This window comes from Eubalaena glacialis, chromosome 3 (assembly GCF_028564815.1).
Source record: "Eubalaena glacialis isolate mEubGla1 chromosome 3, mEubGla1.1.hap2.+ XY, whole genome shotgun sequence".
In the NCBI taxonomy this organism is placed as follows: domain Eukaryota; kingdom Metazoa; phylum Chordata; class Mammalia; order Artiodactyla; family Balaenidae; genus Eubalaena; species Eubalaena glacialis.
This window is the reverse complement of record NC_083718.1, coordinates 126,643,272-126,695,797: the sequence shown is the minus strand read 5'-3', so window position 1 is coordinate 126,695,797 and position 52,526 is coordinate 126,643,272. Positions and strand designations below refer to the sequence as shown.

At 37.8% G+C, this 52,526-nt stretch overlaps 1 long non-coding RNA gene across 1 annotated transcript; it reads left to right on the top strand.

The window, feature by feature from the left end:
- Nucleotides 1–2,990: 2,990 nt before the first annotated feature.
- Nucleotides 2,991–52,220, top strand: LOC133088462 (uncharacterized). The gene is made up of 3 exons (XR_009700521.1): nucleotides 2,991–3,056; nucleotides 51,526–51,546; nucleotides 52,162–52,220. It is a non-coding gene; the product is annotated as an uncharacterized LOC133088462 (long non-coding RNA).
- Nucleotides 52,221–52,526: the final 306 nt, after the last annotated feature.

The following is a 52,526-nucleotide window of genomic DNA, read 5'->3' as shown; positions in this document are numbered from 1 at the left end:
GGTCATTTTTGTATTCCCACTGTAGAGCATGTGCCACATAGTAGGCTTTTACTAAACATTGACTGAGTGAGCAAATGAATAAGAGCAGTTATTGACTACTGCGTTAAGACCTTCTCAGGTATTACCTCCTTTAATCCTTATGATGTGCCTCAAGGCAGGTTTTATTATTTTATAAATGTGCAAGCTCAGGTAATTTTTAAAAAGAGCATCCCCAGAGGCTCAATAATCAGTGTAATAATAATGCATTTGGAATGAAGAAGCAGGTGATTAAATGTCCTGTCCTCTGCTACTCTCTTCATTGTGTGTTTTGAATCACAATATTTTGTAAGGAGATATTTTGTAAGGAGAGGATATTACCCAGAATCCCTGCCACCTTTATTTTCTGCTTTATTTGTGTATTCTTTACTTATATGTTCTAAAGATACTTTAAAGCTATTTACTATTATTTGCTATTTGATTAAAAATATTCTTTCTCAAACATAGTTTTGCTTTTTCTGTATTGATAAGATCTGAACCAATCCCTTTTTTATTTATTTATTAAAATTTTTTTTTTAAATTTTTGCCTGCATCGGGCCTTAGTTGCGGCACGTGGGGTCTTCGTTGCTGCATGCTGGATCTTTCGTTGCGGCGTGCAGGCTCCAGAGCGTATGCGCTCAGTAGTTGTGGTGTGTGGGCTTAGTTGCCCCGCAGCATGTGGGATCTTAGTTCCCTGACCAGGGATCGAATTCGCATCCCCTGCATTGGAAGTTGGATTCTTAACCACTGGACCACGAGGGAAGTCTCCCAATCCCTTTTTTAGATGATTGGTTTCCATTTAAGTTGGAAATGTAATCCAGTTCTAAAACAAGCAAGTTAAAATGAGTATTTCTTCTGTTACCAGAGATCAGGTTTGGAGGAAGGAGTTGAGAGAAATACAGTTTTCTGAAATCTTGCTGAACCATATTTATTGTTATTGAATGGGCGTCCCTTAGACATTTTTGAGTTGAAACTGTCAAGGAGAACTAGGTGAATGGCTTGAGGGAGCAAGATGGTGCAGGTCTAAACCCTTTGCCAGCCAAGTGTTGTCCTAACCCAGAAGTTAAATGGGGCCAGTATTCTGGAGCCCCCTAACCTTCAGTTTCTTCATAAAACACTTTTGCATTCATTGATAGTATCTTCAAGAGAGGAAGTCTAACGCTTGGGTAACCTGCTGCCTTGTGGTACCTGTCAGTTTGCCTACTCTCTTGGATTAACTGAAAGACAAAAGTCCTGATGGTTGCTGACTGGGCTGGCCGTTACAGAGACCCCTATTTCATCTCATTTCATTACTTAATTCCAATGGTGCATCTACAGCCTTGCTGTTAGGTGGTTACTGCACTTTAGTAAATCTTAACACTCAGCAGAAAACAGTCTAAATAAGACAAAGGGGATAAATACCTTGTTCTTCTAATTGTCTGTCCTAAAAAGACCACAGTTTAAGGAATTATAAAATAGGCTCTTTGGAAATAAGTTGATTTCCTAAACTGAACTAATAATGAGCTATTCAGTGCAGTAAGAAAATCCAGTTGTCTTGTCATTTTAAATGTCCCATTCGTTCTCAGGATGAAAGGTTTGGTTGATAGTTTTCAACTTGAGAGTATCCTTAGAATTTTGCTCATGATTATATAGACTATTAGTGTTACATGGTACATGCATCCTGTCAGTTGGGGATAAAATTCTTTTAGTTCCTGGCGTTTATCTGCTATTAGGTGTATTTGATTAGACCAATAATAAGCTCATATCTCCTTGTGTTATAATGAACAACTTTCTTGTTTGTCTTTCCCATATGGTTGGGAGATCTTTGAGGGCAAAAATTATATCTTCTGAATTTTCCAATTAATTTTAAATTTCAACTTGAAATGCTTACTTGCAGCTAGGACTCTGTTGTTGGGTAAAAATGATGCAATGGATTTGGGGATTAAACTAGTTAGAGGTGCTGGGCTTAGCTGAAAATAGCCTTTTCCCTGGCCCATGTGCCCCAGGGCTTCATCACACGCTGTGTAATGGGCCTCGGGCCATTGTCACTTTGACTCTTGTGCTTCACTCAGATGTGTTGGGGGTATCTCAGCCTGCGGTGCCATCATTTTCATGATATTAGTAACCCCCTCTTTACCTGATTATTCCTAATCCACTGTGGGTGTTTGCAATATTGTGATTTTGCCTATAAATGACTAAATGTATATTTTTCATATGTATTTAGTCTTCATTAAGAGTTCCTGGCTCACAGCTCCCCAAACCCTTGGAATTTCCTGAGCAATAAGAGCAATGGGATAATATCTGGTCTCTTGTCCTCAATTCTTGAGAATGATTCGGGGAAGGTGACTTTTGGATTCTACCCAAGGGCAGGAGCTGGTTGCTAGGAGAACCAACCATGTGATTAAAGGGTTGGAACTTTCAGTATCACCCCCTGATTTTGGGGAGGGATGAGGGGCTGGAGAGTAGCCCCACTGGCCAGTGATTTAGTTAATCATGAATATGTAATGAAGCCTCCATAAAAATCCCAAAGAACAGATTTTTGTCCTTTTTTCCCCCTTTCCAGGTTGGAGAAGCAGAATGTTTTTGTGCTGTTCCAAGCTTGTACTGCTTGCCATAGGCCAGGCCAATAAATCAAGAGACGAGGTGTTGGGGCAGGAGTGGCGACTTTATTCAGAAAGCCAGTAGACCGAAAAGATGGCGGACTAGTGTCCCAGAGAACCATCTTCTCTGAGTTAGAATTCAAGCTTCTTTTATACTAAAAGAGGAGGGGGTAAAGCCCTGGTTCCGATCAGACTCTGGAGGGGAGTTAGTTAGTTTCTTCCTTCCTGCAGCCATTCACAGGTGGACCTGGTCAGGAGGTTTCCTGTGAGCTAAACAAAGGTATTTTAGCTTAATGCTCAATACATGGGCCGCAGGGTTCCCAGAGATGGGCCATTATGTGTAATTTAAGCTTGTAGGCAACATCCCTTTAGTGATTAACTTGTTCTTCTCTATTACAGTGCCAACACGCCAGGCTCCACGCTCCATGAGGACAGAAGCTCCTTTGTTTGGGACCTCACTCGGTATGTATCTTCATTTGGCTGTTGATTCATAACTTTTAATATCCTTTTATAATAAATCAGTAATCTGGTAAGCAAACGGATTTTCCCAAGTTCTGTGAACTGTTCTAGCAAATTAATTGAACCTGAGCAGGGGGTTGTGGGAACCTCTGATTTACAGCCAGTTGGTCATCAGAAGTACGGGTAACAACGTGGACTTGTGATTGGCATCCTGAGTTGGAAGGAGCTGTTGGAACCTCCAGTTTGCAGCCAGTTGGTAAGAAGCACAGGTAACAATCTGGACTTGCAACTGGTATCTGAAGTGGAGGTTGATCTTGTGGGACTGAGCCCTTTACCTGTGGAATGTGATTCTATCTTCAGATAGATAGTGTCAGAATTGAGTTGAATTCTCAGACGCCCTGGTGGGGTCCAAGAATTGCTTGTTGTTTTGGGGAAGCCTCCACACACATGCTGGAATTGAATCTGGGATCCCCTTTTCAGTGTTGAATATATGCTTGATGAATGAACAAGTGAGGGTGTGTGTGAATGCCTCAAATACCTCTTGTGCTGGCTTTTCAAGTTTCCCATCACAACAGTCCCTCCTTTGGGATTTAAGCATTATCTACGAAGACCTAAATGAAAATCCCTTAACCGAGAGAGACATCATTGTCTTTTGTGTCAGTGGAGGGCAGATCTTATAAAAACTGATACAGGTTGGAACAGAAATAATTTGATGGGAGAAAGGAGGATGGAGGATTAGAGAGGCCCAAACTAGGGGTCCTTCCTCAGGGTGCCAAGCTAGGATGGCCTGACGGTGGGGGTCTCTGGGTGACTAGGGATAAGTAGGAGGACCCTGAGCCCTGGGGAAGTATATGATGTTATTGAAAGAAGGAGAGCTAATGAGGACAGGAGGGGTTGCTAAAGACCAATCACTGGCTTTAAGATTTTGTGTAGGGAGACCAGTTCATCCTGCCCACATCAAAGCTTGTGTCTAATGAAATCATGAGTGCAGTGAAAATGAACTCACTTAACGCAGGGTCACTCGGTGGCCTATGAGAATCCCAACACCTAACTTACCCTCCATCTTAGGAACATTTAAAAGCAAGATCAAGGCCATTTTGGACATAGCTAATCAAAAAAAAACCCCAGAAAATACCCCCAATAGCTAAATTGTTAGTTTACTGGACACTCATAAACTAAAAGCTTGTTTGCTTTGCTGAATGTGGAGCAGATGTGATAAACAATAGAAATAGCTTGCACATAGCACTTCATCATTTATAAAGCACCTTCATGTACATCTTTTTAGTATTCCAATAAAGCAGATCATTCAGTTGTCATCCCCCATTTACAGATAGGGACACTGAGGCTTGGAGAAGTATTTGACTTGTACATGTTTATGTGGCTGGTGAGTGGTGGAGGTTAAGATTAGACCCCAAGCCCTCCCTATCTGAGATCCATGTGTTCTTCTGTGCCAGCCTGCCTCAAACATTTCCCAGGAGAGCAGCTCAGGCTAAATTGCCCAGGGTCTTCTCTTGCCTTGCCATCCTGACCTAAACACTTCTAGGATTACTTCTTGTGTTCAATTTTGACCTTGGTAAAGCTGTTTAAATAAAGGTGGTGAAAGTTTGGGCTGATAGAGAGTACATATATTATGGCTTCTCTTTCCCAAATCTGGTATTTATTAAGGTTTTCCTGGCTGTAGCTGAGGTTATGATATTTACACAGTGTTTTGGTGTGCGGGCAGAAGCAGATTTTAGTGAGGAGAGGTATTTACACAGCTTGCAGGAATTTGGAGCCCTACTGATGTCTTGACCATGTTGCGCTTCTCGGAAAGAGAATTTGCTCATGGAAATGTATGGCACCATTAGGCTGAAACTGGACTGTTTCTAGCAGGCACTCTAGGGTACTCCACAAATCATGCGGGAGGAGGGAGCCCTCACCACCGCCTCACTATAGGGTCAGCTCTGCTTACTTTGAGTAATTATGATTATCATTAATTATTAATAATGGGTGCCACTTATTGAGTGCCATCTTTGCCAGGCACAGCGTTATATACCCTATATACATTACCTTTATTCTGAAAGCCATCAGATAAAATAGGCATTGTGATCTCTATTTTATTGGTAATGGAATCAGAGAGGCTAACTTATACAGGTTCTAAAATTAAGTTGGTTTAAACTTGGTCAGTTTCACTCTTTCATCTGAAATGTTAGTAATGGATGATTATAAAAAGTTAAAAATGTACTGAATTTTATTAATTCTTATACACTGCAGATGATCAAGACCTTTCCTAGTGAATGTGTCTAATTTTGGGACTTCTCTTTTGGGAGCATGTTATTATTCCTCAGGCCTTCTACTCCAGGGGCGGTGGGTATGTGTCTAGCTATATCTTTTCTTTGGTTGGGGGCAAGCAGGATAGTCCTGTGCAACTCTGACCTTAGATGGGTCCCCTTAGCCCCCGCCCTTGATTTTGACTGGTTGAGCTTTTCATTTTCTACTTCTGGATCAGTGAATTGAAAGGGTTCATGCTTCTGCTAAAGGTAGATTCAGACCCAAAGGATTTATTTACCTTAGAGAATGCCCATCAGGTAGGCATACTGGCTCTTTAAATTAGTGTCTTAGAGTTGTTTGCAGTGACTGCTATCCTGCTCTCCTGTGTGAGTAATTTCTCTCAGGAAGTGACTTGAGTCTTTGGGAACAGCTGGCTCCCTACAGCGTCAGCATAGCTGGGTTTAGGAAAAGTTGTACTGGTCAAGCAGCTGTGGTGGAATGGACTTGACCTGGAATTAGAACTGGCCTAGGGCTCCAGCTTTACCAGGTAACCAGCTGTATGACTTTGGCAAGTTCACCTATCTTATTAGTGCATTAATTTCCGTAATTTGAATTTGCATATGAAACCCAAGTTTCAGTTGCTTGGATGACGGACCATAAATCCTCTGGTGCTCTGGAATGACCCTTAAAACACGTCTGCATAAAATATCTTGGTTTCCTAACATATATAATGTAAGCATGTCATTGCCAGTATTTTTATTTGAGTAATTTTATTTTTTTGGTGGAGGGAACAGGAGAGCATAGGTTTCTTCTGATGCAGATTACGGTGAAGCCTGCTTCTCTCTTATCCTTCTTTAAGAAAAAATTTCTCGAAACTACACTGACACCAAACACTCATGAATGCTTGGGGGGCAGTGGAGAGGGTGTGTGGGGTCGTTACATCCCAACATAGAGAAGCAAACAGCTTAAAATGGAATATTAGACGTCATTATGTTCAAGTTCTCAGTGGCTCAGGCCACTCTTTCTTCCAGCACCTTCTTCCTTTATCCCATATCAGAGTAGCCCAAATCTGTGTCTATGCCTTCTTACAGGGGAATCCTAAAAATTTCTGTCAGTTTATTATAAAGGCCAATTTCACTCTTTTCTGTTTAAACCTCTCCCTTCTGGGGTCTGCCTGAGGTGAGGGTGTGAGGCTTACCTTAAAAATCAGACAAGTTCTTTAAGGTTTTTCCCAACAGAGAAAGAGTCTAGTGCGTGGAAGAAGTTTTTTTGTCAGTTTGTTTTCATAGCTATTGGTTCAGTCTATGAATATATTCGGTCTCCCTACAGCCTGTGCTCCACACAGCAGGCAAAGTGACTGTTCTAAACACAAGTTAGATTGTGTCTCCTTTCCCTAAAACTATTCACAGTAAAATCCAGAGTTCCTAATATGGCCTTCAGGGCCCAAAGTGCAGCTGCCCCAGGTTCCCTCTCTGACCTCTGAGCGGCCATGACCTTCCCTCTCTGACCTCTGGGCGGCCATGACCTTCCCTCTCTGACCTCTGAGCGGCTATGACCTTCCCTCTCTGACCTCTGGGAGGCCATGACCTTCCCTCTCTGTGCTCCGGCCACAGTGGCTTCTAGGGACCAGCCAAGCTTCTTACACCTCAGGGCCTTCACAATTCCCTGAGAGCCAGCCTGCAGATTCTTCTCGCTTCTTTCAGGTCTCTGGTTAAATGTCTTGGAATCAGGGACGCCTGCTTTGAAAAATTGCACCCCTTCACAGTTCCTCTACTCTAACATGTTATTATTAAATCATTTGTATAATTATATGGTTACTTTTTGTTTTCCTGCACTAGAATGAAAGCTCTAAGAGTATAGTTTTGTTACTTTTTTCTGGCTCAGCGCTCTTTCCACATCTCCAGTAATAGTGCCTTGCACTTGGTAAGCCCTTGATAATTACTTATCTATTTATTTATTTATTTTATTGGGGGGTATAGTTGCTTTACAATGTGGTGTTAGTTTCTGCTGTACAAGGAAGTGAATCAGCTATATGTATACATATATCCCCTCCCTCTTGGACCTCCCTCCCCTCCACCATCCCACCCATCTAGGTCACCACTGAGCACCGAGCTGATCTCCCTGCGCTATACAGCAGGTTCCCACTGCTATCTGTTTTACACATGGTAGTGTATATATGTCAATCCCAATCTCCCAATTCATCCTACCCCACTCCTGCCCTATGTCCACACATCTGTTTTTTATGTCTGCATCTCTATTCCTGCCCTGCAAATAGGTTCATCTGTACCATTTTTCTAGATTCCACATGTATGCGTTAATATACGATATTTGTTTTTCTCTTTCTGACTTACTCTATGTGACAGACTCTAGGTCCATCCACGTCTCTTCAAATGACCCAATTTCATTCCTTTTTATGGCTGAGTAATATTCCTTTGTATATATGTACCACTGTTAGAACACTCCCTAACACCATACACAAAAATAAACCCAAAGTGGGTTAAAGACCTAAATGTAAGACTGGACACTATAAAACTCTTAGAGGAAAACATAGGAAGAACACTCTTTGACATAAATCACAGCAAGATCTTTTTTGACTCACCTCCTAGAATAATGAAAATAGACACAAAAATAAACAAATGGGACCTAATGAAACTTAAAAGCTTTTGCACAGCAAAGAAAACCATAAGCGAGATGAAAAGACAACCTCGAAATGGGAGAAAATATTTGCAAACGAAGCAACTGACGAGATTAATCTCCAAAATATACAAACAGCTCATGAAGCTCAATATCAAAAAAAACCCAACCCAATCAAAAAATGGGCAGAAGATCTAAACAGACATTTCTCTAAAGAAGACATACAGATGGCCAAGAGGCACATGAAAAGATGCTCAACATCACTAATTATTAGAGAAATGCAGATCAAAACTACAATGAGGTATCACCTCACACTGGTTAGAATGGGCATCATCAAAAAATCTACAAACAATAAATGCTGGAGAGGGTGTGGAGAAAAGGGAACCCTCTTGCACTGTTGGTGGGAATGTCAAATGATAACAGCTACTGTGGAGAAAAGTATGGAGTTACCTTACAAAACTAAAAATAGAACTACCATACGACCCAGTAATCCCACTACTGTGCATATACCCTGATATGTATTTATTGATTGAATGAATAAATGAATGAATGTATTTAGCCAACAGATATTTCTTCAGCACCTACATGTGCCAGAGCCTGTGATATCTATCTCTGCAGATTATATTGTGAGAATTAGTTATGCAAAGATCCTCCCTTAAATGCAGTGTTCCCAAATGGAAAGCATTATTACTTCAAATTCCCCAGCTCCTCTTTCTTTTTCTCCTGACTTCTAGGTTCCCAAGGGGCCCATTGCTCTATGTCAGGAATTGGTAAACTTTTTCTGAAAAGGACCAGACGGTAAATATTTTAGGCTTTGTGGGCCATACTTTCTCTGTCTCAACTATTCGGGTTGGCTATTGCAGCATGAAGCAGCTGTAAGCAAGAGGTAAGGAATGAACATGACTGTGTTCCAACAAAACTTTGGCTCGCAATCTGCTAACCTCTTCTGGAAAGAAAAAAAGCTCTTTCACAAATCAACGCAAAATTTGTTAGGGCACAGTGTGATACCTTTCTTACAGTAATTGCCATTTTAGGGGATCCTGAGGGAGAAGGCTTCATTTAACACAGACCAGTGACTAGTAGTGGAATTTGAGGGATCAGCAAATTGGCAGAAGGGAGATCAATTTGGAGAAAAAGGAATTTTCCTAGCCAACTTTAAACTGTATTTATTACGCTTGAGTTAGGCCCTGTTCCTCGTTAAGAGGATAATCTAAAGAGATTTAAAACAGAAAACAAATGGCACAGTAACCAAATCATTCTAACTTCCACTAAGTTCAAAGTGGTGTGAAAAGTAAGTGTTCTTTCATGACCAGATTTTGATACATTTACTAGTGATGATCTGTGCCATCTGATAGCTGTAGGGTCTCATTTGCCAGGATTGTTGTACATCTTGTAGGAAATGTATTTCTAAAGATAAGCCTGGATTACCACCCTGGTGCTGAGAAGCTATATCTCAGGTTCAAGTTCCAAACTGTCTTGTGGTTTATTTTTCAGGGCTTTATTTGCCACCAAAGCTGTCTTTGGTGAGCATACTTGTTAACAGTGCTGAATTTCTGAATCTGCAGATTGGCTCAAACCTTTGTAGCCGTAGGAGAAATTGTATTAATTTAATTGTTAGGCTATGGGCAAGTCAGTGTGTTCCATGTGTTAGCTTCCTTATGCCAACTCTGTTAATTTCAAACATACTGATATCTGGCTGGGCCAGAACCAGTTTTTGGCTACTCATTATGTATGTGTATATGTGCAGTGTTTCTTTTACAAAAAATACTAAGGGGAAAAAGAGCTGATGAGTCAAAGTATTTCACAAAACCGAGTTTCCACATATAGATTACAGAAAAAATGTGCCTCATTAGTAAGATGCTATTGTATTCTGGTAACCAAAATTAAAAACATATTTAGGAAACATTCCATTGGTTTTTCAGGATTCCAAGTTCAGTCTGGACTATGCATTATTTTTTAAAAAAAATTTTAGTGTTTATTCTTCTTGAGTGATAATCAACTTTTAAGATAATGTTTCCTGATGGAACGTTGAATGGTAATGTCATGCCACTGTATAGATTTGGTTTCTTTGGTTTGATACAGAATGGATTTTCTTATAACAAGGCTGAATGAAAACACATTCAGAAGCTTACATCTAGTAAGAAACAGAGAGACAAGAAAGGCTGTGCAAGGGTGGGTGGCCAGGATGGCAGAGTAGGAAGAACCTGAGCTCACCGCCTTCGCTGGGAATACCACATTACAACTACTTACAGAGCAACTATCCACGAGAACGACCTGAAGACTAGCAGGAAAGATTTTCCACAACTAAAGATATAAAGAAGGAACCACAGTGAGATACGTAGGAGGGAGAGAGATGCACTATAGTCAAGACCCACACCCCTGGGTTGGGTGACCCACAAATGGGAGGGTAATCACAATTGCAGAGGTTTTCCTCAAGGAGTGAGGGGCCTGAGTCCCACATTGGGTCGCCCAGCCTGGGGGTTCTGCTCTGGAAAGATGAGCCCCTAGAACACCTGGCTTTGATGGCCAGTGGAGCTTGCATACGGGAGAGCCAGTTGGCTATAGGAAACAGAGACTCTGATCTTAAAGGGTGCACACAAAATCTCGCATGCTCTGAGACCCAGGGCAGAGGCAGGAATTTGAAAGGAGCCTGCGTCAAACTGACTTGCTAATCTTGGAGAACCTCCTGGAGAGGCAGGAGGCAACTGGGTCTCCCTTCGGGGATATAGACTCTGGCAGGAACAATTTTTGGGAGCTCATTCTACCACGAGGACACTGGTGCTGACAAACTCCATTTTGGAGTCTTCCCTCTAGCTTATTAGCATCTGGGGCTTACTCACCCAACAGCTGGTGGAAACTAAGACTCCTACCCCATGCAAAGGCTGCACAGCCAGCAGCCCTGGGACACTGCCTTGCCCACTAGTGGGCTGGCACCAGCCCTGGCCCCATCTGCCACCTTCCAGGCATGCACCCAACTTACTGGGACCTGGCCCCATCCACCAGCAAGTTGGCATCAGCCTCAGACCCCCTGAGCTGCACAGCCAGTGGTGCTGGGACGCAGCCCCGCCCACCAATGGGCTGGCAGCCACTGCACGAGGCAGTGCCTGGCAGCCAACAGGGCTAGGCACCAGCCCCGCCCACCAGTATACATACAGGAGTCGCCCCCACCACAACAGAAGGGACTATACAACCCACAGAGGGGCCTCCTACAGCATATAGCTCTGGCAGCCAGAAGGGAGTGTGCTGCTGGGCCCCATAGGACATCTCCTATGAAAAGCCACTTCTTCAAGTTTGGGAAACATAACCAACCTACCTATACATAGAGATAAACACAGAGAATTAGGCAAAATGAAGAGAAAGAGGAATATGTTCCAAACAACAGAACAAGACGAAACCTCATAAAAAGAAATAAACAAAGAGGAGATAGCAATCTACCCAATAAGGAGTTCAAGGCAATGGTCATAAAGATGCTTAATGAACTGGGGAGAAGAATGGGTGAACACAGTGAGAATTTCAGCAAAGAGTTAGAAAATATAAAGGACAAAACAGCTAAAGAATATGATAAGTGAAATAAAAAATGTACTAGAAGGAATCTACAGTAGATTAGATGATACAGAGGAATGATCAGTGCTCTGGAAGACAAAATAATAGAAATCATCCAAGCTGAACAGAAAAAGAAAAAAGAATGAAAAGAAATGAAGATAGTATGAGACTTCTGAGATAACATCAAGTGTACTCCCATTTGCATTGTAGACATCCCAGAAGGGGAAGAGAGAGAGAGAAAGGGGCAGAGAACTTATTTGAAGAAATAATAGCTGAAAACTTTCCTAACCTCGGAAAGGAAACAGACATCCAGGTCCAGGAAGCACTAAGAGTCCCAAACAGGATCAACCCAAAGAAATCCCCACCAAGACACATTATAATTAAAATGACAAAAATAAGAGAGATTCTTAAAAGCAGCAAGAGAAAAGAAACAAGCAATGTACAAGGGAATATCCATAAGACCATCAGCTTACTTTCAACAGAAGGTTTGCAGGCTAGAATGGTAGATACATTCAAAGTAATGAAAGAACCTACAATCAAAAATATTCTAATCAGCAAGGCCATCATTCACATTTAAGGGAGAGATAAAGGGTTTTACAGATAAGTGAAAGCTAAAAGAGTTCAGCACCACTAAACTGGTTTTACAAGAAATGTTAAAGGGACTTCTCTAAGCAGAGAAGAAAAGGACACAACTAGAAATATGAAAATTATGAAAGGAAAAATCTCATTGGTAAAGGCAAATATTCAGTAAAGGTAGTAAATCAACCACTTATAAAGCTGGTCGAAAGGTTAAAAGACAAAAGTAGTAAAATCATCTATATCGATAATAAGTAGTTAAAGGAAACACAAAGCAAAAAGATGTAAAATATGATGTCAAAAACGTTAAACATGGTGGCGTGAGTAAAAATGCTGGGTTGTTAGAATGTGTTCAAACTTAAGAGATCATCAGCTTAGAATAATCACATGTATTTATATGTTGTTATATATGAATGTCTTGGTAACCACAAACCAAAAACCTATAATAGATACACATACAAAAAAGAGAAAGAAGAAGGAAAACATAGTCCGTATACTCTTTGACATTGGTCTTAGCAATATATTTTTTGGATATGTCTCCTCAGGCAAGGGAAACAAAAGCAAAAATAAACAAATGGGACTAAAAAGCTTTGCATGGCAAAAGAAACTATCAACAAAACTTAAAGTCAGCCTACTGAATGGGAGAAGATATTTATAAATGATATATTCAATAAGGGGTTAATATCCAAAATATATAAAGAACCCATAAAACCCAACATCAAAAAACCCCCAAACAACCTGAATAAAAAATGGGCAGAGGACCTGAATCAATTTTTTTCAAAGAAGACATATAGAAGGCCATCAGACACATGAAAAGATGCTCAACATCACTAATCATCAGGGAAATGCAAATCAAAACCAGAATGAGATATCACCTCATAACTGTCAGAATGGCTATCATCAAAAAACAAAACGAAACAAAAAACCAAACAAAAAACCCCCCCCAAAAACCAAAAACCAAAAAAATCCCAACAAATAAAAAGTGTTGGTGAGGATGTGGATTGAATGGAACTCCTGTGCTCTGTTGATGGGATTGTAGATTGGTGCAGCTGCCATGGAAAACCGTATGACGTTTCCTCAAAAAATTAAAAATAGAACTACTATATGATCCAGCAATTTCACTTATGGGTATTTGCCTAAAGTGGGTATTTTCCTGAACCCCTATGTTCACTGCAGCATTATTTACAATAGCCAAGTTAGGGAAGCAACCTAAGTGTCCATCAATAGATAAATGGATAAAGAAGATGTGAGATACACACATGTACACACACACAGAAAAATATTCCTTAGCCATAAAAAATTAAACCTTGCCATTTGTGACAGCATGGATGGGTCTACAGGGTATTATGCTAACATAAGTCAGACAAATACTGAATGATCTCACATGTGTGTAGTCTAAAAAAAACAAAACATGTCAATTCCAAACTCCCTAACTATGTACACACTGCTGTATTTAGAATGGATAACCAACAAGGACCTACTGTATAGCACAGAGAACTCTGCTTGATATTCTGTAACAGCCTAATTGGGAAAAAGAATTTGAAAAAGAATAGATACATGTATATGCGTAACTGAATCACTTTGTGGTACACCTGAAGCTAACACAACTTTGTTAATCAACTGTACTCCAATATAAAATAAAAAGTAAACAAAACAAAACAAACAAAATGAAAAAAAGACTAATAATACAAAGAACAAATGGGTGAATGCCAGAGGGGAGGGGGGCTGAAGGGTGAGGAAATAGGTGAAGGGAATTAAGAGGTACAAACTTCCAGTTATATAATAAATAAGTCACAGGGATGTAATGTACAGCATAAGGAATATGGTCAATAATATTGTAATAACTTCGTATTGGGACAGATGGTTACTAGACATTGTGGTGATCGCTTCATAATGTATGCAAATGTCAAGTAATTATGTAGTACACCTGAAACTAACATAATGCTGTACTTCAACTATATTTCAATTGAAAAAAAAAGAAAGGCTGTGCCAGAAAGGAAACTTTATTCTAGAACATTGTCCTGTCCAGTCAGAGAGGGCAAAATGGGGAGAGGTGGAGAGGGCATTTTATGGAAGAAAATTACCTTCTTACCTTAAATAATATTGGTAATGAGTTATTTCAGATAGTTATAATGTTTTCTGTTGGTCTGGGATTTTATTTTTGGCTTGTTGCATTGTTCCTTACTAGGATAAGAATATTTTCAATATTAGTGCCCGGGAAAGAAATTTCTACATATATCTGGTGATAAGATTACACATATATACACTTCAAATAGGAGTTTATCCATCAGACTGATTACTCGCCACATCTCAAACTGTTTTTATTTCTTCCTCCTCCTCCCTTTTTCCTTCTTCCCCTTCTCCTCTCTTTCTCCTTCTCATTTTTGCTTGAATCTATTATTAAACATAGTGACATTAGACAAATATTTAGTTTTAAAATGAGATTTTATGTAACGAGACAATTCACATAATGTGGACATTAAATGCAAAGCGAAACAGTTTGGTTAACGTGAACGCATGCCCTTCTCATTTCTAGAATAAGATGTATTTACGTAAAACCCTGATTGTTTTTTCCTTTAAAATCCAAGTAAGCTCTATTATGTTAGTATCAGCAGATGGGTTTAATTTGGGTGATTTTTCACTTTGGAGCACCTCATGTGTTTTTCTGGGAGCCAAAAATGAGAGTGATCTCATAGAAGGGATTCCATAAATGATACTCGTTAGGGTTTTTTAAGAACTTGAGTGGATATGCCCCATTGATAATAAGATTAGAAACTAAGCAATAATCTAACATTATCAAAAACCCTACCAAAACTCTTTTTCATATCTCTGGATATTATGATGTAAGAGCTAAATAAACTATTTTGACTGACATGTTATTTGGAATATAAATTTAGGGCAGTTTTTTTTTTTGCCAAGTCTAATTATGCATATTTCAAATTACACATATTTTAAATAATACATTACTTTTATTTTGATTTAGAGATTTAACAACATTTTCATCTTTATTATTTAATTTGCTGATCATGTTAACCTCCTGAGATGGGCATATTATCCCTGGTTTACTGGAATGGCAAGCAGTCCCCAAAGGTTAATCCAATCCCTGGTGAGTGGGAGTGAAATTAGACTTGGAAACCAGACAGAGAATTGACACATGTGACCACTAGATTTTGACTTTGGGCACATGCTGTGTGAATTTGTGAGTTTTACTTCAGAATGAATACGAAGTGGTGGCTTCTCTAATCTAGACTTAATCCAATGGAAACATTAGAAATAGGTAAAATATGACATTCCATGTGTGGACAGTCACTTAACATAACATACTACTAAAAGTTAAAATTTTAAAAAAAGCTGATATATTATCTTCCTTACTTTAGCAAAACAAAGAAAAATAGTTTCAGTTAAACTTTCCACATTGAAAACTATTTGTGGAATCATGTTGTTGATATTACATCTGCAGCTATGCATGGTAGATATTCCTTCTGTGCACTGGCATCTGATTCTTACCTTTTCCCTCTGGCCACGTGGGTGGGACAGTTCCTTCCCAAGGAACTGTCCCAATAGTATGGCCATGTGGCCTGCTATTGCCAATGAAACATGAGGTAAGGGGCCGTCTGGGGGGGAAATATTTACGAGTCGGGTGTGTTTGTGCACGCTCTCTTCCCTTCACTTTGGCAGTCGTGGAGATACATGTTGAGATGGGGATGCTATTACACTGAAGCAGCCAGGAGTACCCAGCCAACACATGGGGACCAGGTACCCTGGAGAGTACTCTGCACCAGCCATGGACTCTGTTTGAACAAGAAATAAACTTGTATTATCTTAAGTCCCTGGAATTTTGGTTGCTGTGGCAACCTAGTGTGTCCTGATCAATTAAAAATGAAACTGAGCTAACAGCTTTTTTAATTTCCAAAAGATTCCAACTGGCAGTGGAGTGCGATTACCCCGTTCAAGCATGCCATTTTCCTTCCACACCACTCTCAAAAGCAATATTTTTGAGTAACGTGTGATCATAATATCATAGAGTTATTGAATAATAAATTTGTAAAGAGTCTCGAATCATGAGGACAAGTTGTTCAAAATGTCTTTTAAATTATATTTTCCAGTGAGGTCAAGCCAATTAGTTTACTTTTGAGAATTAAAAAAAATATCTAACCAACCCATCAATCACATTTTACCATTAATTACCAACAACATCTGTTTTAAGGTAACGTATATATGTCAGTGAACTAGCTCAAAGCTTATTGACTATGTATATAATATACACATATAAAATACATGTGCACACACACATTTAAGTGTTGAAAGTTATGACAATTTTATAACTTTTCTTATAATACACAGAGTGCTATAGAAACAAATTACCATTTTAGGGGTTTGCTGCCTTTCAGAGGTGAGGTAACAAACCGGATCGTAAGCTCCACGCTGGCAGTGATGATACATATATATATTTCTTCAGCTCTGTATCCCTGAAGCCTATAGTGCCAGGCCTGTAGGTGGGGCTTAGTAAATATTTGTAAATGAATAAACCAATGCCAGGAATTCGAGTGGTTGTACCCACAGAAAGTGACAGATGCAGTCACTGCCTACAGGTGACTCTCACCCTTCTAAAGCACCTGGGAAGTGAGATGGCAGAAGAGCCCAATCTGTGGCTGGGTTGTTTGTGGAGTACTGGGATAAACCCGAGTGGGCAGTAGGAAAAACATTGCATTTGGAGTCACAGGATCTGGGTTCACATTTCTGTTAATCAATTCACTACCTTGGGAAAATTAGTTGACTCCTTTGGGACTCAGTTTTCTTCTAATAGAAGGGGTCTAGTAAACTATCTCACAGGATTTGAAACTTGGGATCTACCTGGAATCCCTTGGAATTATATGCAATTTTGGGGTGAGCATATGTATATATGTGCTTTTCCAGGCTTGAGAGTCAATAGCGTGCCTCATTCTCAAAGGGGTTAATGAGCCAAAAAGATTAACAACAATGGATACAAACCCAATGTTATCAAGCTTCTAAAGCCCAGGGCAGCAAGAGCAGAAGTTGGGACTGAGGGGTTACTTTTATCTCCAAACACCCATTTATCTCATTTTGTACGCTTCGTGGCTAGTCCCAAGGACCAGTTTTAAATGTAGAACAGGAAAGTCAGTATAAATCATCAATGATCTGTAGTGTGCATGAGTCTTTACCGATATCTTATTGTGGAGACAGGCAGTGCAATTAGTTCCCTGAGTTGCTTTGGAGACCGATTCAGAGCTGTGTGACCTGAATTAGCTGGGCCCTTAGCACCTGGTCCTCCAAGGCTTCCAGGTTTGGGGCAGCTCTTGTTTCCTCCCACTCCTAACCAGTTGGCATCTATGCTCATGCTGCCAGCTGCGTGAACCCAGGTGTTCTTTTCCCCTCTCAAGGATGAGCTCCTGCTTGTCCCATAAATGGAAAAGTGGATGGAACTCCACACTAAGAGCAGAGCTCCAGGGCATACCCACCCAGCTCTGCTCCAGCCTGTCAGTGTCACAGGCAGCTTCAAGAAAGGGGACCCCGAGGACCCTACTGACCCTGTGACCTGTGACCTCCAACGGGCTCCAAAGTGACATTTGCTGATGTTTGCCAAGCCTCTTGCCTGAATTAAAAATGTAATCCTAGCAACAAAACTGTGAAGCAGACAACCTTCTCCCTTCTCCAGGAAAGAGGGCTCAGAGTACTTAACTGATTTGTCACAGGTTGTAACTGCAGGGCCAGAAAGCAAACGCTAGCTTTCCAACTCATGTCTGGGATCCTCTGCCCTGAAGCCTGGCTCTTTCTTCATTTAATAGTCTTGAACCTTTTTCTTTAAGTGTAAAACAATAATAATGATGTCCATGTCACAGATTGTTGTGGGGATGAGTGCTGTGTGTGTAAAAAGGCTTTGTGAAGAAGGGAAAGGCCCATCTCTATACAGGGATTAACCTGCTATCTGCCCCTATCATAGTGGAGTTTATTCCAATAGCCATCTAGGAACAAGAATGGGAACTTGTGGGAATATGAACATTTGGGACAAAGATACAGCTATTAGAAGAAAGGAAAAGGGTGCTTTTATGGGAGGGAGAGGTTTTCAGTTTTTACCTAATTAAAAATCTCACCTAGGCTTGGCACCGATAGGAAACAAGAAGAACATTTCAGTTGCTACCTTGAACTGAAGGCTAACTCTTCCTGCCTTATGCGCATGGGCCTAAGCTCCACCGAGGCAGGAAGACCCCAAGAGCCCCTGACTTGGGTCTAAAAACATTACCTCCTACATGTGGAGCTAACATGGGGGTGGTGGGCAGAGCTGATATTTCCCAAACGCAGGTTTGTCAGTCCCTCCTTTTCCCACTTGAGAAAGCATTTCTGCCACCCTGATTTGGGCTTAACCATACCTGCTCTTCCACTGGGGGTTAAATTGTATTAAAATCCAAAACAATTTTTTACCACTGTTTCTGCCTGGATCTTTGAGCAAAGCTAAGGCCACAGAGTGCTGGCTGGACTGCGAGAGAAAATAGTAAACCTCACTTGACCTCAGAAAACACTCACTGTCTCCATTTGGATCTGTATGAACAGAGAGGCTAAAATCATAAGTATGAGAATGTTTCCAGACTCACTGCCCTGCCCCAGCCCTCTGTATTCCCCAGTCTAGTGTTGACTTGTTCTTAGATTTTTGTGATTTAGAACCAGAGAATTGGCAGGGAGGGATAAATTGGGGGTGGGGTGTGTGGGGAGAAGAGACAGATAGACCATGTGGGCTAGGAGGTGATGAGGGAGAGCTTTGGGGCAACTGGAGAATGAGAAGGTGTGAAACAATTTGAGGACCCCAAAGAAAGAGATATGAGAAGTGTCGTTATGTAATTATTTTAATGTCCTTTTCTGCTAATCCCATCATCTCTATAATTTCTGGATCTGTTTCTATTGTTTGAGTTTTCTTCTGTGTGTCATATAGTACTATTTTTTTTTATTATGCAAGTTTCAGGTGTACAACATTGTAATTCGACATCTGTATACACTACAAGGTGATCACCCTCAAAAGTCTAGTTACCATTCGTCACTGTACAGTTGATCCCCTTCACCCCAGCCCCCTTTCTCTCTAGTAAACGTATTACCGGCATTTTTTGATTGGGTGCCAGACTTTGGGAGTTTTATGTCATTGGGTGTTAGCTTTGGTTATATTCCTTTCAATGGTGTCACACTTTGCTCTGGTATGAAGTTAAATTACTTAAAGTTAGTGTGATCTTTTTGAGGCTTGCTTTTAAGCATTACTAGGGCAGACCAAAAGCTGTATTTAGTCTAGGGCTAATTTAGTTTCACTACTGAGGTGATACCTTTCTGAAGGCTTTACACAATACCTTGCCTATTAGGACATCTTTCCATTCTGGCTGGTGGGAACATAAAATATTCCCAGCCCTGTGTGAGTTCAAGGAATTGTTTGGTCTATTGGTTCTTTGCCTGGCCTGGGGCAGTTTCGTTTCATTCATGCTGAAATAGTCACATTGTAATTGTCAAGATTGGAATAGACCCCTCTGCATTCTCTCTTTGCAGCTCTCTTGTCTTTGGGGAGCTTCTCCTACACATTCTAGCTTCCTTGGCCTCCCTGTATTTTAATCTCTGTCTCCTCAATCCAGTGATACCATTGATCTCTGTCTGGGTCACACATGCTCTGTGCTGCAGCCTGGAACTTCTTCTAGGACTTACCTCATCTGTTTCTCTTTTTCCAGGGATCAAGTCTCATGCTGAAAATCATTTTTTTCCATATATTTTGTTTGGTCTTCTAGTTGTTTAAGGTGGAAGGGTAAACTGGTCCCTGTTACTCCGTGTTGGCAGGAAGTGACAGTTCCTGACATGTTGATTTCTGATTGATGTCTAAGAGTAATGTGTTTCTTCACAAATATTCTAAGAATTTGTTTCTTAAACATATAAACAAAGGCCTGCCATGAAAATAACCTGTTTTCTATTTCTTTCCAGGTCTAAACTCCCCACAGTGAAACATTTTTCTTCTCACTGAGTCGAGTAATTTTTTTTTTTTTTTTTTTTTTTTTTTTTTTTTTTAAAGAATGAGGTTGTAGGAAGATCTGCAGAAAAACAGATTGAAAGAGTAGAAATTCAATCTGACAGTCGCTGGCTTCTTGAAACAAGTACCTCTAACCAGTAATTTGTTTTCACTGCAGAGTAGTTTTTCCTGCAAGATCTACATTTGTTATAAAATGTATTAACGAACAAATGCAGGCCCCTCATATACCTCTTAGTTTATCCAAATATTGCCCTCCTGTGTTATTACACTCTATTAACAAGAAACAACCTAACCTGTCAAATGTGAAATCATTTTCATTTTATGTATTCACTGACTATGAAAGAACTGAAATGAACTATCAATTACAAACCAACAGCTTTCTAATTACTGTAGTCCCATGTAATAGCTATTTGTACCAGTAATTCCACCTCTTGTTGAGTCTAGAGTAAGGAGCAATAAATAGAGTGACAGGTTCTGAAGCAGCAATTTCTGTCCAAGATGCCCACCTTGCAGGTGTATGTTCTGAAACTGGAATGAATCATCGCTAAAGATTGAAGCTTAAAGCACATCCCTATGAAACTTTCTTTTTCTACTGAGCCGTTTTAGAAACAAATTTCATGGAATCCAATCTTTCTGCCCTGGTTAGTTTTATACAGAAATTTCAGAGTGAAAAATTCACTTTTGATATAGTTTTGAAGAAATTTCAGATTAGAAAGAGATTATAATTTCACTGAGGAATTAGGACAAAGGAAAGCTTTATGGGCCAGACACACAAAACTGTCCTTCATTTACTTGTCAAATGTGTATTGAGGGGTCCACTGAATTTGAGTCACAGTGCTGACGCTGGGGAATTAAAACAAAGAAACAGACCAACCTTACTTTCTCAAAGAAAAGTGACTATTTTGAATTTCATTGCCATCGGCGTTATTTAATATTAAACAGTATTTTTTTCTCCATTGATTTATAGAACACCATAGAACAGAGGGTAATTCTTCATTCTATGACAAAAATTGATCTTCAAGGTTTTGTTTTCAACTATCACTACTACGTTAATTTTGTCTTTTAAAAATCTCTACAAGAAGAAGAATTCTTTTCCGTTAGCCATGCTTGTAAAAAATTTAGGGCTACTTTTAGTGTTCAAATGAAAGCTGCATTGTGTAACAATACTTTTTAGATTTTCAATTAAGGTACTAGGGGTCCTTGCCTATTGTTTGGCAGGGTTCTGCTGGGTTGTGTTAAGTTCACTTTCTATATTGTCCTTAAGTTTTTGGATCTTGATCTCATCTCTGACTGCTTGGTTTTGACCTAGACTCCGTTTCTCTGGCTTTCTGTCTGCCTGACTGTTCCAGTTTGAGTCCTAACTCAATTAAACTCTTTTGGCTCTTGGACCTTCTGCATCACTTCCCAGTCGATGGTTTGCTCACTCCTGGCACAGAATTTTCTTTGGATGACTATCCTGGTGGTGACTCATTCTCCTACTCCACCCACCACTGGGTCTTTGGCACAAGCCTGAGAAAATATAGCTGTGCATCTAGAGGGAGTCTGCAGATACAACCAGGTAAATGCCTGTAGCTACTTTCTTCCAAAAGGGGTTTGCCACTTACAGTAATTTTTTTTTTAACATCTTTATTGGAGTATAATTTTTTTACAATGTTGTGTTAGTTTCTGCTGTATAACAAAGTGAATCAACTATATGCACATGTATATCCCCATATCCCCTCCCTCTTGCGTCTCCCTCCCACCCTCCCTATCCCACCCCTCTAGGTGGACGCAAAGCACCGAGCTGATCTCCCTGTGCTATGCGGCTGCTTCCCACTAGCTATCTATTTTACATTTGGTGGTGTATATATGTCCATGCCACTCTCTCACTTTGTCACATCTTACCCTTCCCCCTCCCTGTGTCCTCAAGCTCATTCTCTACGTCTCTGTCTTTATTCCTGTCCTTGAGCATATTCTTTTAATATCACACCTATCCCTGCATTGGGAGCATGAACTGTTAGCCACTGGGCCACCAGGGAAGTCCCTTGTGATGAGAACTTTTAAGATTTACTCTCTTAGCAATTTTCAAATATGCAGTACAATATTATTAGCCACCATGCTGTACATTACATCCCCATGACTTATTTTTTATAACTGGAAGTTTGTAACTTTTGACTCCCTTAACTCTTTTCTTTCACCCTCCACCCCTGCCTCAGGCAACCACCAATCTGTTCTCTGTATCTATGAGTTTTTTATTTTTTTTTAAATTATTTTATTCAAGTATAGTTGATTTATAATGTTGTGTTAATTTCTGCTGTACAGCAAAGTGATTCTGTTATACAAATATATATATACATTCCTTTTAATATTCTTTTCCATTATGGTTTATCACAGGATATTGAATATAGTTCCCTGTGCTATGCAGTAGGACCTTGATTTTTATCCATTTTATGTTTAATAGTTTACATCTGCTAATCCCAAACTCCCAATCCATCCCCTCCCTCCCCTCTCCCCCTTGGTAACCACAAGTCTGTTCTCTAGATCTGTGAGTCTGTTTTGTAGATAAGTTCATTTGCGTCATATTTTAGATTCCACATATAACTCATATCATATGGTATTTGTCTTTCTCTTTCTGACTTACTTCACTTAGTATGATAATATCTAGGTCCATCCATGTTGCTGCAAATGGCATTATTTCATTCTTTTTTATGGCTGAGCTGTACTCCATTGTATATATGTACCACATCTTCCTTATCCATTCATCTGTCGATGGGCATTTAGGTTGTTTCCATGTCTTGGCTATTGTGAATAGTATTGCTATGAACATAGGGGTGCATGTGTCTTTTTGAATTATAGTTTTGTCTGGAAATATGCTAAGGAGTGGATTGCTGGATCATATGGAAAGTATAGTTTTAGTTTTTATATCTATTTTTTTATTTTTATTTTTTAACATTTTTATTGGAGTATAATTGCTTTATAATGGTGTGTTAGTTTCTGCTTTATATCAAAGTGAATCAGCTATACATATATCCCCATATCTCTTCCCTCTTGCGACTCCCTCCCACACTCCCTATCCCACCCCTCTAGGTGGTCACAAAGCACCGAGCTGATCTCCCTGGGCTATGTGGCGGCTTCCCACTAGCTATCTATTTTACATTCGGTAGTATTTATAAGTACATGTCAATCTCTCACTTCGTCCCAGCTTACCCTTCCCCCTCCCTGTGTCCCCAAGTCCATTATCTACGTCTGCATCTATATTCCTGTCCTGCCCCTAGGTTCTTCAGAACCACTTTTTTTTTTTTTTTTTTAGATTCCATATATATGTGTTAGCATACGGTATTTGTTTTTCTCTTTCTGACTTACTTCACTCTGTATGACAGACTCTAGGTTCAACCACCTCATTACGAATAACTCAAATTTCCTTTCTTTTTATGGCTGAGATATATTCCATTGTATATATGTGCCACATCTTCTTTATCCATTCATGTGTCAATGGACATTTAGGTTGCTTCCATGTCCTGGCTATTGTAAATAGTGCTGCAATCAACATTGTGGTACATGACACTTTTTTATTTATGGTTCTCTCAGGGTATATGCCCAGTAGTGGGATTGCTATCATATGGTAGTTCTATTTTTACTTTTTGGAGGAACCTCAATACTGTTCTCCATAGTGGCTGTATCAATGTATATTCCCATCAACAGTGAAAGAGGGTTCTCTTTTCTCCACACCCTCTCCAGCATTTATTGTTTGTAGATTTTTTGATGATGCCCATTCTGACCGGTGTGAGGTGATACCGCATTGTAGTTTTGATTTGCATTTCTCTAATGATTAGTGATGTTGAGCATTCTTTCATGTGTTTGTTGACAATCTGTATATCTTCTTTGGAGAAATGTCTATTTAGGTCTTCTGCCCACTTTTGATTGGGTTGTTTGTTTCTTTTTTGATATTGAGTTGCAAAAGCTGCTTGTAAATTTTGGAGGTTAATCCTTTGTCAGTTGCTTCATTTGCAAATATTTTCTCCCATTCTGAGGGTTGTCTTTTCATCTTGTTTATGGTTTCCTTTGCTGTGCAAAAGTTTTTAAGTTTCATTAGGTCCCATTTGCTTATTTTTGTTTTTATTTCCATTTCTCTAGGAGGTGGGTCAAAAAGGATCTTGCTGTGATTTATGTCATAGAGTGTTCTGCCTATGTTTTCCTCTAAGAGTTTGATAGTGTCTGGCCTTACATTTAGGTCTTTAATTCATTTTGAGTTTATATTTGTGTATGGTGTTAGGGACTGTTCTAATTTCATTCTTTTACATGTACCTGTCCAGCTTTCCCAGCACAACTTATTGAAGAGGCTGTCTTTTCTCCATTGTATATTCTTGACTCCTTTATCAAAAATAAGGTAACCATAGGTGCGTGGGATTATCTCTGGGCTTTCTATCTGGATCCATTGATTTATAGTCCTGTTTTTGTGCCAGTACCATACTGTCTTGATTACTGTAGCTTTGTAGTATAGTCTGAAGTCCAGGAGCCTGATTCCTCCAGCTCCGTTTTGCTTTCTAAAGATTGCTTTGGCTATGTGGGGTCTTTTGTGTTTCCATACAAATTGTGAAATTTTTTGTTCTAGTTCTGTGAAAAATGCCATTGGTGGTTTGATAGGGATTGCATTGAATCTGTAGATTGCTTTGGGTAGTAGGGTCATTTTCACAATGTTGATTCTTCCAATCCAAGAACATGGTATATCTCTCCATCTGTTTGTATCATCTTCAATTTCTTTCATCAGTGTCTTATAGTTTTCTGCATACAGGTCTTTTGTCTCCTTAGGTAGGTATTTTATTCGTTTTCTTGAAATGGTAAATGGGAGTGTTTCCTTAATTTCTCTTTCAAATTTTTCATCATTAGTATATAGGAATGCAAGAGATTTCCATGCATTAATTTTGTATCCTGCTACTTTACCAAATTCATTGATTAGCTCTAGTAGTTTTCTGGTAGCATCTTTAGGATTCTCTGTGTATACTATCATGTCATCTGCAAACAGTGACAGCTTTACTTCTTCTTTTCCAATTTGGATTCCTTTTCTTCTCTGATTGCTGTGGCTAAAACTTCCAAAACTATGTTGAATAACAGTAGTGAGAGTGGGCCACCTTGTCTTGTTCCTGATCTTAGACGAAATGTTTCAGTTTTTCACCATTGAGAACGATGTTGGCTGTGGGTTTGTCATATATGGCCTTTATTATGTTGAGGTAAGTTCCCTCTATGCCTACTTTCTGGAGGGTTTTTATTATAAATGGGTGTTGAATTTTGTCAAAAGCTTTTTCTGCATCTATTGAGATGATCATATGGTTTTTCTCCTTCAATTTGTTAATATGGTGTATCACATTGATTGATTTGCATATATTGGAAAATTCTTGCATTCCTGGGATAAACCCCACTTGATCATGGTGTATGATCCTTTTAATGTGCTGTTGGATTCTGTTTGCTAGTATTTTGTTGAGGAGTTTTGCATCTATGTTCATCAGTGATATTGGCCTGTAGTTTTCTTTCTTTGTGACACCTTTGTCTGGTTTTGGTATCAGAGTGATGGTGGCCTAGCAGAATGTGTTTGGGAGTGTTCCTCCCTCTGCTATATTTTGGAAGAGTTTGAGAAGGATAGGTGTTAGCTCTTCTCTAAATGTTTGATAGAATTCGCCTGTGAAGCCATCTGGTCCTGGGCTTCTGTTTGTTGGAAGATTTTTAATCACAGTCTCCATTTCAGTGCTTGTGATTGGTCTGCTTATAGTTCCTATTTCTTCCTGTTTCTGTATCAGAAAGTTGTGCTTTTCTAAGAGTTTGTCCATTTCTTCCAGGTTGTCCATTGTATTGGCATATAGTTGCTTGTAGTAGTCTTTCATGATCCTTTGTATTTCTGCAGTGTCAGTTGTTTCTTCTTCTTTTTCATTTCTAATTCTATTGACTTGAGTCTTCTCCCTTTTTTTCTTGATGAGTCTGGCTAATGGTTTATCAATTATGTTTATCTTCTCAAAGAACCAGCTTTTAGTTTTATTGATCTTTGCTATTGTTTCCTTCATTTCATTTGCATTTATTTCTCATGTGATATTTATGATTTCTTTCCTTCTGCTAACTTTTGGCTTTTTTTGCTCTTCTTTCTCTAATTGCTTTACGTGTAAGGTTAGGTTGTTTATTTGAGATGTTTCTTGTTTCTTGAGGTATGCTTTTATAGGTCTAAACTTCCCTCTTAGAACTGCTTTTGCTGCATCCCATAGGTTTTGGGTCGTCGTGTTTTCATTGTCTTTCATTTCTAAGTATTTTTTGATTTCTTCTTTGATTTCTTCAGTGATCTCTTGGGTATTTAGTAGTGTATTGTTTAGCATCCATGTGTTTGGATTTTTCCATATTTTTTTCTGTAATTGATATCTAGACTCATAGCAATGTGTGCAGAAAATATACTTGATACGATTTCAATTTTCTTAAATTTACCAAGGCTTGATTTGTGTCCCAAGACATGATCTATCCTGGTGTATGTTCCTTGAGCACTTGAGCAGAAAGTGTATTCTGTTGCTATTGGATGGAATGTCCTATAAATATTAATTAAGTCCATCTTGTTTAATGTATCATTTAAAGCTTGTGTTTCCTTATTTATTTTCATTTTGGATGATCTGTCCATTGGTGAAAGTGGGGTGTTAAAGTCCCCTACTATGATTGTGTTACTGTCGATTTCCCCTTTGATGGCTTTTAGCATTTGCCTTATGTATTGATGTGCTCCCATGTTGGGTGCATAAATATTTACAGTTTTTATATCTTCTTGGATTGATCCCTTGATCTTTATGCAGTGTCCTTCTTTGTCTCTTGTAATAGTCTTTATGTTAAGGTCTATTGTGTCTGATATGAGAATTGTCACTCCAGCTTTCTTTTCATTTACATTTGCATGGAATATCCTTTTCCATCCCCTCACTTTCAGTCTGTATGTGTCCCTAGGTCTGAAGTGGGTGTCTTGTAGGCAGCATATGTATCTGTCTTGTTTTTGTATCCGTTCAGCCAGTCTATGTCTTTTGGTTGGAGCATTTAATCCATTTACATTTAAGGTAATTATCGATATGTATGTTCCTATTACCATTTTCTTCATTGTTTTGGGTTTGTTATTGTAGGTCTTTTCCTTCTCTTGTGTTTCCTGCCTAGAGAAGTTCCTTTAGCATTTGTTGTAAAGCTGGTTTTGTGGTGCTGAATTCTCTTAGCTTTTGCTTGTTTGTAAAGCTTTTACTTTCTCCATTGAATCTGAATGAGATCCTTGCTGTGTAGAGTAATTTTGGTTGTAGGTTGTTCCCTTTCATCACTTTAAATATGTCCTGCCACTCCCTTCTGGCTTGAAGAGTTTCTGCTGAAAGATAGCTGTTAACCTTATGGGGATTCCCTTGTATGTTATTTGTTGTTTTTCTCTTGCTGCTTTTAATATTTTTCTTTGTAGTTAATTTTTGGTAGTTTGATAAATATGTGTCGTGGCGTGTTTCTCCTTGGATTTATCCTGTATGTGACTCTCTGTGCTGTGTGGACTTGATAGGCTATTTCCTTACCCATATTAGGGAAGTTTTCAACTATAATCTCTTCAAATATTTTCTCAGTCCCTTTCTTTTTCTCTGCTTCTTCTGGGACCCCTATAATTCGAATGTTGGTGCATTTAATGTAGTGCCAGAGGTCTCTGAGACTGTCCTCAATTCTTTTCATTCTTTTTTCTTTATTTTGCTCTGCAGTAGTTATTTCCACTATTTTATCTTCCAGGCCACTTATCTGTTCTTCTGCCTCAGTTATTCTGCTATTGATTCCTTCTGGAGAATTTTTAATTTCATTTATTGTGTTGTTCATCATTGTTTGTTTGCTCTTTAGTTCTTCTAAGTCCTTGTTAAACGTTTCTTGTATTTTCTCCATTCTTTTTCCAAAATTTGGGTCATCTTTACTATCATTACCTTGAATTCTTTTTCAGGTAGAATGCCTATTTCCTCTTCATTTGTTTGGTCTGATGGGTTTTTACCTTGCTCCTTCATATGCTGTGTGTTTCTCTCTCTTCTCATTTTGCTTAACTTACTGTGTTTGGGGTCTCCGTTTCGCAGACTGCAGCTTCTTAGTTCCCATTGTTTTTGGTGTCTGCCCCCAGTGGCTAAGGTTGGTTCAGTGGGTTGTGTAGGCTTCCTGGTGGAGGGGACTGGTACCTGTGTTCTGGTGGATGAGGCTGGATCTTGTCTTTCTGGTGGGCAGGACCGCATCCTGTCCTGTGTTTTGAGGTGCCTGTGACCTTATTATAATTTTAGGCAGCATCTCTGCTAATGGGTGGGGTTGTGTTCCTGTCTTGCTAGTTGTTTGGCATAGGTGTCCAGCACTGCAGCTTGCTGGTCGTTGAGTGGAGCTGTGTATTAGTGTTGAGATGGAGATCTCTGGGAGAGCTTTTGCTGTTTGATATTACGTGGAGCCAGGACGTCTCTGGTGGACCAATATCCTGAACTCGGCTCTCCCACCTTAGAGGCAGAGTCCTGACACATGGCTGGGGCAGTAAGACCCTGTCAGGCACACGGCTCAGAAGAAAAGGGAGAAAAAAAGAAAGAAAGGAAAGAAGGAAGGAAGCAAGGAATGAAGAAAATAAAGTAAAATAAAAATGAAATAAAGTTATTAAAATAAAAAATAAGGGAAATTATTAAAAATAAAAAATTAAAAAGTAATAAAAATAAAGAAAAAAAAAGAGAGAACGAAGAGAGCAACCAAACCAAAAAACAAGTCCACCAATGATAACAAGTGCCAAAATGTATAGTTAAAAAAAAAACAAAAACGGACAGACAGAACCCTATTACGAATGGTAAAAGCAAAGCTATACAGACAAAATCACATGGAAGCATACACATACACACTCACATAAAGAGAAAAAGCAAAAAAAAAAAAAATCTATATATATAAAATAAAAGGAAGAGAGCAACTAAATCAATAAACAAATCTACCAATGATAATAAACTCTAAATACAAAAATAAGATAAACATAAACCAGAAACAAATTAGACACAAAAAGCAAACCCCAAGTCCACCGCCTCAATTTTGGGATGATTTGTTGTCTATTCAGGTATTCCTGAGATGCAGGATACATCAAGTTGATTGTGGAGATTTAATATGCTGCTCCTGAGGCTGTTGGGGGAAATTTCCCTTTCTCTTCTTTGTTCGCACAACCCCTGGGGTTCTGCTTTGTATTTGGTCCCCTACTTTTAGTTTTTTGAAGACTCTCCATACTGTTTTCCATAGTGGCTGTACCAATTTACATTCCCACTAAGAATGTAGGTGGGTTCCCTTTTCTCCACACCGTCTCCAGCATTTGTTATTTGTAGACTTTTTAATGATGACCATTCTGACTGGTTGAGGTTACCACCTTGTAATTTTGATTTGTATTTCTCTAATAATTAACGATGTTGAACACATTTTCATGTGCCTGTTGGCCATCTGTACTTCTTCTTTGGAGAAATGTCTATTTTGGTCTTCTGCCCATTGTTTGATTGGGTTGTTTGTTTTTTTGTTATTGAGTTGTATGAGCTGTTTGTATATTTTGGAAATTAATCCCTTGTTGGTTGCATCATTTGCAAATATTTTCTCTCCATCTGTAGGTTGTCTTTTTGTTTTGTTTATGGTTTCCTTTGCTGTACAAAAGCTTGTAAGTTTGATTAGGTCCCATTTGTTTATTTTTGCTTTTATTTCTATTGCCTTGGGAGACTGGCCTAAGAAAACATTGGTAGAATTTATGTTAGAGAATATTTTGCCTATGTTCTCTTCTAGCAGTTTTACAGCGTCATGTCTTATATTTAAGTCTTTAAGCCATTTTGAGTTTATTTTTTTGTATGGCATGAGGGTGTGTTCTAACTTCATTGATTTACATGCAGCTGCCCGAATTTTCCAACCCACTTGTTGAAGAGACTGTCTTTTCTCCATTGTGTATTCTTGGATCCTTTGTCGAAAATTAATTGACAGTAGGTGTGTGGGTTTATTTCTGGGCTCTCTATTCTGTTCCGTTGATTCATGTATATGTGATTGTTTTTTGTTTGTTTTTGTTTTTTGGTTCTACTTACAAATGAGATCATACACTATATGTCTTTCTTGGTCTGATATTTAATTAACATAATGCCCTTGAGGTCCATCCATGTTGTTGTAAATGGCAAGATTTCATTCTTTTCTTATGGCTGAACAATATTCCATTGTGTGTCTGTATATATACATATATATATATATATATAAAATTTTACATATATATCTTTACCATAATTTATTTATCCATTCATCCATCAATGGACACTTCGGTGGTTTACGTATCTTGGTTATTGTAAATAATAATACTGCAATGAACATGGGGTTGCTTATATCTTTTCAAGTTAGAGTTTTCATTTTCTTCAGGTAAATACCCAGAAGTGGAATTGCTGGATCACATGTTAGTTCTATTTTAAATGTTTTTCAGGAACCTCCCTACTGTTTTCAATAGTGGCTGCACCAATTTACATTCCCACCAACAGTGCATGAGTTTCCCTATTCTCCACATTCTTGCCAACTCTTGTTATTTATTGTCTTTTTGATAATAGCCCTTCTAACAGGTGTGAGGTGATATCTCATTGTGGGTTTGATTTGCATTTCCCTGATGATTAATGATGTTAAGTGTCTTTTCATGTACCTGTTGGCCATCTGTATGTCTTCTTTGGAGAAATATCTATTCAGATCTTCTGCCCACTTAAAAAATCAGGTTGTTTGTTGTGCTGTCTTCTTTCATTGGGAAGTATATTGTACGTGGATTGTAATTACGTTTTGATTTTCCTTGATGTTAGAAACTGTTAATACTCAAAGCCTTAATTTGTTAATTGAACAGAGATATTCTAATTCTATAATTTCTTTTTCATGTCATAATTGGAATACTTTTACAAAGAAATGCTTTATTTCTTCAACTATTTGGTTGCCCATTGTTTCAATTTATATAAGAAAGGCAGGATAAAGTCTTTGATCCCCTATCAAGGCTGGACCTCCCTTCTCCTTTTAAACCATTATTTAAGATAATAAATTTGTTCTCTATCATCTTTTGAATTTTAAAAATATAATGGACTCATGGGTTTAAACATATTTGGTGGGTTTCAACCCATCACAATTCTTTTCTTTAGCAAAGCTTATATTGCCCCATCATTGACCAGTGGTATCCTCTTCCAGTTGGCTCTTGAGTCCTGTTGATAGCCTCCTTGCTGTCTGGTATGTCAAGATATTCCAGATTCTTCTTATACATTTCCTGTCCTAGACTTGGAATCAGTGATTTCTTCAAGAAATTCTGGCTTCTTTTAATAAAAATTAATTGCATTAACAGATTTTTTTTGTTTTTATCTGAGATTTCAAACATTCTGGTACTTTTAATATTGGGAAGCCGTAGAATGGCTTGACCCTTTCAGATTTGATAAAGCAGAGAAGGGAGAGGAAAAGGAGAAGAATGGTAGCCTCATTGTGTGTAAAGATTGAAGGGAAAAATGTAACTTGACTCCATTTATCTTTCCATTTCAATACTGCCCCAAGTGAACTTGCATTGACCCTGGACCAGAAATGTGTGGTTTTGTTGTTTAACTAGGAGTACAGGTATTTTTCTGCAGAGTTTTGGAACCCAGTATTAATTACTTGCCACCAGAGTCCTCTGTTTCCTTGGGAGCTTTTTAAGTATCTTAAATTACCTTTGTATTTGATAAGGTAACATCAACAACAGAAGCACTGAAGCATTTATTGGAGTCTCAGATGGATCCACTATAGGCCACAACTGGCCAGTGTTTTATCTGAGCTATATAGTGTTAGAAAAAAAGTGAATTATTTGCCAACATTAAAAATTATGAGTTTTTTTAAAATCCCAAATGTGTATTTCTGGTACCTCTTGGAACATCAAGATATTTCACAATAACGGACCCACATTTTCACACCGCAGTTATTGACTGGAGGTGAGTACTGGAGTTGCTCTTCATATGGTCTCCCTGATGTTGAGACTGAGCGTCAGTTACCATTTTTTAAGAGAGAAGTGGAATATTTCTCGTATCCTTGTCTCCAGCACCAGCAGCAAAGTAAAAGATAGACCAAGAAGGTTGCCTATGTCAGGAAAAATGGGAGGGACCAAGAGGGAATGTTTTGTGTGTGTACATGTAAGAGAAAAATTTTCCATACATTTAACATCAAAGTATGTCTGCTTTGAAAGAATACAACTTAAGAAGCCCATAAGGAAATAAACCATCCTAGGGCTGTGACTGATAAAAGATAAAGATAAAAAAGAAAAACCTAATGATCAGATAAAGGAACTGACATTTCAGTAGGGCTTGTTTTGGAATGTGAATAAAATAGGTGCAGATGCTGTAAAATGCAATTGTGTGTTAATTGAAAAAATTGACCAGGTATCAAAACTTTTTGCAGATGATAAGTTTATATAACATTATCTACTGAGTGTAGCAGAAATTGTGTCCTAAACAGAAGCAAGCATTTACAGATGTAAACCTCTCTAGAAATACTGCTTCTCAGTGTGTTGATGGTATATGTGGGAGTATTTGTAGAGCTTTAAAATTGTGGCTGCTGAGAACACAAATGTAAATAATACCACCAGGTTGTCTCTGTTTGTCTTGGGACTGAGGGAAATTTAGATGTGACTGAAGAACTTTTAGATATGGTACCTATGACAACTATAACATCAGGAAATGATTTATTTTTCTATGTTGAGAATAATCTAGGTGCAATATAGAATGGTCAAAATTAATTAAGTGTTCAGGCTCTTCAAATGGTCAGCGTTAATTTATATTTATTATAATAATGTTATAAAATTTATATCCAAGGTGGCAACATTTTACAAGGATGTGAGACTTAAGTCCATTTATTACAGAATCATCAGGAGTCATTTGTAGTAAAAAGTGAAATATTGTGCAGGCCATTGACTGAAGGTACTCATGGCACGAACCATGGACAGTTCAGTCACAGTGACTTGGATCCCTAGTCGATGGTCCATTGAAGATTAGACGCCATAGTGTGTTATGGTGCTGAAAAGATTTGTTTCTATTTCTGAAGGAAATTATCTGCTACCTGAGGAAAAATCCTGCCTTGACTCATTAAGAAGGAGTGGAATAAAGACTTGGCATTTTTGGTTGTCTCTTTGAATATTTTCTGTAAGCATTTACATGTAATTATAATAGTAGGATTTGATCTACTCATTCTTTGTGAAGTTCTGTTTTTGAGAACTGATTTGACAAGATTAAGTAGCAAAACACCATTTTATTATCTCCCCAAATATAGGGATTTCCATGGACTGTGTTGGAAAACAAGGCCTAGGCCTGGGATTGAACTCCTGGGACTGAACTAAGTCTTATTATTTTCTGCCCCCAAACATAGCCCTTGGGGCGGCTTATTTTTTGGTCACAGTTGACGCTTGTCCACTCGACATGCAGCATGGTTTACATCTCAGTGGCTAGAGAAGTAGAGAAAACCATTGAGAGACAAGAGCCAAACCTGCATTGACCTTTAAAATAATTGGTTTTATTATAATTTAATATACAAGAAATAAGAATATAACAAGAATAATGGTAAAGCAAACACCCATGTACTTACCATCCAGCTTAATAAATAGAAATTCTGTACTCCTCTCTCATCCTACCCTTCTCTCTTAGCACCCAGACATGATCAGTATCTTGATTTTGTGGTTTTTTTTGTTCTCTTGCTCTTGTCTATAGTTATAGTAGATAGTTATGTATCTCTAAACAATATGCTGTTTACATTTCACATTTTGAACTTCACATAAAGGGGGTCATACTACATGTATTCTTTAGTTACTTGCTTTTTGCTCAACAATCAGTTATTAGAATTCATTCATGTTGATGCATGTAGTTCATTTATTTTCACTATTGCATGATACGACTTTGTATGAATATGCCACACTTTATCCATTTCCATGTTGATAGACATTAGGGTTATTTCCTTTTTTTTCTGCTAAGACAAACAAGACTCTGTATTATTTCAGTGGCATGTCTACCATATGCCAGACACTGTTCTAGATTCTGAAGATACATCAGTGAACAAAAGAGACCCAAATCCCCACTCTTATACAATCTGTATTCTAGTTGGAGGAGACAGACAAAATAATAAGTAAATTATATGGTTTGTGAGAATGTGGTTAAGTGTGATAGACATAAGGCAGAGAAAATGAATTGGGGATGGAATTGACATTTTTAAACAGAGCGATCAGAGGAGATCTCACTAAGAATGTGAGCAGTTGAAAACAGACTTGAAGATGAGAGAAAGAACCATGCAGTGGTCTGGGGAGAGTGCTCCAGGAAGAGGGAACAGTAGAGAGACCTTGAGGGGGTTGCTTCCCTTACATTGTGTAAGTATAGCCTGGGGCACATGTGCAAGAAGTTTTTGAAGGTATGTTACTAGGCATGGAACTTCTGGATCATGGGCTATGTTGTTATGTACATCCTTACGTTTACTGGTGTATTAGTCTGTGTGGGTTAATGGTCGAAACACACAACCTTCTCTTTAGTTTCCTTTTCCTCTCATTTCATCTCCTCCTTCTCACATTAGTTTGGAAGTTATACACTCAGTGCTTCCCTAAATATTTTGACATGCACACTTAGTAAGTTTAAAGTTGATCAACAAAATTACTATCTTTGTGAATAATGTAACCTTAAAGGCATTGATTCAGTAATACCAATCTCATTTTATATACATACATTTCTGTGCTGTATTTTAGTTCTAGCTTTTAAAAAAATCACTAGTTAGACACTACTGCTATTGTTTTAGACATGTTTATTGTTGTTTCCTACAATCTGCTTATTCAGATTTCCCACATACTTTCTAATTTCTTTTTTCATCATTGCTTCTAACATCACAAACTTCAACCTGGGATCATTTTCTTTCTCCTTACAACATATTCTGTAGAATTTCCTTGTTGGGGGTGGTGAGGTATTGATTACAAACCCTCTCTGTTTTTGTTTATTTCATTTGGGGGAAAAAATTTGTGGGCTGGCTTGAGTAGTTGAGTTGCCTTTGTATAAGATGGTGAATGCACAAGTCACTTCCCTTGGATTAACCAGCCTAGATGACAATAATGGGCCATTATCTGAAATGTGTATTGTTTTAAATGAAGTCACAGTAGGATCTTCTGGAAACGTGTGCATGGGACAGTTTAGTCAACATAGAAGGATGTCTGGTCCCACTTGCCTCTCTTCCCTATGGGAGATAGGGACCTAAAACCACAAACTGTGGGCTGCAGCCAGGATGGTTGGGGGAAGCATGACAGCTAGATTCTTGTGTAATGAATTCCAAGATACTCTCCAGATACTTGACATACTCTGCTACTTTGGAGATGAAAGGAGGATTAAAAAAAAATTATCTTTAAAAATAATTTAAAATTTTTCTATTTTCTTCTTCACTAAAAACAAAACCACTGTGATTTTAAACTTCATTGTTTTTTTTTGTTATCACCTTAATTAAGGAAGAAGGAAGAAGGAAGAAGGGTGAGGTGAGTAATGTAAAATAACTGAATTCTATGAGTAAATTATGAATTCTGGCAAAATCTTCCTTTTTCTTGGTTGATTAAACCTCCTTTCTCAATCTCCAAATAAGCCATTTTTGATTTTAGCAGTTTTACGATTTCTCTTCAGTGATCATTCAAATTCAGGATCATTTTTATATTTTACTTTTTTTTTTTTTTTTCACAATGAATGCTTGATGAGGCTGGCAGATATTCAGAACTGTAGTCAGACATCTTGAAAGCAGAAGATACTAATAATTTTCTTGTTCTATTTCTTTATGCCTCTATGTATAAACATTATGTAGATGTGGTCATTAGATAATGCTTGAAGAATAATAAAATGTTAATTCATAAAATAAGGTTAGATATCACTATTTTTGAAAAAGAGGAAGTTAGGGCAAGGTATCTTAGAATCCTTTCATGAATCAGGGTTTATAGGACATTTATTTTCTTTTTCAGCACATTAGCTAGATTGTTTTAACTATCTTGGGACCAACTTTGCTCAACTTTCATAAATTTTCTGGTAATAACTGTGTCAGCACCAGAAATTTCTAGCAGAAGGACTGTATTTTCTAACAAAGATTAAAACAGATTGATCTGTGTTTTATACTTTTTTTATGATTCACTTCATTTGTTAACTTAACAACTTTTCCAGCTGCTTTTGAAAAAGCAGATTCCATATTATTGATGCATTAATTCTTGACTTTTCTTTTTAGTGTGAAAGGGAGGAGAGGAGTAATCAAAATTTATATACTTTGGCATTTTCAAGTATCCTTTTTTCACTTCCTGAATCTTGGCTCTTTTAATTGTAAACAGTGTGACCAACCTTGGACAAGTAACCTAAACTCTCAGTTTTCTCATTTGAGAAATGAATATAATCAAAAATAGCACCTAATCCAGAGTAATGCTGTCAGGGTTAAATAAGACAATTACATAAAAATACTAAGGATATTTCTAGCAAGAAGTCAAAGACTTAATAAATGAACATGATTTTCATTATTATTAATACTGGAATTGTAGCTGAAGGGGTATGGAGTTGAAGGTATTGGAACTGAGGAGATGAAGGTATTAAAAAGAGAGTGTGATGAGTGAGCTGTCCACATGAATGTCAGAGTCACCCAGAATGATGGCAGGAGAAGTCTAGAAAGTCTGAGTTGTTTGCCAGTGTCTTTGGTTAATCAGGGAGATATGGATGGAGGCTGGTAAACAACAGTGATGAGGAATAAGAAAGGAATGATTCCTAAAGGAGCAAAGATTTTTACCTGAAGGCGGAGGAGAAGAGATCTGGACAGCAGCATCAGGGAAGGAGGAAAAGTCTGATCCCAATACCCAAGCCCGGTATATAAGGGATTATGGGCATTGGACCCTGAGTGGGCTGTAGGGAGGCTGTGTACTTGCGGTGTATCCAAGTTTCAGTTTAGGCAAGGAGCTGGAAGAAGCTGAGGATGTTGTAAAGATATTTTTAATCTGAGAGGAGTTTCTCTGAGACACAGTAAATAAGTTTCAGAGGGAGAGGAGCATTATGATTTGTTTAGAGGAAAGAAGCACAAAGCAAAATGGGAATGAAACTGTGGGAGAGAAGAACGGACTAGTGGGAATTGCATTTTGGATGATGATGAAGAATAACATGGGTATGAGGCCCAAGGCTTCCAGAAAGAATTAAAGTTGTTTTTTGGTTCCTATCAAGATGGAGAACTCGACCCTGAAGAAACTATAAAATGAGGGAGTGGGGCTAAGGCTATCTTGTCCTGGTGGGTGTGGTGGCTGCAGTTCTAGGCAGCAGGCTGCCAGAGGCAGTGAGGATGGAGGGAAGTTTTCAAGTTATGCTCTTGCCTCTTCCCCATTTCCTTGGGACAATCAATGCCCACCCTTTCCCCACAGAAATTGGCAGCAACGGCCCAGGGGCAATAATGAAGTCCCACAAAAGCTCTGCTGAGGTGAGATGTGGCTGAAAGCGGCCATGGAGAGACTGGCTGCCCTTGGACCTTCACTCCTCCATCTCTTTCCTCTCAAAAGCCCAGGGATAATGGGATTATAATGTAGGAAGACTTCCTTCTTTCAATGGTATTTCTTTCCAAGTATTTAAGGGTGAAACCCTAATCAGAGGATCTGCCTGTGGAGTGACAGAAAAGGGGAGTGTCAATAGTAGTTTTGTAGTGTCTACAACTCTCTACCCTCCCTCCCCTCAACCTCTGCCCTCTCATTTGACTCACTCAGACTGACAAACTAGAGCCTGACTTTCAAGCCATTCTCATGGCACAATTCCAGACAGAATAGCTAATGCTCTCCTGTTCACAAGCACGCAAAACAAAACAAACAGATACTAGGTCCCTGAAGAGTAGAACTATGACAAATGAAAGACAATAAACTGAACAACATATACAACCTGAAGCAGTATTATTGGAACAGAAGGTACTAAGAATTTAAAAAATGCATGGAAAATATACTTTTTAGTAATATGAAGCAAGAACAAAAAAGTTATAAGTAAGAATTAAGGGGAAATATCCAGAATGAAGAATGTGATATTAAAATAAGGTATATAAGCATTAGGGTGAGTATCAGCAAGGATGTAGCAGAAGAATGAATTAGTGAAGAAGAAAAGATTGAGGAACTTACCCATAGGAAGCAAGATAGAATAAAGAGAAAAATAAAATGAAATAAATGCTAAGAGGTATGACAAAGAAGAGAAGTGCAAATATCCAGTTGATAGGATTCATAGAAGGAGAAAAGAAAAGGAGAGGATAAATACTTGAACACATAATAAGGCTTAACTTCCCATTATTTATGATAGAAAATCCCAGCTTGAAAAGCCTCATACAGGGCCAAACAGGGAGAGAAGGGAACAGCCACATGCAGAAATTTAATAGTGGAATATAGGAACAAAAGACAAAGAGAAAATTCTAAAATCTTCCAGAAACCTATTCCTCACCAAGGAAAATGAACCAGATTGAGACCACTTTTCTCAACACCAACATTATATGTAAGAAAACAATGAAGTGATATTTTTAAGGTATTGAAGGAAAGTAATTTTGAATTAGAATTTTTTTATCCAGGTAGATTGTCATTCAAATGTGAGAATATAATAAAAAATACTACTGGCTTGTAGGCCTTGTTGCACAAACCCCCACCAAATGCTCTTGGAGAAAATTCTCAAATTAGAAGAGATTTGGGAGTTAAGTAACAAAATATCATGTAAGTTTATTGTAAAAAATAAAACCCAGTATCAAAGAAATAAACTTGGGAAAGTACAATACAATGAACCAGAACAAAATACCTAAATAATATTAATAATGGACTATGTGTGGAGGAATTGAGGAGACATAAGTGCATGCTAAAGGACCCTTGTTGAAGGGAAAGATATTAATTTTGATAACTTTAAAAAATCAGTAAGGATAAATAAATATCTTCCACTGAATAACCACCATAAGAACAAATATAGGATGTTTACCTTTTAAACCTACAGAAGGAAAGTAGTTATATCCAAATGGAAATCAGGGAAAGGGGAAAAAAAAGGGAAAATACAATAAGTGGAAAATATGAAATAAGATGGCTGAAATATTTCTGAATATAAAATAAATACAAATGGTTTAAGATAATTAAAAATCTGTAGTCTCAGATTGGGTTAAGAAAACAAGATCCAGTATAAGACTAACAAACATACAGAAATCAGTTGCATTTCTTTACACTAACAATGAAATGTCAGAAAGGGAATGTAAACAAAAAATCTCTTTTAAAATCACATCAAAAAAAATACTTAGGAATAAACATCACCAAGGAGGTGAAAGACTTATATGCTGAGAACTACAAACATTAATAAGGGAAACTGAAGATGATTCAAAGAAATGGAAAGATACTCCATGCTCTCAGATTGGAAGAACTAATATTGTTAAAATAGCCATACCACCCAAAGCTATCTACAAATTTAATGTGATCCCTATCAAATTACCTATGACATTTTTTCACAGAACTAGAACAAGTAATCCTAAAACTTACATGGAATCATAAAAGACCCAGAATTGCCAAAGCAATCCTTAGGAAAAAGAACAAAGCAGGAGGCATAATGCTCCCAGACTTCAGACAATACTACAAAGCTACAGTAATTAAAACGGCTTTGTATTGGCACAAAAACAGACATATGGATCAATGGAATAGAATAGAGAGCACCTATGAACAATTAATCTTCAACAAAGGAGGCAAGAATATACAGTGGGGAAAAGAGAGTCTCTTCAGCAAGTGGTGCTGGAGAAGTTGGACAGCTGCATGTAAATCAATGAAGTTAGAACACACCCTCACACCATACACAAAAATAAACTCAAAATGGCTTAAAGACAAGCCATATAACTCCTAGAAGAGAACACAGGCAAACCATTCTCTGACATAAATCATTACAGTGTTTTCTTAGGTCAGTCTGCCAAGGCAATAGAAATAAAAGCAAAAATAAACAAATGGGACCTAATCAAACTTATAAGCATCTGCACAGCAAAGGAAACCATAAACAAAACAAAGACAACCTGCAGACTGGGAGAAAATATTTGCAAATGATGTGACTGGCAAGGGCTTAATTTCCACAATATACAAACAGCTCATACAACTCAATAACAGAAAAACAACCCAATCAAGAAATGAGCAAAAGACCTAAATAGACATTTCTCCAAAGAAGACATACAGATGGCCAGTAAGCACATGAAAAGATGCTCATCATTGCTAATTATTAGAGAAATGCAAATCAAAACTACCATGACCTCATTGTATTTAGTTCTGACCTCACACCAGTCAGAATGGCCATCATTAAAAAGTCTACAAATAAAAAATGTTGGAGAGGGTGTGGAGAAAAGGGACCCTTTTACACTGTTGGTGGGAATGTAAATTGGTGCAGCCATTATGGAAAACAATATGGCGGTCCCTCAAAAAACTAAAAATAAAATTGCCATATGATCCAGCAATCCCACTCCTGGGCATATTCCCAGACAAAACTATAATTCAAAAAGATACATGCACCCCTATGTTCATAGCAGCACTATTCACAATAGCCAAGACATGGAAACAACCTAAATGTCCATTGACAGATGAATGGATAAAGAAGATGTGGTACATATATACAATGGAATATTACTCAGCCATAAAAAAGAATGAAATAATGCCATTTGCAGCAACATAGATGGACCTAGAGATTATCATACTAAGTGAAGTAAGTCAGAAAAGAGAAAGGACAAATACCATACAATATCACTTATATGTAGAATCTGAAATATGGCACAAATGAACCTATCTACAAAATAGAAAGAGACTCACAGACATAGAGATCAGACTTATGGTTGCCAAGGGGAAGGGGTTTGGGGGAGGGAAGGATTGGGAGTTTGGGATTAGCAGATGCAAACTAGTATATATAGGAAGGATAAACAACGAGGTCCTACTGTATAGCACAGGGAACTATATTCAATATCCTGTCATAAACCGTAATGGAAAAGAATATGAAAAAGAATATGTATACATATAACTGAGTCACTTTCCTGTACAGCAGAAATTAACAACATTGTAAATCAGCTATTCTTCAATAAAATTTGAAAAAAAATCGAAGAATACATGATCTTCATCAGACACACTTAAAAGACTTAGAAAGATAGAAGGATGAAAAAAGATAGACCAGCTAACCATAAGTCAGAATAAAGTTGGGATAAATAGCTTAATAAGTAACAAAATAGAATTTAAGGCAACAAAACATCATATTCCTAATAATATACTTTATTTACAGGTAAAAGGGAAATTAGGGCAGGAAAATATATGACTATCATGAACACATATGTACTAAAATGTCAGGATGTATAAAGCAATAAGTGGCAGAATTTTAGGGAGAAACAGATAAATCAGCAATTAGAGGTGGAGATTTTAATACACTCCTCTTAGAAACTAATAGATTAAGCAGTAAAAGAAAATTTTTATAGGTTAAAATGTTATTAATAAGCTTATTCTATTAGATATAATGATGACTATACACTTACAGCAGAGAGTGCCTTTCTTGAGCAATAAAGAACTGTTACAGGAATCTAAAATATGACACCAATGAACTTATCTATGAAACAGAAACAGACTCACAGACATGGACAACAGACTTATGGTTGCCAAGGTGGGGGGTGGGTTGGATTGGGAGTTTGGGACTAGCAGATGCAAACTACCATATAGAGAATGGATAAACAACAAGGTCCTACTGTACAGCACAGAGAACTATATTCAGTATCCTGTGATAAACCATAATGGACAAGAATACATAAAAGAATACATATATGTATAACTGAATCACTGTGCTGTAAACCAGAAATTAACACAACATTGTAAATTAACTATACTTTAATAAAAAAACTGTTACAAAAATGTACCTTGTATTAGCCCATTAAGAAAGTTTCAACAAATCTCAAATGAATAATGGCAGCTATGTTCTTTGATCTCAGTGCAAAAAAATTAGAAATTGTTAACAGAAGGATAGCTCAAAAAAACCCCAACTTATGTTTGGAAACTACATAATTATTCTGTTATTTATTATATTATAAAATAATTCTTGGATTCAAAATGAAACTATATATTAAATTAAGAAATACTTAGAACTGAATGATAATGGAAAAATTGCATATTTAGATTTGTGGGGCACAGCTAGAGAAGTGCTAACTTTGAGGAAAATTTATAGCCTTAAATAGAACCTGTAGGAAATAAGGTTAAAAACAGACAAGATTAGCATTCAATTCAAGACACTGGAAAAAGAACAAACCCAAAGAAACCAGAAGGAAACAATAAAGACAGAAGCAGAAGTAGATGGACTGTGTATGAAATATGATAAAGAAGTTTTCTAAAATAAAAAGTGGGCTTTTTGAAAAGGTTAACACTATAGCCATATTTCAGACAAGACTGATCAAGAAATAATCAAAATTCATATAAGTATGGAATAAAAGGGCCCATGCAAAACCTTCATCCCTTTTTATTCATGTGCCCGGTGGATGAAAGGGATTGCCTGAGATCCACAGAATGGGTCATCTTGCTTATCTAATTATTAAGATTCTCTGCTGAGGGGACACAGATATTTACACGTCCTGTGCCCATTTGGAGAGATCTGTCTACATACTTCCCCCTGCCCAACTCCCACCCCTACCCAAACAAATATACAGTAAATGAAATGCACACTAAAATCCCAAGCCAGAAATGTTTGTGAGCTAAGTATGTGCTGTAGTTCGTATACAGAAAATCCTCTGAGAATTGAATATGAGTACAGGCAAGAATGATGACAACAGGCTTGAAGAATTCCTTTCCACCCCTGGCCAGTCCACACCAGTCCAGTATTGCTTCCTTTGAAATCCATGCTTGCCTCTTTCTTCCCCACTCTTCAGCTAGCATATAAAAAGGACAAACCCTATTCAAAGGCAGAAATCCCAAATCACTTGACTCTATCACACTTTTCATTTTACCATGTTTTCCTTTTGATTATTTAGGACAACAGTCTCTTCTCTTGCCTCTCTTTTGGGTTGGCCTATAATGCCACCTTCCCAAATGGGACCTTGGCTGCCCTTGACTCTGAACTCCCCTTGCATCCTGGAAATACATCCTCAGGTCATCTCAAATGATGCCCCACTGGCCTCAGCTTCTTCTTCATGACCACTCCTATGCATTTTCATCTGACTTTGTCTACCCTTTTAGGGGGGTTTGACAGCTTTATCCAGGTCACACCAAGGTTGTACGTGGGTCCTCTTTCAACAGAAAGGTATAATTTATTCAGTCAATCAACTTGTCTGCCATTGAGCACATGGCACCCTCTGTCCACTCACACCTTTTAATTGGATTGTTTCCCAATTTCTTGAGTGCCAGGAAAATGGAAACCAACCCTGTTTGTTTCTTCCCTTAGCTGCCTGAATGTCACAGGGTTGCTAGAAGTCTCAAGAAGAGAAAAGAACTTTTAGCACATTGACTTGTGGGGACATGACGACTTCTATTACTCATGTCAGAGCTGTTTGTTTTAAAGATAAATTTTGTGTCAGAGTTTTCAACTGTTAATATTCATGGTTTAAAGCTCATGACATCATTATTTTTAAATAAATGAGACAAAACCAGAGAAGCACTCTAACAACTAATTAGTATTTATTCCAAGTTGTAAAAACTGTTACTGACTTGATGCAAGTTAATTTAGAGACCTTCAGAAGTGAGTTTGAATTTCAGTGCCTGAAAATGTCAAATATAAGATGTAATAAATCTATTACCATTATCTCATTCTTCAGGTGATAGTGGCTTTGGTAGTTAAAATATGGCTCATAAAATTTATATTTGTATTAAGGTTAATTGGCTTTGAAACTTTTTAGAGGGACACCTTCAGAAAAGCACCAAGTTGGAGTTAATAAATGTAGAAAATTTAAACCAAGTGAATCAATGTAAGCCTCAAAAAATGGAATTTTAATGATAGGTCAATCAAACAGTACATCCATACTTACTTCATATGACACTCTAGATGTGAATCCTTCATTGGCGTAAGATTCTGGGCAAAAAAATACATTCTCTCCCAAAAGGTGATTGTGGGGCTGTGGTCCCCTTCTTATGGGAGTGGAGGTAATGTAATAACTTACAAATATGGGTCTTAAAGTGTTTTCCAACATGCTAATGGAGTATGAAGCTGGAATAGCTAGGTTACAGCTACACAAAGACAGGTCCCTTCCCCACCCAACATAATTCCTGGAATTACTTATAAGCAAGTAGGCCCTTGTGGCTAGAAACAGGATCAGTTAGGGTTTAGTTAGGGTTCATCAGAGAAGCCAAACCACCATGAATATTATGGATATAAGGGATTTATTTTAGGAATTAAACCTTACACAAATATGGTAAAGTGAAGAAAGCGAAGATCTGAAAGGGGGAGTTAGAGGACCACAGGACAAGTCACTGAGCATCCTTCTGAAGCCCTGGAGTGAGTGGAGGAGTCACAATGTGCAGACACTTCTGAAAGGCCAAGTCAATCCAGCTCTCGAAGTGGGGCCTCAGAGTAGCAGATTGTGGAGAGGTCTGTTGGAAACAGTTGCCTCTGTGGGTGCACAGCCAAGATCCTGGTGTTAGTCCTGGGGCTGCTGGGTCAGCAGGGCCAGTAGTTTGGAAGACAAGCTGAATGAGGAGCAGATGAGAGTGATTTACATGCCGGCCACCTCTGCCCCTGTCCCTCACTGTGTGACTGTGATGAACTTCTCAGAGTAGTGACTCCTGCTTCACTTCTGCCTTCCAATTCTTGCACAAGCCCCCTTTCCCAAACCATACTGGCAAGAGGATTCTGAGAGTTGTAAATTGCATTTCAAAAAAATCCACCTCTTATTTCTTGGCATTTATACATACTTCTTTTGACCTTGTTTAACATCCAAAAAAATTCAGTAACAAAATCATCCTTCCAGTTAACATAGTGCAGTCATTCCTCACGCAACCGAAAGCACGCCAGCATTCTCCCCAGTGGAGTATACACAAAGTCCACTTTATCCATCTTTGGATAATATTAACTCTTCTTCTATCAGAGTCACACTTTTTTTTTTGATAATCTGTATCTTAAATATTGAAATATAAAAGTGCTCACTATTAACATTTGTTCAGTGGTAGGAAAATAGGGAAGGGAAAAATAGAATCAAAAATAGTTTATAGCACTTCAGTTGGTCATACTTTTTTATCTGTTGGGGTGACCCAAATCTTCCTAACTAAAGGGTCTGAGCCATTAACAGTCCTGTCTGCATTGAATTGTTGTTTTCTATTGACTTAGGTCACAGATCTTGGAACTCCTAAGATGCACTTCAAGGGAATTCTTGCATTTTAGACATATTCTGCCCCGCTCCCATTTTAGAGTAGCCAACCAATTTTGTTTTGATAAGGTAGGATCAATCACTCCAATTATCTCCATTCTCTGCTGGTTTACTGACATGAGGAACCCCAATTGATCAATTGGCAGTTTCAGTTTCCACTTTAATGGAATCATTAATGTGTCACTTGGTAGAAGCATTCTTTTTTGGGGGAACTCAGATCTCTAAACCAGCAAAGCTGCAGGAATGGGAAGCAAACTTTTGCCAGTGGATTACTAGAGGTAATAGGGAGAGGAGTCACTCCATTTTCATTGCTCGATATTTTGACTCACGCATCCTGGCTATGGGAAAAACAGGACCATAGATTGATTATTGATTCAGAGAAAATACTGCATTCTGAGTGGCATCACTGGAGAGTGACTAAATGCTGCATTGTAACTAGCTTGCTCTGTAACTAAGTCTTCAGTAGAGATCATCCCAGCTTTAGCTAGCCAGCAATCCCAGGGTGATGGGGAAAAGGGCAAGAACATTGAGTTTCATGAGCATTAGTCTATTGCCACACTTCACTTACTGTGAAATGAGTTCCCTAGTCAGAAGCAATGCAGCGTGGAATCTGATGATGGTAAATAAGGCATTTGCAAATCCACGGATTAACAACCTCATTGAGGGCTGGAAGGGCAAATTCATATTCACAGTGTCTATTCCAGTGAGAACAAAATTCTACCTCTTTTTGATGGAATTAGTCCAAGCTAATCAACCTGCTACCATGTAGCTGACTAGTTCCCTTGGGGAATGGTACCATACTGGGGCTCAGTATTGGTCTCTGCTGTTGGCAGGTTTGGCATTTCTGCAGCTGTTATAGCTGAATAGGCCTTGGTGAGTGATAGTCCAAACTGCTGAGCTCATGTAGAAACTCCATCCTTTTGTTCTTATACCCACTGTGGGAAAGATTGCCTGAGATCCACAGAATAGCATCTTGCTTACCTAATTATTAAGATTTTCCTCTGCTGAGGTCACTCTTTGGTGAGCATTCACAGAGAACAAATGTTTACCCACCCTGTGCCTACTTGGAGACATCTGTCTACATATTCTCCCTCCCCCAATTCACACCTGTATTTCATCGATTTTCCAAATGTGTTTCTTCCAAGATAAGACTGTTAAGGTGTGCTACTGGCCCTACCAACTGAAAGAAAACTGTTTCTGATGGTCTTCACTAACAGATGTAGAGGAATAAAATTGACAGATCAATAGCTGCATACCAGAGAGTGTGTTGATTTTCTTCAGTAAAGAAACAATATCTGGAACAGCAGCTGGATTTGGAGTTAGCACCTGATTAAGTTTATCTACCATTTTCCAAGATATATCTGTCCACTGAAGAGGTCAAACAGGTGAGCTGAATGGGGACATGGAGAGAATCACTATCTCTGCATCCTTCAAATTCTTTATGATGTGATTCATCTGCAATTCCTCCAGAAATACCATATTGCTTTTTAGAGTACTGCTTGACTTTTCCATAGTAGCCCTCACTTCACAGCACAGAGAACCAAAGGTAGGATTTTGCTGGTTGCTGATGATGTCTATTCCAACTATGCATTCCAGAAACTGGGGAAATAACCACAGTGTGGGTTGGGAAACACACTGGGCTCCTTGTACAAGGATGTACATTCAGGAGAATGACAAACCCTAAGCCAAAACTCTATTGATCACCTAATCTACATAAGCTCCTCCTCTGACTGGTAGAACTCACTGACATTTGGAATCGAAAGAATTGGTGCCAATACAGAACCAGTGTCCAGTAATGCCTCAAAAGTCTGATTATTTTTTTCCTCCAATTGCACAGTCGCCTCTAAGTCCCTCTGGAGAAGTATAAATTTTGGAAGTGTAGCAGGGTTTAAGAGATTCTGTCTCACCTTTTTTATATGTAGAGATTGTATATATCAGTTTTTTTTAAAAAAAACAGCATTATTGAGATATAATTTACATACCATACATTTAATCTTTTCAGAGTGTACAATTCAGTGGTTTTTTAGCATATTTACAGAGTTGTGAAACCATCACTATAATATAATTTTAGAACATTTCATCATCCCCCAAAGAAACCATGTATCCATTGGCAGCCACTCCACATTCCCCCGTCTCATTCCCCACCCTCACCTTTCAGCCCTAGACAACCACTAATATATCTTTTGTCTCTATAAATTTGACTATTCTGCACATTTTAAATATGTTGATACAATATGCGGTCTTTTGTGACTGGTTTATTTCACTAAGCATAATGTTTTTGAGTTCATCCATGTTGTAGCTATCAGTACTTCATTCTTTTTTTGATTCTGAATAATATTCCATTGTCAAGATGTACTATATTTTGTTTGTTCAGTGGATGAAGGACATTTGGCTTCTTCCCATTTTTTGCCTGTTATGAATAATACTGCTTTGAACATTCATGTACTTTTTTTGTGTGTGTGTGTGGGCATATGCTTCATTACACTTCCAAGGATACCATCAAGAAAGTGAAAATAAAATCCACAGATTGGTAGAAAAGTTTTGAAAATTATTTATCTGATAAGTACTTATACACCGAATATAAAAACAACTCTTACTATTCAATAATAAAAAGATAATCCAATTTAGAAACAGGCAAATAATTTGAATAGACATTTCTCCAAAGAAGTGATATAAATGGCTAACAGGCACATGAAAAGATGCTCAACCTCATTAGTCACTAGAGAAATGCAAATTAAAACCACAATGAGATCCTGCTTCACACCTACTATAATGCTTATAATTAAAAAGATAGACAATAACAAGCGTTGGTATGGAGGATGTGAAGTAATTGGAATGCAAATACATTCCTGGTGGAAATGTAAAATGGTGCAACCACTTTAGAAGACAGACTGGCATTTCCTCAGAATGGTATAGAGTTACCATCTGATCCAGAAATTTCACTCTTAAGTATTTAATCATGATGACAATAGCTTTTTGAGGAACTTATTTGAAGTCTTGTTTCAAAGCTTTTTTGGGATTAGTTGAGCTGGTTTCAGTCTTGGAGTCTCATTTTAAATTTCAATTATATGAAGACTGAAAATTTGGAAAACTTTAAAATTATGGCAAAATATTAATCAAAAAGATGAAGGCATCTTTGGAAAAATAGTTGTTTACAATTTTCTCTCCAAAAAGAAATAGGATAATATTATCTGAATATTCTCTGGCACTAAAATCTAACATAGAAGTCAAAACTATCACGATAGCAGGTTGGCTAAGTGATGTCAATGGAATCACAATAGTAATCACGGAAACCAGTCAGTGTCTTATGGGGGGTAAAAACCTCTGAAAAGTGAAGTAACTTCAAGATTTCTTTATGGGTTTTGCCAGTGTTTTCTTTGATGTTGCTGCTATTTGTTTCTCTGGTTGTCATACTTTCTCCATTGTTGGAGGTAGGATTTCATAACATCACTAAATATTTTCATGTTAAAAAATAAAAAATTAGAGTCTAATAGTTATAATTATTTTGTTCTTTTGAAGGAAATGCTAATTTGATGCAAAATAATTAGATTTAGAGTATCATATTTTAAAAATCTGGGTTTCTATTTCAGGCCCCAAGATTTCCTTCAAAATAGAGTAAAAAGGTAAATTGATTTTGAATTTGTAAAAATCATCTGATTCAGCTTAATTTTTTTATGTTACAATATTTGTTTTTATTGATGGTGATCATTTGGTAGTAAGACTGAACATTTGATTTTTTAAGTTGAAACAGACTGAGTTACTGCAAATTTAAACACTTAAAAAACATATAATATTTATAAGTTTTCTAGTTTTAGTTCTTAGATGCTTACAAGTGAAGACGAGTTTTACCTTGAGGGTAATTTTAAGTGAAATGTAGCAGAATGTCTTAGATTTTACGTTAATTATATTCAAGGAGTGTTTTTCTTTACTGATTTGATAAAGCAATATATTTTTCAATAAAATGCTAACTTACTATTATCTCCTTAGATTGCTTGCTGATAGAAATTAGTTAATAGTGAATAACCACACATACCAAAAAGATCAGCCATGTAAGCATGTAGACTCTGTGGATAGAGCTCTCCAAAAACAGTTACAGTTTTATAAGTTCCCAAGTATAGCCTGAGAAATTGTTGAAAGGATGAAAGAGGAACAAACCTATTCCAAAGTTAATCTATGACCATTTTTTTTCTGTGAAATTCTTTGGGATAGAAATCTAGAAATACTTCTCTTAAAGAAGGGCTCACGACTTCCCTGGTGGTGCAGTGGTTAAGAATCCACCTGCCAATGCAGGGGACATGGATTTGAGCCCTGGTCTGGGAAGATCCCACATGCCGCGGAGCAACCAAGCCCATGCGCCACAACTACTGAGCCTGCACTCTAGAGCCCATGTGCCACAACTACTGAGGCCTGTGCACCTAGAGCCTGTACTCTGCAACAAGAGAAGCCACCGCAATGAGAAGCCCTCGCACCGCAACGAAAAGTAGCCCCCGCTCGACGCAACTAGAGAAAGCCTGCGTGCAGCAACGAAGACCCAGTGCAGCCATAAATAAATAAATAAATAAATAAATAAATTTAAAAAAAGAGAAGGGCACAAATGGAAAATGTATGCCAATGGAAAGGAAAATATATGCTACCAAAGAATGAAATATGTTAGCATTAAGAATGCACTTTGAAATTCAACGTTTACTAAAAAGTAATGCCCAAAGCAAATGTGTAAAACTAGACAACATTTAATTTTCTTAGCAAATGAATCCTAAACTCGTCTAGATTCTATTAAAGTAAAATTATTCACATAAACCTTATATAATGACACACGCATTTATTCCAAATGTAGATCCACTAGTCCTCATCAGGTCAACTCTTTACTTTCTTTTTTTCCTCTATCTTTTTTCTCTCTCCTCTCTCTTCCCTCTCTCTCTTTCTCTTATCCTCTCATCTCTTTCTTATTTCCTCCTTTTCTCTATCCCTCTTTTACTTTCCATTCTCTCCCCTTTTCACTTGTTCTCTCTTCCACTCTCCTTTCCTCTCTTCTTCCTTCTCTTCTATCTCTTACTCTCCCCTTTTCCTTCAGCTTTTATCTTTCTCCCCTTATCTCTCTTTCCATCTCCCTCTCTCCCTTCTCCCTGGTCCACTTCCCTCCTTCTTCTCTCCCCACTCTCCTTTTCTTTCCTATCTTTCCCTTCTTTTTCCTCCAATTCTCTACCACTATGTTGTATACCAGGAGTTAAAATAGTGTAGGTCAAACAAACTCATAGAAAAAGAGATCAGATTTGTGGTTACCAGAGGTGGAGGGTGGGGGAGGGGGAATTGGATGAAGGCAATCAAAAGGTACAAACTTCCAGTTATAAGATAAAAAAGTACTAAGGGTGTAATGTACAACATGATTAATGTAATTAATACTGCTGTATGATATATATGAAAAATATTAAGAGAGCAAAATCCTAAGAATTCTCATCACAAGAAAAAAATATATTTTTCTTTTTTTTCTTTTGTATTTATATGAGATGATGGATGTTCACTAAACTTACTGTGGTCATCATTTCATGATGTATGTGAGTCAAATCATTATGTACACCTTAAACTTATACAGTGCTGTATATTATATCACAATTGAACTGGAAGAAAAAATAAATTAAAGCATTTAGTAAATATTGATTAGTAAATGCCTATAGTTCTGGGTAAGAACTATGACATAAAGGAGTAAAGAGGAAATTGAAAGAAGGCAAAAATAATTAAACTTAAATAGTTACAAAATAAATACAGGCTGATTGAGCATGGTGCTAACACTGAAACCTAGTTTAATTAGCTTTAAGACTAGGAATAGTCTTTCTATGTTGCTGTGTGGATTATCATTCTATTTTAAGACTATTGAGACCCTGCAAATGGAGGTGTTGAGCAGCTAATGGTTTTTATTGCATTTTGTATATGATTTCACTGTGTGATTGTTGAAATTATGAAGTTGGTGTTGAAAGATGTGCAGCCATTGGTTTAAAAATGTTTTATCTTAACACATATTTGGGAAAGTCAGTTTCTAATTATGGTAAAGCTAGAGAACTAACTTGAAAATTTCTGTAATTTATTTTAATCATGGAATGAAAAGAAGAAATGAAACAGAATATTAGATCATTAAATCTAATTTTCTTTCTTTTTCTTTTTCAGTTAAGAAAACTGAGACACAAGGTGACTGACTTAGTTGATTACATAGTTCATTAGTGTAGAATTCGTCTAATTTCCTACCTCTTGATTCTTAATCTAGTATACTTAGTAATTAAGAGATATAGGTGATTTTCAACTAAAGAATAAAATATAAAGTGACTTTCAAGTAAGGGATAAAGTTGCCTTATATAATTAAGGATTTAAAATAAAATGGTTAAGGTAAATTTAAAAGTTCCTACACACTGAAAAGAAAGTGCCTTTCATTCTTACTATTTGACTCAACTGACATTCATTAGCTTTGCTTCCCTTCCAATTTGGCCTGGACCCAATAAGCAATATTGCAACTATTCTCACCATCATCCTCAATTCCCTTAATACCTTTACTGCCCATCTCACCCCTTTGTCAGTCCCTCTGCTGTGGATCAATGATCTTTCTTCTTGGTTCTGCCTCTGGGTTTCTGTGAAGTGCTCAAGAAAGTTGCATAACCATGCTGATGGTGCCATTATGAGTGCAAGCGTTCCAAACTCAGTGGGGCTTCTGATGATGCTTAGAAATTCTTTTATTAATCCATAGCAGGGCTCCTTTTCCAGTCTTATATGGATTTTGTAAGCCTCTACTCTTTTTTTTTCAATCCCCAGCCTCATCCTTGTCCCTACCTGAGCAGATGTTGCTTCTACCGTTATTCAGAACATCAAGGTCATCAGGTAAGCATTTCCTCAGTATTCTTCTTATTCACTTCTGAAATCAAATCTATTTTTATCATCTTTCTTTCCTTCCTTAGTGAAAGCATGAGAGTGGTCAAGAGCAGGGGCTCTGGAGTCAGATTAAGCATTTTAGCTCTTCAATCTATTAGGTGTGTGACTTTAGGCAGATTACTAACTCACTCTGTACTTAAATTTCCTTCTCTGTGTAATGAGGGTAATAACAGTATCTACCACATAGGCTTGATATAAGAAATAATGAGGTAATGTACATGTAGTGCATGGTACGTGGCACAAAGTAA